The sequence below is a fragment of the Arachis ipaensis genome, chromosome B02, assembly GCF_000816755.2.
Source record: "Arachis ipaensis cultivar K30076 chromosome B02, Araip1.1, whole genome shotgun sequence".
Classification (NCBI taxonomy): domain Eukaryota; kingdom Viridiplantae; phylum Streptophyta; class Magnoliopsida; order Fabales; family Fabaceae; genus Arachis; species Arachis ipaensis.
This window is the reverse complement of record NC_029786.2, coordinates 60,332,687-60,385,701: the sequence shown is the minus strand read 5'-3', so window position 1 is coordinate 60,385,701 and position 53,015 is coordinate 60,332,687. Positions and strand designations below refer to the sequence as shown.

The window sequence follows — 53,015 nt, the reverse complement described above, 5'->3', positions numbered from 1 at the left end:
CCGTTGAAAATACATAAGTGAAAGGTCCAGGCATGGCCGAGTGGCCAGCCCCTCTGATCTAAGAACCAGGCGTCCAAAGATGATCCTAAGATCCTAAGATGATCAAAAGATGCCTAATACAACAGTAAAAGGTCCTATTTATAATAAACTAGTCACTAGGGTTTACATGAGTAAGTAATTGATGCATAAATCCACTTCCTGGGGCCACTTGGTGTGTGTTTGGGCTGAGCCTGAGTGTTGCACGTGCAGAGGCCATTTGTGGAGTTGAACGCCAGTTTCTGTGCCAGTTTGGGCGTTCAACTCTGGTTTTGGATCCTTTTCTGGCGCTGGACGCCAGATTTGGGCAGAAGGCTGGCGTTGAACGCCAGTTTACGTCGTCAATTCTTGGCCAAAGTATGGACTATTATATATTGCTGGAAAGCCCTGGATGTCTACTTTCCAACGCAATTGGAAGCGCGCCATTTCGAGTTCTGTAGCTCCAGAAAATCCACTTTGAGTGCAGGAAGGTCAGAATCCAACAGCATCAGCAGTCCTTTTTGAACCTCTGAATTTGATTTCTGCTCAAGTCCCTCAATTTCAGCCAGAAAATACCTGAAATCACAGAAAAACACACAAACTCATAGTAAAGTCCAGAAATGTGAATTTATCATAAAAACTAATGAAAACATCCCTAAAAGTAAGTAGATCCTACTAAAAACATACTAAAAACAATGCCAAAAAGCGTATAAATTATCCGCTCATCAACAGGTCAGGACCTGGGATGTTGTATGTATATATATGTATATAGATATTATTTAGCTATATCTAGGGGTGTTCTAACTAACAGTCTATATGCTAATAAAGGCTGAATCACCGAATGTTGTCAACTACTTGTGATGTATTTTTGTGTGGTTGTTTATAACTGTTTTATCTGTTATTACTTGTGAATTGATTATAAATGATTCCGTCTATTAATTCAAACATTTTCAAAAAAAAATAAAAATAAAAATACCTCGCAAATTAACTACGCTTTTAACAACGAATCAGGCTCATATGATAAATAATAGATAATAATTAGGAAGGCAAATTGGTAGCGCTCAGTTTTTGGTATGATCTAGACATATTGAAAATTGGGTCGTTACAATTTGGTATCAGAGCAGTTCGTTCCTAGTAGAGCCTTGGGAGTGGACTGACTATGCTTCATTGCATACTCTGTTGTGTGTCTCATACGTATAGGATATCCCAGTGATATATGTTGCATGATTGTCTCTGTGTTTTTATTTTGGGAATGTTCACACTTGACTTGAAGCGTTAAGACTGATCACCTTAACAATGATTGTTTGGTGTGAACAAGACTACAATGGGTTCATGGATACGAGGCGTACGGGAAGGAATTCCTAATGTTAACTACGAGAGGGAACAGGAAACGTTTATAGCTACCATGAACAACGTGGCTGAAGTAGTGCGTGAAGCTGCTGTAGCAGCGGCTAGGGCTGTTGAACATCTCGGAGTGAGAAATGGGAACGAGAATGAATACGGAGAAGATAATGGGAATGATTAGAACAACTTAGGGCATCTTGAAAGACCTATGACCCTTGCGACATTTTTGAAGGTTAATCCGCCTAAGTTCAAGGGTACACTCGTTGCGACTGACACTGATAATTGGTTTCGAGGTATTGAACGATCACTGAGAGCGCAACATGTTCCGGAAGGACAACACATGGTGTTTGCTACTTATATGCTCGAGGGAGAAGCTGAGTACTGGTGGCAGGGGATACAGCGACTGCTACAACAGAATGAAAATGACATTCCTTAGGATATCTTTAGGGACGAATTTTATAAAAAGTATTTTCTGGGAGCAGCACGAGATGCTAAGGAGATGGAGCTTATGCAATTGAAACAAGGGGATATGACTATTGCTGAGTATGCCCGTAAGTTCGATGACTTGTGCCGTTTCTCCAAGATTTGTCAAGGGAACCCAGAAGACTTTGAGGAATGGAAGTGTTTAAAGTTTGAAGGAGAACTCCGAGAAGAACTGATGAATTCTGTTGTTTCGCTAGAGATACGAAATTTTGCTGAACTGGTGAATAAAAGTAAACTAGTGGAAGAATGTTCAAAGAAGGTGGCGATAGCTCGAGCAAGTCGTAGGGAGGATTCACAAAGAGAATTTGTTCAAAATTTAGCCCCTCAAGGTCGCAACTTTAAAGCCATTGGTCAATTCCACTGTTGGAATGGAAACCACCGAGATGTCAGCCTTTTAACTCGCAATAATGGTAGTGACAATAACCGTGACATTGAACAAGGACATGAGAGTCAACGTCACCAAGCTCAAAGTGGTGTAGTATGCCCAACTTGTGGAAAGCATAATGGTAGTAGGCTTTGCCGGTTCAGAACAGGTTTATGTTACTACTGTAATAAGGAAGGATATCGGGCAAGAGACTGTCGAAAAAGAATGGTAGATGAGTCCGCTGGCAATACTTTAAAGTTTGGATTTATCGCTCGAGGTAAAGTAAGGCAAGGCAATGGTAAACGACCCCGTCAGGCTTACATAAACCCTGCATGTAAGCAATGCGAAAAGAGCATAGTAACAGGTCTTGCCAGTTTGGATCACCTAATTGCTATGCTTGTGGAGAACTTGGACACGTTGCCAAGGATTGCCCGAAGGGATTTACTCAAAATCCAGTCAGAACCCAACAACAAGGACGAGTGTTTGTTATCACTATTGACGATGTTGTGCAATCGGATGCCCTCATTCAAGGTCAGGTTATGTCAAGAATCGATTTCTAACTGTACTGTATGATTCGGGTGCATCGCATTCTTTATTTCTCTAACTATTGCTCACGAGTTAGGATTATATTTCTTTAAATTGAATTTTTACTTGATTGTCCATACACCTGCATCCCAAAATGCTTTGACCAGTTTAGTGTGCCTGCAAGTACCATTCGCTATTAGGAACAGGACTTTTATACACGATCTAATCTGTTTACCTCTATGTGGTTTAGAAGTTATTTTAGGATTAGATTTTGTTATCTAAGTATCATGTTTTCCTTGATTATTTTAAAAGAACTGTTGTTATTCCATCTGATAGTCTATGTACTAAACCATTTCTGTCCCACACCTTATATCTGAATTCTGTAAGAGTTACCTTAGGCGGGAGTGATTATGAGGGATACGTTCTGTTAGCGGCTAGCTCGAATGATAGTGAATTAAGCTTAGAACGAATCTAAATGATGAAGGAATTTCCTGACGTTTTCTTGGACGACATACATGAGTCTCCTCCTCAACGAGAGATAGAATTCAGCATTGATCTAGTACCTGGAGCCGGACCGATTTCCATAGCACTGTACAGGATGTCACCATTGCTTGTAGAGCTGAAGAAGCTGTGAGATAGGATCGTAGTGGCCTATGGAGGTACAAGAAAAGAATTTGTGTGCCTAACTCTGGAGAATTGAGACACAACCAAATTTTTGATTGGGAGGATTGTTTGTTGGTGTAGAACTATACTTGCAGTGGTCTTGACTCCACATCTGTGCATGAAGTTTCCAACTCCAAAAGGGATTGCCACGATAAAAGAAGACCAAAAAATTGTGCGACGCTGTTACATTGAAAGTCTGAACCTTAAAGGTAACCCCAAAGGAGAGGAAATCAACACTATCGAACTCGGATGAGTTCGAGCTCGCGAGGAACTTCGTCCACAACCTGAAGGCGAGACTAAAGAAGTCCAAATCAGCAATGCCCGAGATAAGACAACAAATGTCGGGGCAACCTTAAAGGGAGACTTAAAGGAGCCTCTGATACAGTTCCTAAAGGATAACGCCGACCTCTTTGCATGGAAGGCCGCAGACATGCCAGGCATAGATCCCAAAATAATGTGCCACAAACTGGTGGTATACCCAGGATCTCAGCCAGTGCAGCAGAAGCGTAGGAAGCTCGGACCGGAAAGGTCCCAAGCTGTGGAAGAGTAGGTACAAGCCTTACTGGAGGCAGGATTCATAAGGGAGGTCAAGTACCCACTATGGCTAGCCAACATTGTCTTGGTAAAAAGGTCAAATGGGAAGTGGCGGATGTGCACTGACTACATCGATCTCAATAAAGCCTACCCAAAAGATCCCTACCCACTCCCAAGTATAGACACTCTAGTGGATGCCTCTTCCGGATATAAGTACCTCTCCTTCATGGATGCTTATTTAGGATACAATCAAATCCCGATGTATCCACTGACCAAGAAAAGACCTCGTTCCTAACCCCAAAAGCAAATTACTGCTATATCGTCATGCCATTCGAGCTCAAAAACGCAGGAGCTACCTACCAAAGAATGATGAACAAAGTCTTTGCAGACCACGTTGGAAAACTAATGGAGGTTTACGTAGACGATATGCTGGTAAAAACATAAAGTGAGGAATCCTTGTTGCCCGACCTCACCAAAGTGTTCGACACCATCAGAAAGCATGGTATGCGACTTAATTCCGCAAAATGCACCTTTGCGGTAGAAGCTGGCAAATTCTTGGGCATCATAAAATCCAAGATAAATGCCGGGCTAAACTCGACATGAAAAGTCCGACTTACGTCAAAAAGGTACGACAGCTCAACGGAAGACTAGCAGCCATGTCCAGGTTTCTAGTCGGGTCAGCCATAAAATCTCTCCCCTTTTACGCCACATTAAGGAAAGAAAAGAGGTTTGAATGGACCACAGAGTGCGAGCAAGCTTTCCAAGCTTTCAAAAAATTCTTGAGGAAACCACCCATTCTTACCCAACCACGGGAATGAGAAGCACTCATATTATACTTCGCAGTAGGAAATCGGGCAATAGCCTCAACACTAGTAAGAGAAGGCGAAAGTGGGCAACAACCCATCTACTTCATCAGCAAAGCTCTACAAGGGGCTGAGCTAAACTATCAAAAGATAGAAAAGTTTGCCTATGCTCTCATACTCACTTCTCGACGACTTCGCCCGTACTTTCAAGCTCACACTATCAAGGTTCGGACCAACCAGCCCATAAAAGGCATCCTACAGAAGACAGACTTAGCTGGAAGAATCCTGCAGTGCGCAATCGAGTTATCCGAGTTTGATCTTCAACATGAAGCTCGGACAGACATCAAATTACAGTATCTGGCCGACTTCATTGCCGAGTATACTAATACCCCAGAAACTCCCACAAAATGGAATCTCTACGTAGACAGCTCTTCAAACAAAACCGGGAGTGGCGCAGGTGTGATAATAGAAAGCGATCAGGAACGCAAATGAAACTCTCGCTAAAGTTCAAATTTCCTGCTTCAAATAATCAGGCCAAGTATGAGGCATTACTAGCTGGTTTGAGGCTAGCTAAGGAGGTAGGAGTTCAAAAGCTTACCATCTTAAGCGATTCAGAAGTAGTTACCTCACAAATAGAAGGGAGCTACCAAGCTAAGGATCCTACTATGAAGAAATACCTGGACAAAACTAGAGAACAGCTCGAACAATTCGGGAAATATGAGGTCCAACATATACCTCAGGAATAGAATGCTCGGATGGATTTACTCTCAAAACTAGCCATCACCAAACCAGGGGGCAATAATAGAAGCATCATCCAGGAACCATTGCAAAGCCCATCAATCTCGGAGGAAGAAAAGGTCCTAAGCATATCAGATCAGGATCAAGGATTGATGGCCCCCATAATCAACTACCTCAAGTCAGAGACACTCCCCACAGATAAGAAGGAGGCACAGAGGCTAATACGAGAAGCACATTGCTACACTATACTGGGCGACATCTTATATAGGAGAGGGATCTCAACACCCCTCCTAAAATGTGTATCAATGATAAACCCCAATTTTGTGATTTATCTTGTACTTATTTTGGGGGATTTTATCAACTTTTCTCACATTTATTCAATGAAATAGCATGGTTTTGTAATTCTCCCTTGAATTGTGCTTAAATGTGAAAACATGCTTTTTAGGCCCTAAAATTGGTGATTTTAATTCACTTTAAGTCCATTCGATGCCTTGATGTGTTTGTTGAGTGATTTCAGGTTCATAAGGCAAGTATTGGATGGAAGAAATGAGGAGAAAAGCATACACAAAGGGGGAATGCATGGAGAAACAAGGATTGGGATTTCACCAAAGGACGCGCACGCGCACCAGGCGCGCACGCGCAGAAGTGATTTCACCAAAGGACGCGCACGCGTACGTATCGCGTCCGCGCGAACTGAGAATTTGACATCGACGCGCACGCGCACATGGCGCGCACGCGCCGATATCCTCACGTGGCCCACTTGAAGGCAAAACGCTGGGGGCAATTTCTGAGCTGCCCAGACCCAAATCCAACTTGTTTCTGAATGTATTTCATGCAGAATTGAAATCCAAGCAGGGGGAGAGCAATTAGTTTTAGCCAACATGAGCCTTTAGTTAGTTTCTAGAGAGAGAAGCTCTCTCTTCTCTCTAGAATTAGGTTAGGTTAATCTCTCTTAGATATAGGTTTAATTACATGTTTTCATCTTGTTTCTTTTATGAATTCTTGCTTCTACTCTTTCATTCTCATGATTTGTAGTGTTAATTTCCCTTTTTGCTTTCTTTTATGTTCATGAATGTTCATGTTGAATTTGATTTTCTTTTAATGAAATTTATGTTTGATGTTTCTTTTATTGATGATTTGAACTATGATCTTATTTCCTTGCAATTTGTAGTTAGTAGATTTTACTATTCTTGCACATTTTACTATGCTTTCCATTTGTACCCACCAAGTGTTTGACTAAATGCTTGGTTGGGCCTTAGAGTAGATTTTGAGCATTCTTGGCTTGGAAAGAGTAATTGGGCAATCTTGAGTCATGAAAACCCAACTTATGTTGGTGATCTAGAGTTGTTAGCTAATATTGTTTCCATTGACGCTAATCTTTTGCTAATTAAATTAGTGAGTTGATTAGGACTTTTGGAATATTGTTTCCATTGACGCTAATCTTTTGCTATTTTAATTAGTAAGTCGATTAGGACTTTTGGATTGAGATTAGCTAGTCTCATTAGACTTTCTCCCTATTTGTTGGAGTTGACGTAATGAGATAAATTCTTGTTTATATTTGTGACATGATTAATTAGTCTTGTTTGACATTCTCCCGATGTGTGAGTTAACTAAATAAGATGAATTAATCATGCATGACTAGGATAGAAAGCCTATGATCTCAATCTATTGCCATGAATGTCTCTCTTTATTACTTGCTTTCTTTAATTACTTGCTCAATTTACTTTTCTTGTCTTTTTATTTTATTGCCCCTCTAATCAACCAAAACCCCCATATACCCCTCATAGCCAATAATCATACACTTCATTGCAACTCTTCATGAGACGACCCGGAGTCTTAATACTCTGGTTAATTTTCATTTGGGGTTTGCACTTGTGACAACCCAAATTTTTGATGTGGGAATTGTTTGATGGTTTAGAGCTATGCTTACAACGAAGTTCTTAATTCTACAAGAAAAATTCTAAACCGACACTCAAAACTCGTTCATCAATCAACTTCCAATGCAAGGGAAGTCCTGGAAGAAGTATACAGTGGCATGTGTGGCAACCACTTGGGGGCACGAGCTCTTTCCAAAAAGGTACTACGAACAGGGTTCTTCTGGCCAACATTGCAAAAAGAAGCAACCGAGTTCGTTAAAATGTGCTCACCATGTCAAAAGCATGCCAATTTCCATATCGCTCCACCGGAGGAGCTCATCAGTGTTACATCACCCTGGCCATTCGTAAAATAGGGGCTCGACCTCCTCGAACCCTTTCCCCAGGGATCGGGACAAGTCAAGTTCCTCATTGTAGGGGTAGACTATTTTACAAAATGGATTGAGGCAGAGCCCCTAGCTAATGCCACCACTCAAAGAAGTCGGAAATTTCTATACAGGAACATTATTACAAGGTTCGGGGTCCTTTACTCCATCACCACAGATAATGGCATCCAATTCACTGACACAGGTTTCAGGAACTTGGTAGTTGACTTGAAAATAAAGCACCAATTAACATCCGTAGAACACCCACAAGCCAACGGACAGGCAGAAGCTGCCAACAAAGTCATACTAGCTGGGTTAAAACGGAGACTACAAGACGCAAAGGGAGCTTGGGCTGAAGAGCTCTCACAAGTCCTATGAGAATATCGGACAACTCCGCACTCCACCACAGGAGAATCACCCTTCTGACTCGCTTACGGAATGGAGGCAATGATCCCAGTGGAGATAGAAGAGGGATCTCCCAGAATGATCCTCTACAACAAAGAGGCCAACTCCCAAAGGCAAAAGGAAGAGCTCGACCTACTTCCAGAAGTCCGAGAAAGAACTCGGATTAGAGAAGAAGCACTAAAACGTCGAATGGCTTCAAGGTCAATCAGGAGAAGGGAAGCTAGCAGCTAACTGGAAAGGACTTTATCGAGTTTATAGAGGTACTAGGAAAAGGCTAATACAAAGTGTCCGATCTCGAGGGGCGAGAGCTACCAAGGTCATGGCATGCCTGTAACCAAAGAAGGTACTATAGTTAGAAAGTAATAAAGATCTTAGGCCAAGGTGCACTCTATTTCCTGAAAGGGTTTTTTAATGAGGCGCCACGCTAAGATCTACAAAATTGCCCGACTTAGAAGGGTAAGCGCTCATATGTATATATTCTTGTCTATATTCCTATTTTCCATTTGAATAAAGTTTTTCAGATTCCCTAAAAAGTTTCCTACCAAGACGCATTAATCTGAGCGTAAAAATTCATCGCCCGATTACAAAGAGGTCGGAAAGGTGAAAACCAAATTCATCGCCCGACTACAAAGAAGCCGGCAAGGTGTAAACCAAATTCATCGCCCAATTACAAAGAGGTTGGCAAGATGAAAACCAATTTCATCGCCCGATTACAAAAAAGTCTGCAAGGTGAAAGCGATAAAAACAGATTAATGCAAGAAGTTATAAAAAGTAATCCATAAAAAGCGGCCTGACGAGGTCTGACTAAAAATGGACTACTAAAAATAACTTAAGAAGGACTGACAGGAGAAGTCGGACCAATGAAAGGATCACTAAAAAGGGACAAAGACACCTCGCAAAGGCTCAAAAAGCGTGCGCTAAAAGGGAAACAGCTTCGCCCAAAAAGCCACGACTCCACGGCAAGGCTATCAAAATTGTTCAGACTAACTAAAAAGGTTCTACGAGAACACTAAAAATTATCGGACAAGTTAGCCCTAAGGATCACCTCGACCAAGCAGAAAGTGGATAAAACAAGAAATGATTAAAAAGAGGTCAGACAGCAAAGTACCAACTCTCTATAAAGATTTGCAAAGGTTGCAAAAGTACGATCAACATATCAAGAGAAACACATCTATCATTAAAGACTCAGAAGGCCACCTGAAAGACGGCCTCAAGAGTTCAAAGTGTTTTATTTTTTCTACTTATAAAGTTGCATAGAAGCAACTAAAGTCAAGAGAGTCTACCACATTAAAAGTTAAAAAAAACCAGAGTTCAAAAACCCACAAGCTGGGCTATACAAATAAACAAGAGATCACAAAGGGTCCAAAGTCTTACCGGTAGTAGCATCCGTGGCTGAAGGAGGAGGAATGGTCTTCAAAGGAGTGGCATCCACATTCCCATCCTCCCGATTGAGAATTTGAACATCAGGATCAGATTTGGGATGGTCGACCTAGCCGAAGGAGTGGCAGTAGAAGCTTTGGCTGGCGGCGCAGGGGGAGGACCGTCATCTTCATTGTCTGGGGCAGGCACGATCTTGCCGTCCTCCACTACATTATCCAAACTGAAGAGAGTCAGGTCGAGTTCAGGGGCAAGAACCCGGACTTGAGCCTTCAAATTCTCATAAGCATCAGTCACACTATCCACTAGGTGGCCCTGAAGCTCGGCATAATCAACCTGGGCAGACTAAATCCTCTCCCTGGCCTCCAACAGCTCGCCATAAGTGCGAGTATAACTCTCTTTATGCTTTTTTGTCTTCTTCTCGGCCAGGTTCGCAGCAGCCTCAGCAGCAGTAGCTTGGGACTTCTCTTTTTCCACATCCAGCTCCAATTTTTCCACCTTAACATCAAGCTCATCGTTCAACCCCTTGATTCTATCAAATTCCAATTTAGCATCTTCCATAAAAGCCTTAGTCGCATGGACCTGTGAACCCTGGACAGTATGGAACAAGGCTGCACCCATATGGGCCATCCGAACACTATTGCTGGTAATAAAATCCAAGTGGCGAAGGATGGACACATCATCCATTAGAAGTTTGCCATAGGGAGGAATCTATTCATCAATAAACCCCACAGCGTCAAAATCTGGGGCTTCCAAGTCATAAGGACCAACAGTTTTTTGCTTTTTTTGAGGAGGACCAGCAGCAGTAGGGGAGGAGGCAGCACCGGAAGATGGTCGAACTGGGTCAGAGGGGACAGTCCAGACCTGAGGAGTCAGAATAACCTTCCTCGGCCCTGAAGTGTCTGAAGTCATCCTCTTTGGAGGCAGTTGGGAAGATCCCTCTCCCGAAGTCTTCGCCGACAGATTCTGCACAGCGGTTGCCTTCTTTGCTCTATGAAAAGCATTCATGGATTTCTTGGTCTTCACCATTTCTGAAAAAGAAACAAAAAAAAACGAGAGTTACAGAAGGTACAAATCGACAAACAAACAAGAAATGAAAGATTAAAAAGAAGTCGACCACTACCCAGCTCAGCACGAAGGAGGGAAGGATCTCCCAGAAAGCTCTTTGTATCTAGGTGAGGAGGCACCCCCCAGTTCTCCTCTAACACACCTACAAAGGCTTGCTCTAACTCGCTCGAGCTCTCCCAAGAATACTTAACCACTACTGGATCCTTTTGCCAAGACAAAGGGAAGGTGGGTTCATTATTTTCATCCAAAAAGAAGGGCCGAGCTCCCTCAACAGCTCAGAGCTTAAAGTAATAGTTCTTGAAGTCACGAAAGGACTCGTCATACATCGAAAATACTTTCTTTCCTTGAGTAGCTCGGAAAGAAATCCAAGAGGCTTTCTTTTTAGCTACGCCAGGCTTTGTCAACACAAAAAGATGGAGAAAGAGAGTTTGGGTAGGGCGGACGCCCAATTCCTGGCACAACCATTGGAAGATTTTTATAAAACCCCATGAGTTTGGATGGAGTTGAGAAGGGGCTACATTACAAGACCACAACAGGTCGGTCTCAAAGGCGGTAAAAGGGATGGTAATATTCAACAGACTGAAAAAGTAGTTATAAGCATAGAAAAAGGGCCGTTCACCCTGGGTCGAGGAAGGAAAACTAACCCTCTCCTCAGGGTCCGGTGACACCAACTCATAATTCTTCTCCTCATCCCTATCTCTACAAATCCTATGGAACCTCCTAAGGCACACACAGTACTCGGGGTCAGCCACAGTAACACACATTAAAACTATGGAGTCTAGCCAGTCAGACATGCCGTCAGGGATATTAGTAGACATCTCAACAATATTTTTGTGGGAAGACATGGGTCAACTATTCCTACAGTAAGAAAAAGAAAAATTGGGTTACTACTAAACAACTCGGGCAAATAAGGAAACAACTCGGACAATAACAGCAAAACATCAAGTGTCAGATACGGCAATAAAAGGGAAAACCCAGAACTCACACCAAAGTCCAGGGGCACTGAACCTGAAATCACTCAACAAATACATCAAGGCATCGAATGGAATTAAATTGAATTAAAATCACCAATTTAAGGGCCTAAAAACCATGTTTTTACAGTTAAGCACAATTCTAGGGAGAATTACAAAACCATGCTATTTCATTGAATAAATGTGGGAAAAGGTGATAAAATCCCCTAAAATAAGCACAAGATAAACCACGAAATCGGAGTTTATTAGGCACTGATGAGTCCATATTTGATGATATATTTAGCTTGAATTGGATGAATTTCATCACATAAACTCACACTTATTCACCAAAATAGCATACTTTTGTGTTTGATCCCTAAATTGAACCAAAATGTGAAAACATGCGTTTTTGTGCTTAAATTGAGCAATTTAATCCCACTTTTATTCCATTCGATGCCGTGATATATTTGTTGAGTGATTTCAGGTCCTAAAGGCAAGAATGGTTTGGTAGAAGTGGAAGAAAGCATGCAAAAAGGGAGAAAAAATGAAGAAAACAAAGGAGAAAAGCATTTCAGCCTGTGCCCACGCACAGCTTCTGTGCCCACGCACAGGGGTCAAAATCAGGACCTGTGCGTCCGCACAGGTCTGTGCCCATGCTCAGGTCAAAATGGAAATCAGGACATGTGCGTCTGCACAGGTCTGTGCATCCGCACAGGTACCAGCGCATGCCTCCATTAAAAAGTCACATGGACTCGCGTTTTGAGGGCTTTTTGGCCCATTTTTGAAGGCTTTGGAGCATATATGAAGGGGGAAGCAACCATATATGATACCACACATTACCATACTTCATAGAATAGTTTTTAGGAGTAGTTTTAGGGTAGTTAGCTTAGGTTTTCTCTCTAGTTCATTAGGGTTTTATTTAGGTTTTCAATGTAGAATTTTATAATTCAAGCTTTGCTCTTGGATTTTGCTATCTCATTGTAAGTATTTCTTTAATTTCTCTTTTAATTACATTACTTGTTCTACACTTTCATCTATTTTCATTTCCTTTGTCAATTTACATAGTCTTGCAATTTTGGATTCTTAGTTGTTTAATTTAATATTGATGGCTTTTATATGTTTGCTTGAGTTGTCTTTATTGATTTTGGTCATATGGTTCATAGCTTTCATTAATTTACCAATTTTGCCATGTAAAGCAGGGAACATAGAATTAAGCACTGAACCCTTACTGGTAGTGTATATCACTCTAACTCTCAAGTGTCTAGGGTTAATCACTCTACTCTTCTCTAGTCATACTTTCTAAACTTTGTTCTTCATCTGACCAATCAACAAAAATTTAATGTACCAATGCAAACATCATAAGGTCTTTTCAAGGTTGTAATGGGGCTAAGGTAAGGGTGAAGGTATATATATGGCTAAGTGAGCTATAAATTGGATCTTTAATTAACCTAAATTTTCACCTAACATACATATACTCTATATAATTCTAATTCATACCTAGCTACCCAAAATTCCCACTTTTGCATCACATACTCATGTATCAACTTTTCTTTTTAATTTATCACATGTGCATTGATCTTTTATTATTAAACTTAGCATTGGGGTAATTTTGTCCCCTTATTTATTTACTTATTTATTGAATATTTTTTTTGGATTTTTTTTATTTTATTTATTTATTTATTTTTTTTGAACATGAAAATAAACATAGCTTATCAATGCACATGGATTTTTAATTTTTTATAGTTTCACATGAGTAGGTACACAAATTTCCATTATTTTATCATGGTAGAAATATTACACATTCCCTTATTAACCCATGTTCCCACAGTTTTCCCACAATTAATTGTTACACAATCTCTATCTTAAGCTAACCAAAGATTTAATTGGGATATTTAATTATTTTTCTGCTTAAGGCTAGTGATGTGGTAAAATATAGAATAAATGGGGCTTTACAAGGCTCAAAGTGGCTGACAAGGATGATTTAAAGGGTAGGCTTATTTGGGATAAGTGAGCTAAACAAGTAATGGCCTCAATCATATGCAAGCATGTAAATACACTAAATATTGGACATATAGAATGGAACAAAGCAAAGATTGCAATCATAGAGAAGAAAACACACAAGAATAAAAATTTATGGTTAAATAATGTAACCATATAAATAAGCTCAAAATCTCACAGGTTGTGTGTTCTTTGGCTCAAAAACCATGTTCCAAATACAACTTCAATCAAATTTAACACAAAAGTTTTTAATTTAAATTAGTGAAATACTATAAAAATTTCTTGAAAAAGAAAATATTACTTCAACCAAGTGGTAACTAAATGCATAAAATCAAACAAACATGCAATTAAATATGCAAATGCAGCAATTAACAAAGAAAATAAAATATTGGCGTTGAGAAGAAAATAATTAACTCATGGAGATCGGTATCGACCTCTCCACACTTAAAGATTGCACCGTCCTCGGTGCATGCTAAGATGTGCAAGTGGACGGTTACTTCAACTGATGCTTTTCTCATCAAGGAATGTGCGTAGGAACTTGTTTGTCTCTCCCATGTAAACGTCTTCCGGTTCTCTTCCTGGTGGCCATCCTGAAAGAAAAAGGGAAGAAAAGTAACCCAAAACAAAGATAAAAAAATAAAATAAAATATGGGTTGGTTAATGCCAAATAATGAGGGTCTCAATTACATGGTAGCTACAACATGCAAGTGAGAAAATAATAGAAGCACATGGCATACCAGTGGTGCAAAATTTTACAATAATGAGGGAGAGTGTGGGTAAGGAGAGGTAATGTAAATTCATGTCAATGCAAAATTAATACAGGTATAAAAGATTGGCATTGATTTAAATAATATTACCTAACCAGAATAAAAGAAGTCTCAAAGCACCTAAAATAATTCAAGAGAAGATGCAACAATGAAATAAGAAAATTCAAGACCAAAGGAAAAATAATGAATTTAGAAAAGAAAATATGCACAAAATTAAAATGTAATGAATAAAAGTATGCAAATAAATTAAATGAAATAGAATGGAAGTGAAAAAGGATGAGAAGTTAAAAAGATGAAGAAGAAGAAAGTAAGAAAGGATAAGAAAAATTAGGATTGGGGAAGAAAAGATAAGATATTTGGCTGATCTGGATAAGCTGTGCGCCGCATGTGACGCGAACGCATGAGTGATGCGGTCGCGTGGTGTGCGATAAGTTCAGGTGACGCGGACGCGTGGGTCACGCGATCGCGTGGCCTGATTTGTGCGATTGACGGGAGTGCAGCCTCGCGTTCGCGCAACTCTCTGTTCGAAACTAATTTTGCCAAATTTTTGGGAGACGCGGTCAAGTGGTTGACGCGATCGCGTGGATGGCCATTTTTTGAAAGCTACGCAAACGCGTTGGGCACGCGTTTGCGTGGGAGGGCTTGGGCTTCTAGCACGATTCCAGCCCCACTCCATCATAACTTGCTGCCATACACCTCTTTACGTCGATTTTACAGAGCCACGCGTTCGCGTGGGTGACACGGACGCATGGGAGGCATTTTTCCCACATGACGCAGACGCGTCAGTGACGCGATCGCGTGGATCAATTTGTGCCAAAGGCACGCCTCCAGCCACGCTCTCGCGTGACTCTCTGTTCACTTTTCTTTTCTTCCTAATGCACTTATGACGTGGACGCGTCAGCGACGCTTCCGCGTCGCGTGCGTGCTTCTTTTTTTTCATATATACAGAATGCAGTATGCAGATTTTATAAGTAATTCCAGGTTCAATGAAATAAAATAAAACTTAAAAACAAACAAAACGAAGTAAAATTAAAATTGAAAAAAATGAAAAAGGAACAATTATACCATGGTGGGTTGTCTCCCACCTAGCACTTTTAGTTAAAGTCCTTAAGTTGGACATTTGGTGAGTTCCTTGTCATGGTGGCTTGTGCTTGTATTGATCCTTGAATCTCCACCAATGTTTATACTTCCAATAACCTCCGGGGTCCCAAACTAGGCGCAGAAAGCCTTCAAGCAAGTTAAAGTAAGTGACAAGGCCCCAAGAGTGTTGGTTGCCAGAATGAATTCCGGGGTCCCAAACCTTGCTTTTGCACCCGTCTTCTTGTTGATCATCATGATTTCATCCGGGTGGCAAGCAATCTGAATTCTCACTAAAGCGGCCAAACAACTTCCTAGACCCATTCAGCTGAGCTTTATACCAACCTTGGCATTTAAACTTTGAGCTTTCCACCATATTGAATCTGCATGACGACTCCTACCACTAGCCATCTCCCTCTTACTCTTAAAGCCACAAAGAGCTCTAAGTTGCCCATCTGTCTCAAGTAAACCATATTCAAGTGGAATGAGAAAGCTAAGGGATATGAATTTTATCCACTTGAATGTTGTATTGGGTGGTAATGGCCTTTGGGGAGAGGTCTCTAGTAACTTTGGCAAGGTGATTTTAAGCTCCACTCCCTTGTGCTTTTCTTGGACAACTTCCACCTCATTGTAAGCATCTTCAATTTCAACCTCTTCTTCTTGGTAGCTTTTTTCCAATTCAATCTCCTCTTCATTTCTTTCCAAGGGCATGGGAGGTTGTGCTTCTTCTTCTTTAATCTCCATCTCTTGGTCAACCTCTTCCAAGTCCTTAACCATGACATGCCTTGGAGGTTGTACACCCTCCTCAACATCAAATGCAACCGTCTTGGAAGGAGGCTCTATGTCTTGACTTTTTCATGGAGGTTCAGCATCTCCCAAGTCTTCAACCATTTCTTCTTCTGCAACTATTATGACTTCCTCCACTTGTTCCAATATAAAGCCATGTTCCTCATTGTCCACTGAAGTTTCTAGTGTCTCCTTCATGCTACGCTCTTCTTTAGATTCTCCACATGTAGCCATTGGAGTACTTTGAGTTCTCAGATGTCGGGAGGCTATTATATTTACTACCTCGGTTAAGGCAGTAGTGAGTTCCAGTACGGCCCTTTGCATCTTCACTTGCCCTTGAAGAAGACCATGAAGTTTGTCATCCATTGGAGATTGGGGTGGATATGAGGGTTCATTATTTTGGAGAAAGGGTTCATAATAGGAAGGTGGTTCTTCTTGATAAGGATATGGAGATGATGAATATTGAGGTGGTGGTTCTGGGTGTGGTTCATATGGTAGTTGGTATGGTGGATACAGGTCAGGGTCATTGATGGGAAAATTTGTGTAAAAACGAATTTCCAAAACACCCAAAACTAACCGGCAAGTATACCGGGTCGCATCAAGTAGTAAAACTCACGTGAGTGAGGTCGATCCCACGAGGATTGAAGTGTCCACCATGCAGTGCCATATATGCTTGGAAAGCTCTTGATTCCTACTTTCCATTGCTTTTTGAATCATCTCATTTGGAGCTCTGTAGCTCAAGTTATTCTTGTTGGAAGTATGCCCCTTCATGCTGTTTGGTGCCAACGTTTGACCTCACTTTTGAGGCAAACGTTGGCTCAAACGTTGCTGCCTCCAGGGATGCCATTTCTCTTGGTATTCCTTAGCCAACGTTTGACCTCACGTTTGAGGCAAACGTTGGCGCAAACGTTGAGCTTCTGGGTGGCTGTGCTGATGAAGCTTCCTTGATTTGGTCATGGGCCACGCTTTTAAAAGCGTGGCCTAAGGCTCCAAAGTGTGCTCCAACTTCAAAGTGTGCCCAAAATTCCTCTTTTCTTCTTTTTAGCTTATTTTGTGCTCTTTTTGCTTCTTTTTCTTCTTATTTCCTACAAAGTTTATCAAATCAAAAGATCAAAGAAATATACCATTTAAGTACCAAAGAATGCAATATTTAAGCACTAATCATAAATTTCTTGTATGAAAAAGCATAGAAAAACATGACATGGTGACATGTCATCAGTCATATGGTGGTATTTGGTGGTAAGGGGCTTGTGAGTATGGTGGTTCAAAGTTGTGTTGAGGATATGGTTCATAAGCATATAGCGGGGCTTGTTAGTAACTACAAGGGGTCCACCATAATCATCATCTTGGTATGCATCATAGAATGGTTGTTGGTTATAGTGCATTGGAGGGGGTTGTTGCCAAGAGGGTTGATCAAATCCTTGTGGCTCCTCCCATCTTTGATTATTCCAACCTTGATGTCTGTTCTCATTGTAATTTCCTCTTCCTGCAACATAATTGTAACGAGACTCATAGCCAAAGGGGTGAGATTTCATAGTAACAAATAAAAATTAAAAACAAAAACAAAAACAATTTTAAATTAAAAGGTTATTGAAATTTAAATTTTGAAATGTGAATTTTGAAATTTGAAATTTGAAATTTGAAATTTGAAATTTGAAATTTGAAAATTTTTAAATTTGAATTTTTAAATTTTGAAATTTGAATTTTGAAAAAGTCAACAATATAAGATAAAGCTTTGAAAAAGATTCAAATTTTGAAAAGGTTTGATTTTTAAAATTTTAAATTTGGATTTTGAATTTTGGAATTTAAATATTGAAAATTAAAATTTGATTTTTGAAATAAGATAAGATAAGATTTTGAAAAAGATATGATTTTAGAAAAATATTTGAATTTTGAAATTTAAAACTAAGATAAGATAAGATAAAAAAGTTTTGAAATAAAAATCTGAATTTTTTTTATAAAGGAAAATTCGAAAATCCAATTAAAATAAAGAGAAAAGATATTTTTGAATTTAATGAGGAAAGAGAAAAACAATAAAATGACGCCAAACTTAAATTTTTTAGATCAAAACGAAGAAAACAACTAACAACAACTTGAAGGTCAAGATGAACACGAAGAACAAATTTTTGAAAAAATTTTTAATAACTAAATAAAAAACCAATAACCTCTTAATTTATGAAAAAGCAAAAATAAAAACAAATAATCAAGCAAAAAGCAAATATTTACAATAACCAATAATAAGGCACTCGTTTGCAATTTTCCGGCAACGGCGCCATTTTGAAGAACGAAACTCTCGCGCGATCTAGAATTTTCACAATAAATTCGCGTTGTAAGTATAGCTTCTAGACCGACAAGAATTCCTTTCTTACAAAAGTTTTGTTTGTCACTTAAGAAAACCCAATAAAATTGATAACCGAGTATTTAAACCTCGGGTCGTCTTCTCAAGGAATCGCAGGGAGGTATGACTTATTATTAGCTATGAAAAAGGTAGAATTTTGGGTTTTTAATGTATAAGATAAAAAGCAAGAATAGTAAATGGCAAGAAAGTAAATTTTAAGGAATTAATTTAAATAAATAATAAAATTCTTGGCAAGGTATAAGAACTAGAAGTCCTATCCTTATCAATTATGATGAGAATTGGATTTTAATCCCACTTAGTTAACCTTTACTAAAGCAAAGGGAAGTCAAGTGGACTAATTAGTTTGATCCTCAAGTCCTAGTCAATCCCTGTGGGAAGACTAGCTTTAGAGCGATCTAGATCAATTAGTAATCTGCCAATTTCAACCATTGCTTTATTTGATAACTTAAGCGTCACCAATTACTTAACCAGAGCCAAAAGGGAAGAGAATCTACTCGAATGAAAATAATTTGGATAAATCGAAAGCATTCATAGCATAAATAAAACAATCTTATAACTGAAATACCTTTAATTATATTAAATAGAATATTCAAATCTAACATGGAAAAGTTCATAAATTAAATTGGAAAAATAAATAAAAGGAACATTGAACCTATGATGAAGAAGAAATAATCCTAAATCCTAAAACTAAATCCTAAGAGAGAGGAGAGAACCTCTCTCTCTAAAAACTACATCTAATCCTAAAATTATGAATTATGAGCTGATGATTGTGAATGGATGCATTCTCTCACTTTATATCCTCTAATCTGTATTTTCTGGCTGAGAACTGGGTCAGAAACAACCCAGAATTCGCTGGTTTCGAATTCAAACACGCTGGTTTTTTTCGCCAATGCGACGCATCCGCGTAGATCACGCATTTGCGTTACTTATCTTTAGGGCAACTATGACAAATTATATATCAAATCGAAGCCCTGGAGGTTAGCTTTTCAACACAACTGAAACCGCATCATTTGGATCTCTGTAGCTAAAGTTATAGCCATTTGAGTGCGAAGAGGTCAGGTTGACAGCTTTGCAGTTCCTTCAACTTCTTGTATTCCTTCCACTTTTGCATCTTCCTTTCCATCCTCCAAGCCATTCCTACCCTGTAATCTCTGAAATTGCTTAACGCACATATCAAGGCATCTAATGGTAATAAGAGAGGATTAATATTAGCAAATTAAGACTAAAGAAGCATGTTTTCAATCATAGCACAAAATCAGGAAGGAAAATATAAAACCATGCAATTTATATGAATAAGTGAGTAAAGAGTTGATAAAAATCTCTCAAATTAGCACAAGATAAACCATAAAATAGTGGTTTATCAGGGCTCATCAAATCTCTCCGCACTTAAACTAAGCATGTCCTCATGCTTAAAGGGATTGAAAGACCATAGAATCTAGGAGAGTGGGAATCTATTAGATGCAAATTACCTATATGGATGCAACTAATGCAAATCTATCTATCTACTTGGTCAAAGGTAAATCAACTTCCAAGAACATGTGTGAGCACATAGGGCTAAAATGACAAAATAGTTCATGACTCTACCAATTTTAACATCAAAGCGGAGTGTGTACAACTTGTATGAAGAAAGCTCGTGAAAGCCGGGAACAAGGAATTGAGCGTCAAACCCTCACCGGAAATATGTTAATAGTGTAAATAGCTCTTTTTGGTTGTTTGGTTGTTTTTCCTAGTAGGTTTTTGTTTATATTTTCTTGATGACTTTTTCACACCATCACCACAATGCACCCCAATGGAACTCAAACACTTACCTTTATAGTCACCACTCTTACACACCCTCACCTCACTACATACAAAACCCTTACCCTCATGAGTATGATTGTCAACCTTCATCACCTTAATCTTCATCTTCATATATGGATCAAGCCACACAAGAATTACTTTTCATGCTCATTCAAGAACAACAAGAGTTCCGAAAGAAGCAAGAGCAAGTCATGTCTACCTAAGCAAAAGCTTTGGATCATTTAGCTTCATTGCGTTCATGCCACAAGCAAGAAGTTCAAGTGGATGAATGCGTGGGACTAAGTGAAAAATGTGGAGTGAAAGAAGAATTGCAAAATCAAGAAGAAGACGTCAAGTCACAACATGAAGTGCAAAGGGAGATAAATGAAGAGTGGGTAGAAATTGATCAAGAGGATTCCATCATTCAAGATTTTTTGTCCAACTTGGGTAATTCCTTCTATGACCTTTATGGACCTCCATTATTAGATTTGGAAGGAGATGTTGATGTAGACTTCACACAACCCCCAATTTTTGACTTGAGCGAGGATGAAGAAGATTCAAAAGAGGTTAAGGAAAATTATAGTTGCCAAGAAGTGAAAGCATTCTTCCAAGAGAAAATTGAGTGGGTGAAGAATTCTCCAACAAACTTTCTAGCCCCACATCAATATGCCATTTTAGAAATAGATGGTCAACTTTGAATCTTTCTTGGAATAGTGGATGGTGAAGAGAAGAATGTTGATTGGCCAAGAAATGGGAAGTTCATCCAAGGAGCCAACTTAACATTTGGAACTCAATTATGGTGCAAGAGTCAATGTAGTGGATTCCAGGGAGTGCACAAGTATATCAATGGTGATAGAGGAAGGAAGCAAGAATCTTTCTTAGATTAGTAATTTTCAATTCCACTTTTATGTCATTTGATGTCGTGATGTAGTTTGTGAGTGATTTCAGGTCTTGGAGGCAAGAATGGATAGCCAAAAGTGGAAGGAAGCATGTACAAGAGAGAAAACATGAAGAAAACAGTTGACCACTCAATTCTCCTCTAATCATGCTTTCCCCAATTTGTTTGTCATCTAACAATTAACAATTATCCAATGTATGCATACACCCATCATGAGGTATTTTCATAGGTTGTAGTGGGGTTAGGTTCAAGGTAAGGTTATATATGGCTAAGTGAGCTCAAATTTTGAATCCTTGATTAACATAAGCTTCCCACCTAATCTATATAACAACCTATAGAATTCTAATATAAGCCTAACTTCCCATTCTTTTCTTCTTCACGCATTCATGCAATTTCTTTTCTTTATCATTTCCCATGTGCATTGATTATTATTGAACCTTACTTTGGGGCATTTTATCCCCCTTTTTTTTCTTTCTTTTTCTTTTTCTTTCTTTCTTCTTTTTCTCTTTTTTTTTTCCTTTTTTGTACATATATTTTTTTCTTCTTTTCTTTCTTTCTGAACTTCAAACGTATATAAGAACATCAATGCACATGACTTTGTATTTAATGCATGAATATGTACCCAATTCCCAAGATCTTCAATGAGAATTCTAAACACTCGTTTACCTCAACCAATGTCCCAAGTTTTCCCACACTTGAATGACACACACTCACTAGGCTAAGCTAATCAAAGATCCAAATAAGGACAATTATTATTTTTCGCTTAAAGTCTTGTAATGTGCTAATATTAGAACAAAGGGGTTCATCACAGGCTCAAAGTTGGCTAACAATGGTTGATGAAGGGTAGGCTATTTGGGTATGTGAGCTAAATGAAATGATGGCCTCAATCATATCAAATGCATGTCTACATGGAATAATAGACATAAATAATCGAACAAATCAAGGATCACAATCATAGAAAGAGAACAATGCACACAAGAATGGAAATAGGTGGTTATAAGATATAACCACACAATTTGGCTTAAGTCTCACATGCTTGTGTTCTTAGCTCAATAACCATGTTCCAAAATACATTCTTCAAGCAAGATTAACACAAAAATTTTCAAATTGGTAGGGTGCCCTAATAATTTTTTCTTGGAAAAGAAGTTATCATCCTAACCAAGTAGTCCTAACATGCAAAACGTGTTCAAATACAAAAACTAACCATGTAATTTATCCTAATTAACAAAGGAAAATCAACATTATGGGTGTTGAAAGGAAAAATTTATTACCTACGGAGATCGGTCGAACGACCTCCCCACACTTAAGAATTAGCACGGTCCTATGTGCTAGTGGTAAGGCGCAAGGGGTGATCGGATCCGGAACTTCCACTATCCCCTTCATGAGCGTCATCTTCACTTAAGTTCAAAGTGGATTTGGAGAACTCCGGTGCCTCCATAGGTGGTGTCACAAAACTTACAAGCTTCTTCACATAAGCAAATCGGCGTTGGTTGTGCCGTTCATATCGGTCTATCTTCCTATGGAGATCTACAAGTAGTTGGTGGGACGATCCTTGTGGTGTAGAAGAAGTGGTAGGGGTGTCCGAGGGAGTAGCTATGGCAAGGTTTTTGGTTTCCGCCAGAGGCTTGAGATATTTTTCGGTTGGGACGACGTTGCCCTCTACCGGAATCATTGCTTTCCGATCTTTAGTCTCCCGGGAAATACCAGCAGCAGCAACCAACTCCGTCACCAGGGCGGGAAAAGGTAGGTTACCCTTGGCATGAACACGATCCATGGCTTGGTGGATGAGGCAAGTGATGTTGACCGGCGGCTCCATAAGTATGCACCAAACTAGGAAGGCTAGGTCCGAGGTGATCAACGTCTCGTGATTGCCGGGAAACACGTAATGAGACAAGATCTGGGTCCATGCTCGAGCCTCTACGGTAAGATGACACACAAGAACGCCCTTGGGTTAGGGCTTGAGGCTCCCTCGGGTCCAAAATGACTCCGGTCCGGCAATGACCCGGCGGATAGCATCCCAAAATGACTCAAAGTCATCACGCTAGCGTAGGACCTCTTGGTAACCATCTTCCTCAGCTGCCACTGGCAAGACCTTGAGGATCCCTTGAATAGCTTCTTCCGAGACCGAGACTTGCTTTCGGCGCACAAAAATAGTCTGAAGAGAGGGAGAGTGGTAATTGGAGCAGAACTCCACTACCCACGAGAGATTGGCTTCCTGTGGTCGACGCATGAGAAACCCCCACTGCCGCTTCTCAATGCGAGGTGACGCAAACTGAACTATATGCTCCGGAGGGGCAAGAAGAGGTTCAGAATGATAATTCCTTGCAATCAGGAGGAGGAACATAAGCTCACAATAGCAGTTGGGAAACCTAGTGGGGTCCCTCGCAGGGTTGTCCTTCTCGTGTTCATCAATATTAATGATGCTTCGCGCCTTCTTGGAGAGAGGCTTGCCTTTGGGCGTATGGCGCGCCTTAGCAGTGGATTTTTGAGGTGCCCTTTAGGTAGGCTTCTTCTTCGGTGCCTTTTCCTTGTCCTTTTTGATGGCCATATGAAAAAGGGGGGAAGGAAAAGATATTAAACTCAAAGAAACAACGCTTGAATTATAACATGCAAGTGAGACAAACGCCACAAAAGAATAGGTGTGTTGAAAACATTACAGCTGCAACATGCAATCAAGACAACAATTAAAACATGGGGCAATGCACTAGCATGGGATGCAAGAGTGAATTAAGCATGAAAATAGAAGGCATGAGAGGAATAAGCTCAAGAATCAATAAGAATACAAAGTAGCATATGCAAGAAGGGAATAATCACAAGAAGGTCATACACCTAGTCCAATTCCATGACAATGAGGCATACAAATGAAGTAAGGTGGAATTAGAGAAAGTGGAACTCAGTCTTGTAATATGCCACAAGGAAAGAGGGCACCAAGTTGAAAGCATAGTGTCAAATTTGAAACAAAAACTCATTGGTGCCTTTCATCGAACACTTGGTGTGCAGCCCTCAAACAATAAGCAAATGGAGGAAATTTATCAATGTAGTACATTAAACAACACCACACTTCACAAAAAAGTCAAAACATATCAAAATAACCCATTAATGCAAGAGGTAAGTCCAACCTCAACACCCATGGAAATGGGAAAAGAAAGTAAGCAATTGAACAAAAATGTATTAATCAAAATGTAACTAAGGAGAAATGGGAAAAAGAACAATGGAATGCAACTAAAGAGAGAAAAGTTTAAACAAAAAGAAGAAAAGAAGTAGTAGAAAACCTTGAGTAGAGAGAGAGACAAGGTGTAGTGCAAGTGGGGATAGGTGAAGAGAATATGAAAGAAAGAGAGGATCCGTCGGATGTGGTGGCCGGTGGTGGCGGCGGTGGGTGATTCCGCTGGTGGTGGTGGGCAGAGAGGAGGTGATAGGAGGGGGTGAAGAGGAAAGGAAGAAGGAATGGAAGAAGAAAATGGGAGAAGGAAGCTCAAACAGGGCGTGTTGCACCATACGTGGCGTCGTGGAAACGACGCGTGCGCGCCATATGCGCATGCGCTCGGATGAGCGGAAAAGAAGAGGGGCGCACGAGCGCCACCCACACGTACGTGTGGGATAGTAGACTAGTAAAGGACGCGTACGCGTCAAAGCGCGTGCACGCGTGGAGGCAATTGCGCGTTTCGCGCAGTGTTCGTGCGATGTTCGTGCAACTCTCAGGTTTCATGTACCAGTAGTGGCACGCAAAGCAACCGACGCGTACGCACCATAAGCACGCACGCGTGGATGGTCAGGGGGGAAGGACGACGCGTAAGCTTATGCGTGGGTGGAAGTTGCTCGTTTCGCACAGTGTTTGCACAACATTTGCTTAACTCTCAGGAAAATGTACCAAGAGTTGTAATTGCGCAATCGACGCGCATGCGTCTGCCACGCTTGCGCGTGGATGCCCCTTTTTTTTTTCATACACATGAGGAGAGTCAATTAAAGCACAAAATTGGTAGTAATGCATGCTAAAGGTGTCAAAAACATCAAAAATCTCATGTAACACTCAACCTTAAGCATTTCTTCAACATCTCAATTCAATCAAACCATTATCAATGGGCTCTTCATGAGCAATTTAACACAAAAATCAAGCAAAAAGCAATTATACTATGAACAAACTCACAAATCAGGCAATCATAAAGTTAATAAAGATTCAAAAGAGCTATTAGCATGAAACTATACACAAAGGTAGATCATACCATGTTGGGGTGTCTCCCACCTAGCACTTTTCTTTAACGTCCTTAAGTTGGACGGTCATGAGCTAAAATCTCTTCGCCTTCGGGTGCGTCCTCAAGAAGGAACACCTCAGCCTCTTTGTTGCTTCTCATCTTTTCCCCATGGTATAGCTTTAGACGATGACCATTAACCTTGAAGATATTGGGGCTTGAAGGATGGCGCAAGTGGTAGACCCCATATGGTTCCACTTTTTCCACTCTATAGGGGCCTTCCCACTTTGATCTTAGCTTCCCGGGCATCAATCTCAACCTAGAGTTATAGAGGAGAACTAACTCTCCCGCTCTAAACACTCTTCTTCTAATGTTTCTATCAGGCACTGCTTTCATCTTCTCCTTGTAAAGCCTTGAATTCTCATAGGCTTCCAAGCGAAGTTCTCAAGCTCCACCAATGGTAACATCCTTTCGACGCTAACCCCAAATCATGTGTTTAACTCTTTTACGGCCCAATATGCTTTATGTTCTATCTCCACCGGTAGATGACAAGCCTTCCCATAGACCAACCGGAACGGGCTCATACAAATCGGCGTCTTGTACGCCGTCCGGTAGGCCCAAAGTGCATCACCGAGCTTAGAACTCCAATCTTTCCTGTGAGGCTTGATGACTTGCATCATTTACCCTTTTTTCTTGTGTAAAAAGGACCATAAAATACCATAATCCCTTTTTTCCTGGGTTTGTGTTGAATTTCAGGTTAAAAGAGCAATAAAAAGGGAAGAAAACAACAAAATAAAGCTGGGCGTGTGAAACTGGAGTGCCACTTGGAACAAACGCCATGAAAGCATATGGGTGTGGCACGCCAGTATCATTTCCCGGAGAGAAATATTGAAGGCTACAAAAAGGGCATGACACGCCAAGTCAATCACACACCATGGGCATGCCACTTGAACCATTGGGCGTGGCATACCAGTTCATCAATCCAGAAGGGGATAACCACTTGGGCGTGCCACTTGGTATCGAAGGCATGGCACGCCAAGCTTAATGGAGCCACCTTAAGGTGGGCGTGCCACTTGAGCATCAAGGCGTGGCACGCCAATTCAAGTTTCCAGAGAAGAGGTTAAAGATCCAAACACTTGGGCGTGCCACTTGGTGTCGAAGGCGTAGCATGCCAGCGATCATCCTCACTTTGGCGTGCCACTTTGGTCCCAAGCGTGGCATGCCAATGCTAAAGAAGACCAAACACCAAGGCTGGGCTTGTCACTTGAGGTCGAAGGCATGGCACGCCAGCATTCACCACCAACTTGGGTGTGCCACTTGATGTCAAAGGCGTGGCACGCCAACTTGAGAAACCAAGGAGAAGAAGACTGGGTATGCCACTTGAATGCTGGGCATGGCACGCCAGCTACTGGTGCAAGGAAGCATGCATTATGGGCGTGGCACGCCAGTTATATTTTCCAAAGACGTAAAGAAGGATCTTCATGGGCGTGGCACGCCAACTGCTGGGTGTGGCACGTTGATAAACCACTATTTTATGGTTTATCTTATGCTCAATTGAGTGGTTTTTATCAAGTCTTTGCACACTTATTCATATAATCTGCATGGTTTTACAAATCCTTCCTAATTCTGTGACATAGTTGAAAACATATTTCCTAGGCCTTTAAACTGTCAATTTTAATTATCCTTTATCACCATTCGATGCCGTGATTTGTGTGTTAAGTGTTTTCAGGCTTTATAGGGCAGGAATGGCTTAAAGAATGGAAAGGAAACATGCAAAAGTGGAAGGAACGTAAGAAATGAAGTTTTGAGAAGCTAGCAGTGACGCGTATGCATGGGCGACGCGTACGAGTGACTAGCGTAGAAGACAAGCGACGCATACGCGTGACTGACGCATACGCATGACAAGGAATTTTGCTAATCGACGCGTACGCGTGACCTACGTGTACGCGTGACCTACGCGTACGCGTGACATGCGCCACGTGCAGAAATTGCAGAAAGCGCTGGGAGCGATTTCTGGGCTCCTTTTTGGCCCAGTTCCAGGCCCGAGAACATAGAATAGAGGTTACAGAGTGGGGGAATCAATGAGGGATTCATTCAAACAACTTTCATTCACATAATTTTAGGTTTTAGATGTAGTTTTCTAGAGAGAGAGGCTCTCTCCTCTCTCTAGGTTTTAGGATTCTTAGGCTTAGCTATTTTCAATACGAGATTTCTATCTTAGTTTAATTTAGCTTCTCTTCTACTCTTATTTGTTCCAGCATTCTAGTTTATTTATTTTCTTTGTTGATTACTTTATGTTGCTATTTTAGTTTATGAACTCCATGTTAGATTGAATTTTCTATTTAATGCAAATTGAGGTATTTCATGTTTATTGATCCTTCTATTATTTGTTAGTCATTGATGTTTGCAATTGGTTATTTAGAATTAATATTCCTTGCTAGTTTTCCATGATTTTATGTTACGTCTTCCAAGTGTTTGATAGAATGCTTGATTGGATTTTAGAGTAGGTTTTTCTCCTCTTGGCTTTGGTTGAGTAATTGGAGACTCTTGAGTTATCAAACTCCTTTGTTGATTGATAATTGGAAGTTGCTAGTTGATTTGGATCCCTCTAAAGCGAGTCTTTCCTTAGGAGTTGACTAGGACTTGAGGAATCAAATTGATTCATCCACTTGACCTTCCTCCATAGTTAGAGGTTAACTAAGTGGGAGCAATGGAAAATTCTCATCACAATTGATAAGGATAGCTAGGATACGACTTCTAGTTCTCATACCTTGCCAAGAGTTTTCTTAGTTATTAATTTAATTTCTTGCAATTTACTTTTCTTGTTCCTTATTCAAAACCCCAAAAAGATATTTTTTCATAACCAATAATAACTACACCTCCCTGCAATTCCTTGAGAGACGAACCGAGATTTGAATACTTCGAATTACTTTTATTGGGTTTTGTTACTTGTGACAAACAGTTTTTTGCATGAAAGGATTCTTTGTCGGTTTAGATACTATACTTGCAACGAGGATTTATTGTGAAATTTCAAACCGTAAAAAATCCGTTCATCACATGCCAGTAGTAAAATCCAGAGAGGAAGATGAAGCACCCACAATGGGCATGGCACGCCAGACCCTGGGCGTGCCACGCTAGTTCAACTTTCTAGAGAAGAAAATGGGGCACACATAATGGGCGTGGCACGCCAGACCCTGTGCGTTCAACCCTCCAGAGAAGAAGAGGAAGCACAAAGTGGGCGTGGCACGCCAGACCCTGGGCGTGGCACGCCAGACCCTGGGCATGCCATGCCAGTTTAACTTTCCAGAAAGGAGAAGAAGAAGAAAAAGGCCTGGGCGTGCCACTTGGGCATGAAGGCGTGGCATGCCAGGCTAACCAAGGTTCAAAAAGACCCTGGGCGTGCCGCTTGGGTTCGAAGGCGTGGCACGCCAGGGAGCTGGATGCATGGAGCGTGCCACTTGAGGGACTGGGTGTGGCGCGCCAAGCCAAACTTATTGGCTAGGCGTGGCACGCCACTCAAGCGCCATCCACATGCCAAGCCTGGAGATGTCACGTTTTTTAAGTTTTTCTTTCCCTCCAGCTGTAATTTTCTTTTCTCTTTTGTATTTTCTTAATTCTAAGTGCTAGGAGTAGTATAAATAACCCCTGAAATTACTAAGAGGGGGTTGTTGGGTAGTAGTTTTGTTGAAGTGTAATTAGATTTACTTTTCACATCATCTTCTTCCATCTCTTGTACTTTTCTCTTAAGCTATGAGTAGCTAAATTCTCTCTCATTGAGAGAGGGAGCTCTGTTGTACTTGATGGATTAATGATAGTGAATTTCTTCTTCTTTTCATCTTCTCTTTGATTTTCTAGAAGGAATTTCGTTTTAATGCTAGTGTTCAATTATCTTGGGAAAGATGTTGAATGCAAAGTGGGTTTCATGGGAACCTTGAAAAAGGAAACATGAAACCATGCTAGAAATCCTTTCTCACACTTGAGTAGAATCTGGGTTTTGGTGATTGGATATGGTGACATATACTCCACCCTCTACCTGGATCTACGAGGATGTGTGGTATAATCAGCGATCAAGCATATCTCTCTTCATGAGCAATTAGACCAAGGAATTGGGTGATTATCAAGATTTGAGAGATTGATTCACCAAGTGATTGGGATTCAATCAATCATGATTGCCAAGAGGTCAATGAGTTACATGATTGAAGATAAGATGAGTTGGATTTAATCCAAAGAGAACAATATCTCCCGATCTCAATGAATTTCCCCTATTATCATCTTCCACATTCTTTATAGCTTTCTTTACAGTCTGTTATTCTCCATTCCCGTTTACAATTAAGCCATTTATGTTTCTGCACTTTACATTATTTCCATTTCCTTTCCTGCACTTTATTGCTTATCGTTACTTTTGAGTCATTTATATTTCTGCTCATTTACAATTATGAAATCACGATCTATTTTGCTCTGCTTGACTAATTCACCCATTGATTAAAATTGCTCAAATCTACCAATCTCTGTGCATATGATCCCACTCCTAGTGGGTTATTACTTGACGATATTTTTGGTGCGCTTGCCAAAAGAACGGATTCATTATTTTTATATGGGGAGTGAATTCCGGTCATCAGCTTCCAATTTTGAAATTGCTGCTCCTTGATTTCTTATGTTGGATCTGAACTCTTCTTGGTTTGCATCTATTTTCCTTTCAGCCTGCATTTGTCTCTCTAGAATAGTAGAAATGGTTCCTGTCAGTTGTGTTGACAATTATGCTATGGCAGCCTCTAACTTTGCAAAATTGCTGCTGGTTTCACATGGTTGCATGGTTGAAGATGATGTATCTTGATGGTGGTTATTGTGTGTTTGCTGGGTGGAATGATATGATATATTTTGTGAGTTGTGGTAGGGTGTATTTTGTGAGTTGTGATAGGGTCTGTTGTTGCCTGATTGATGGTTGGGGTTGGGGTTGTTGTATTGGTTAGATTGGTATGGTTTGTGGTCTTGGCTGTGGTTTTGTTGGTTTCTCCTCCCAAAATTTGGGTGGTTCTTCCAACCTGGGTTATATGTCTTGGCGTTGGGATCATATGGTGGTCTAGAGGGATTATTCACATAATTAGCTTACTCCTGTTCACAATCAACTTCTGGTGCATTTCCTTCTTGTGGAGGTGCTTGATCTTGGACAGCTGAGACTTAGCTTGTCTCCATCTTATTTATTAGGGCTGCTAATTGAGCTGCAATCATCTTGTTCTGTGCTAACAAGGCATCCATAGAATTGAGCTCCAGTACTCCTTTCTTTTAAGTTCCTTCTGAAGCATAGAAGTACTCATTTTCAGCTACAGTGTCTATAACATCTATGTCCTCTTCAATGGTTTTCTTCTTGTTGAGTGAACCCCCTGAGCAATTAGACCAATCATATCTCTCTACTTCATGAGCAATTAGACCAAGAAATTGGCTAATTATCAAGATTTGAGAGATTGATTCACTAAGGGATTGGGATTCAATCAATCATGATTGCCAAGAGGTCAATGAGTTGCATGATTGAAGATGAGATGAGCTGGATTTAATCTAAAGAGAACAATATCTCCTGATCTCAATGAATTTCCCCTATTATCATCTTCCATATTCTTTATAGCTTTCTTTACAGTCTGTTATTCCCCATTCCCATTTACAATTAAGTCATTTATGTTTCTGCACTTTACATTCTTGCCATTTACATTTTTACAATTTACTGCTTCTCTTTACTTTTTAGTCATTTACATTTCTACTCATTTAAATTTTTGCAATCACAATCTTTATTGCTCAGCTTGACTAATTCACCCATTGATTAAAATTGCTCAAAACTACCAATCTCTATGGATACGATCCCACTCATAGTGGGTTATTACTTGACGATATTTTTGGTGCGCTTGCCAAAAAAATGGATTCATTATTTTAATATGGGGAGTGAATTCCAGTCATCAAGTTTTATGTCGCCGTTGTCGGGGATTGGTTTGAATTTGACAATGATTAGATTGATGGGAAGCTAGATTAAGCACTTTAATTACCTTGTTAATTTTTTTCATTTCAATTCTTTAGTTTTCTTAATTCTTTTTATTTTTGATTTGATTATTTTAGCTGTTCATTGTTAATATTTCCATTTTCTTTTACTGCTCTATTAACCATTTGATTAATTGCACCAACCAAACTAACCACCAGTGTTAACAAGAAGTGATTCCTTCACTTGTCCTCTGTCTGCTGTTTGTTGAATGTATGATAGGTAGAAGAGGAGAAACTTCATCCTCTATTGATAGTGAACCTGAGAGGACCTTCCTGAGATTAAGGAGGGAAGCAAGAGGCAAAGGAATAGTTGGAGAGGAAGTAGTGGATGAAGATCTGGGAGTTACTATGGAGGAAGAGGTGCATAACCATGTTGGAGTAGATGCTGGAAATCATATTGGGCAAGAGAGGAGAGTTTTAGGCTCTTATATCAACCCAAATCCAGGAAACTGTGGCAGCAGTATTCTAAAGCTAACAATCCATGCTAACAACTTTGAGTTGAAGCCTCAGCTCATCACACTTGTCCTGAATAATTGCTCATTTGGAGGGAATGCCCAAGAGGACCCCAACCAACATCTCACTACATTCTTGAGGATTTGTGACACTGTAAAGTCAAATGGTGTACACCCTGACACCTACAAACTACTCTTGTTCCCTTTATCTCTCAGAGATAAGGCAGCAAAGTGGTTGGAAGCATTTTCCTAGGAGAGCTTAACAACTTGGGATGAGGTTGTGAACCAGTTTCTAGTAAGATTCTACCCTCTACAGAGAGTTAATAAACTGAGAGATAAGGTGCAAACCTTCAGACAGCAAGATGGTGAAACACTTTATGAGGCCTGGGAGAGGTTCAAAGACTTGACTAGGAAGTGTCCTCCAGATATGTTCAACGAATGTGTTCAACTACACATCTTCTATGAAGGGCTGTCATATAAAGCAAAGAAAGCTGTAGACCACTCTTCAGGGGGTTCACTCAACAAGAAGAAAACCATTGAAGAAGACATAGATGTTATAGAGACTGTAGCTGAAAATGAGTACTTCTATCTTTCAGAAAGAACTCAAAAGAAAGGAGTGTTGGAGCTCAATTCTTTGGATGCCTTGTTAGCACAAAACAAGATGATTGCAGCTCAATTAGTAGCCCTAACAAAGAAGATGGAGACAAGCTAAGTCTCAGCTGTCCAAGCTCAAGAACCTCCACAAGAAGGAGATGCACCAGAAGTTGATTGTGAACGGGAGCAAGCTAATTATGTGAATAATCCCTCTAGACTACCATATGATCCCAACGCCAAGGCATATAACCCAGGTTGGAAGAACCACCCAAATTTTGGGTGGAGAAACTAACAAAACCACAGCAAGACCACAAACCATACCAATCTAACCAATACAACAACCCCAACCCCAACCGTCAATCAGGCAACAACAGACCCTATCACAACTCACAAAATACACCCTACCACAACTCACAAAATACATCATATCATTCCACCCAGTAAACACACAATAACCACCATCAAGATACATCATCCTCAACCATGCAACCATGTGAAACCAGTAGCAATTTTACAAAGTTAGAGGCTGCCATAGCATAATTGTCAACACAACTGACAGGAACTATTTCTACTATTCTAGAGAGACAAATGTAGGCTGAAAGGAAAATAGATGCAAACCAAGAAGAGTTCAGATCCAACATAAGAAATCAAGTAATAGCAATTTCAAAATTGGAAGCTGATGACCGGAATTCACTCACCCTATAAAAATAATGAATCCGTTCTTTTTGGCAAGTGTACCAAAAATATTGTCAAGTAATAACCCACTAAGAGTGGGATCATATCCATAGAGATTGGTAGATTTGAGCAATTTTAATCAATGGATGAATTAGTCAATAAGAGCAAAATAGATTATGATTGCAGAATTGTAAATGAGCAGAAATATAAATGACTCAAAAGTAAAAATAAGCAATAAAGTGCAGGAAAGGAAATGGCAATAATGTAAACTGCAGAAACATAAATGACTTAATTGTAAATGGGAATGGGGAATAACAGAATGTAAAGAAAGCTATAAGAAATGTGGAAGATAAAAATAAGGGAAATTCATTGAGATCAGGAGATGTTGTTCTCTTTGGATTAAATCTAACTCATCTCATCTTCAATCATGAAAATCATTGACCTCTTGGTAATCATGATTGATTGAACCCCAATCCCTTGGTGATTCAATCTCTCAAATCTTAATAAATAGCCAATTCCTTTGTCTAATTGCTCATGAAGAGAGATATGCTTGATCGCTGATTATACCACACATCCTCATAGATCCGGGTAGAGGGTGGATTATATGTCACGATATCCAATCACCAAAACCCGGATTCTACTCAAGTGTGAGAAGGGATTTCTAGCATGGTTTCATGTTTCCTTTTCCAAGGTTCCTATGAAACCCATTTTGCATTCAACCTCTTTCCCAAGATGATTGAACATTAACATTAAACTGAAATTCCTTCTAGCAAATCAAAGAGAAGATGAAGAGAATAAGAAATTCACTATCATTAATCCATCAAGTACAACAGAGCTCCTTCTCTCAATGAGAGGGAATTTAGCTACCCATAGCTCAAGAGAAAAGTACAAGGGATGGAAGAAGATGATTTGAAAAGTAAATCTAACTATACTTTAACAAAACTATTACCCAACAACCCCTTCTCAATACTTTTAGGGGTTATTTATACTACTCCTAGCACTAGAATAAAAAATACAAAAGAAAAAAGAAAAATCAATTTGGAGGGAAAAGAAAACTCAATAAACGTGACCTTCCAGCTTGGCGTGTGACTGGCGTTTAAGTGGCGTGCCACGCCCAGCATCCAATTTTGGCTTGGCGCGCCACACCCATCTCTTCAAGTGGCACGCCTCATGTTTCGGTGTCCCTGGCGTACCACGCCTTCGATACCAAGTGGCACGCCCAGGGTTTTTTTAATCCTTGGTTAGCCTAGCGTGCCACGCCTTCGAACCCATGTGGCACGCCCAAGCCTCTTCCTTCTTCTTCTCCTCTCTGGAAAGTTGAGCTAGCGTGGCACGCACAGGGTCTGGCGTGCCATGCCACTTGTATACGCTTGGTTTCTTTGTTGGCGTGCCACGCCTAGAGCTCAAGTGGCACGCCCAGGCTCTCCCTTCTTGTTCTTCTTCCCTGGACAATTGAACTAGCGTGGCACGCCCCAGACCTGGTGTGCCACGCCCATTGTGATTGCTTTACTTTCTTCTCTAGAATTTATCACTCGTGTGCCACGCCCATGGAGAACCTTCTTCACTTCTCTGGAAAATAGAACTGGCGTGCCACGCCCAGCATTCTTCCTTGCTCTAGTAGCTAGCGTGCCATGCCCAGCATTCAAGTGGCACGCCCAGGTGAATAATGAGAGTTTGGCATGCCATGCCTTGGACCTCAAGTGGCACGTCCAGCTTTGCTTGGCCTTCTCTAGTGTTGGTGTGCCACGCCTGGGTCTTCAAGTGGCACCCCCAAGTGAGGTTGAGAGCTGGCGAGCTATGCCTTCGACACCAAGTGGCACGCCCAGCTTTGCTTGGCCTTCCCTAGTATTGGCGTGCCACGCCTGGGTCTTCAAGTGGCACGCCCAAGTGAGGGTGAGAGCTGGCGTGCGACACCTTCGACACCAAGTGGCACGCCCAAGTGCTTGGACCTTCAACTTCTTCTCTGGAAATTTGTACTAGCGTGCCACGCCTTGATGCTCAAGTGGCATGCCCACCTTAAGGTGGCTCCTTTAAGCTTGGCGTGCCATGCCTGGGTCTTCATGTGGCACGCCCAAGTGATGGTTTGGAGTTGGCGTGCCACACCTTCGATACCAAGTGGCACGTCCATAGTCTTTTTAAGCCTTGGTTAGCCTGGATTGATGAATTAGCGTGCCATGCCCAATGGTTCAAGTGGCACGCTCCTCTTGTAGCCTTCAGCATTGCTCTCTGGAAAACTATACTGGCGTACCACGCTCAGCTCCTGGCGTGCCACGCCCATGTAAAAGTTTTGAGGATCCTTTCTGGAAAACATAACTGGCGTTCCATGCCCAACTCCTGGCGTGCCACGCCCATATACTTTAATGGCCTTTGTTTCAAGTGGCACGCCAGTTTCACACCCCCAGCTTATTTTTGTTGTTTTCTTCCCTTTTTGTTATTCTTTTCACCTGAAATTCAGCACAAACCCATTTCAAAGCAATGTACCATAATATTCATCAACTAGTTCATGAATTGCAATGATTAAATGAGATTATACTTCTTTTATGGTCCTTTTTGGATAAGAAAAAATAGTAAATGATGCAAGTCATCAGAAGCACAAGTAGGGAGCTTGTCTAAACAAATACCAGTGCCTACACATACATTTTCCAGTGATACCATAGCCAACCTAAGAGGGGAATGCAAGGCCAGAAGTGGAAAGGAACCTGAAACCAAGAAGAAGGAGCTGCAAAGGAACCTGAAACCAAGAAAGAAGAAGAGACCCCTGTACCATCCTCACCAAAGCAAATCCTAAAGCCTTATGTACCAAAGGCACCCTATCCACAAAGGCTAAGGAAGGATGGGAAAGACAACCAGTTCTCTAGATTCCTAGAAATCTTCAAGAAGCTCCAGATCAACATACCCTTTCCTGAGGCATTAGAGCAAATGCCACTCAATGCCAAATTTTTGAAGGAGCTCATGACAAGAAAAAGGAACTGGGGTGAAAAGGAAACCATAATGCTAACTGAGGAGTGTAGTGCCATCATACAAAAGAAGCTCCCTCAAAAGATGAAAGATCCTGGGAGCTTCCAAATTCCCTGCATAATAGGTGATATCAACATTGAGAAAGCATTATGCGATCTGGGGGCTAGCATCAACCTCATGTCCTTGGCTATGATGAAAAGGACGAGGATTGAAGAAGCCAAACCGACAAGAATGGCACTCCAATTGGCTGACAGAACATTCATGTTTCCTCATGGGGTAGTGGAAGATTTGTTGGTGAAAGTAGGAGAGTTTATTTTTCCAACTGATTTTGTGGTGTTGGATATGGAGGAAGAGGCCAACACATCAATCATCCTAGGAAGGTCATTCCTAGCTAGTGCTGGAGCCATTATTGATGTTCAAAAAGGGGAGTTAGTCTTGAGGTTGCATGAAGAGAAGATGGTCTTCAATGTCTTCAAATCAATGAGTTACCCTAAGAAATCCATAGAAGAATGCATGATGGTAGACACCATAGAAAAGATAGTTCAAGGTGTTTTGGAAGAAGAATAATATGAAGAAGCTACAGAGCTGGAGCAACAAGCATCAAGTGGAGAATTACCACAAGAAACCAAGGAAGATTCAATCATGTTAAACCATACAAGCAACAAGGAAGTGGAAACACCAAAACTAGAGTTGAAGACCCTGCCTCCAAGTTTGAAGTATGCTTACTTTGGTGACAACAACACATACCCAGTAATCATAAATTCAAGCTTGAGTGAAGGATAAGAAGAGGAGCTTATCCATGTGCTGAAGCAACACAAGGATGCTATAGGATGGACACTTGCAGATTTGAAAGGAATTAGTCCTTCAATGTGCATGCACAAAATCCTACTTGAGGAAGATGCTAAACCCTCAAGACAACAACAAAGAAGGCTAAACCCAATAATGAATGAAGTAGTCCAAAAAGTGGTGTTGAAATTGTGGCAAGCTGCGGTGATCTACCCAATCTCAGACAGCCCTTGGGTAAGCCCAGTGCAAGTAGTCCCTAAGAAAGGAGGGGTCACTGTTGTTCCATATGAGAAGAATGAGCTGATTCCAACAAGAACAGTGACTGGCTGGCGCATCTGCATAGATTATAGGAAGCTTAATGAAGCTACCAGGAAGGATCACTTCTCCCTATCTTTTATGGACCAGATGCTAGAAAAACTTGCAGGACATGAATATTATTGCCTCTTGGACGGTTATTCTGGTTTCAACCAAATAGTTATAGATGCTCCAATTGCAGGAATTGAGATGATCCTTCCACAGAAGTCAGAAGAGGGTGCAATAAAGTCACCAAGCATCTTCCTTCTATTGTTGGCATTGTTGTTATTTTCGGCTGCCATGACTTCTTCTTTTTCGAAAATTTTTGTTAGATCCTCTCCAGAGAGTTGTGCTTTAGCTTCTCTTAGCTTCCTCTTCAAGGTCCTTTCAGGTTCGGGATTAGCTTCAACAAGAATGCCTTTGTCCTTGTTCCTGCTCATAAGAAAGAGAAGAGAACAAAAAAGTATGGAATCCTCTATGTCACAGTATAGAGATTCTTTGAGGTGTCAGAGGAAAACAAGAATAGGGGGATGAGGTAGGTAGATAAGAATTCAAACATATGAAGAAGGAGAGAGAGTCCGAATTGCTAATTGAGGAGGAGTGTTAGTCCTTAAATAGAAGAAGGTGATGAGGGGAAAAATTTTCGAAAACAAATTTTTAAATAAAACTAAAAAAAATTTTAAAATAATTAAAAAGAATTTTTGAAAAAGTGGTTGATGGTTTTTCGAAAATTATAAGTGAGAAAGTGGTTAGGTAATTTTGAAGAAGATTTTAAAATCAGTAATCAAAAAGATATGATTGAAAATTATTTGAAAAAAGATGTGGTTGAGAGAATATGATTGAGAAGATATGATTGAAAAATTGGTGCACGAAATTGTGATCATCAACAATGGTGCCAAATACTTGGAGCTCTCAAACGTGAATCACACTTTGTCACAATTCCGCACAACTAACCAGCAAGTGCACTGGGTCGTCCAAGTAATATCTTACGTGAGTAAGGGTCGATCCCACAGAGATTCTCGACTTGAAGTAAGCTATGGTCATCTTGTAAATCTCAGTCAGGCAGATTCAAATGGTTATGGAGGATTGATAATTAAAAGATGAATAAAGCATAGAATAAAGATAGAGATACTTATGTAATTCATTGTTAGGAATTTCAGATAAACGTATGAAGATGCTTTGTTCCTTCTGAACCTCTGCTTTCCTATTGCCTTCTTCCAACCATTCATACTCCTTTCCATGGCAAGCTTTATGTTGGGCATCACCGTTGTCAATGGCTACTTCCCGTCCCCTCAATGAAAATGTTCCAAATGCGCTGTCACCGCACGGCTAATCATCTGTCGGTTCTCGATCATGTTGGAATAGGATCTATTGATCCTTTTGCGTCTGTCACACGCCCAACAATCGCGAGTTTGAAGCTCGTCACAGTCATCCCTTCCCAGATCCTACTCGGAATACCACAGACAAGTTTTAGACTTTTCGGATCTCAAGAATGACCGCCAATAATTCTAGCCTATACCACGAAGATTCCAATCTTGGATTAGAAACCCAAAAGATACGCATTCAAGCCATTGCTAGTAGAACAGAGGTGGTTGTCAGGCACATGTTCATAGGTGAGAATGATGATGAGTGTCACGGATCATCACATTCATCAAGTTGAAGAACGAATGAATATCTTAGAGAAGAAGTAGACGTGAATTGAATAGAAGAACAATAGTAATTGTATTAATTCATGAAGAACAGCAGAGCTCCACACCTTAATCTATGGTGTGTAGAAACTCCACCGTTGAAAATACATAAGTACAGGGTCTAGGGATTGCCGTGAGGCCAGCCCCCAAACGTGAAAAGGTCTATGAAAGTATGATCAAGTGTATCAAAGTATGAAAATACAATAGCAAAAGGTCCTATTTATAGAAAACTAGTAGCCTAGGGTTTACAGAAATAGGTAATTAATGCAGAAATCTTCTTCCAGGCCCACTTGGTGTGTGCTTGGGCTGAGCATTGAAGCTTTTACGTGTAAAGACTTTTCTTGGAGTTAAACGCCAGCTTTTGTGCCAGTTTGGGCGTTTAACACTACAAAAAAAGAGACATAAAATGGAATAAATATTACGGCAGTTTTGTAAAACGGCCGTAATACCTGGGTATTATGACGTTTTTCATTGTTGTCATAATTGAATTGTATTTGGTGGCGGTTTCTGTTGATTTTGGCGGTTTTAAAATGCCATTATCACTTCTATATAAAATAGCCTAACCCTAATCCAATTCTCATTTTTCGTTGAAACGCAAAGTTTGAATCGCTGCCAGAGAGATCTTCTCTGTGACGACCTTCTCTTACCGATCTCCTCCGGCGACGACCTTCTCTTACCGATCTCTTCCGGCGACGATCTCCTCCAACGACGACCTCATTCGGCGACTTTTTCCTCAGCGGTGATCTTCTCTGGTGACCTCTCCTCTAACGACAATCTCCTCCTGTGATGGTCTCCTCTAGCGGCATCTCTTACTGCAATGATCTCCTCCGGTGGCATTCTCCTACGCCGGCAATCTCATCCAACGAGCTAATGTGCTATGAGAGATTCTCCTCCCACAAGCTCGCGAGTTAGCTTCTTCTTCCTCTTTTCCTCTGTTCTCTTGAAAATATTTTACTCTAATTCTTTTGATTTCTTGAATTATTGATCCAAAATTTCAGAATACATGATAGATTTTACGAAATGGCAACTACAACTACTGAGCTAGGGTTTCTGAGGAAGGGATCGTTGAAACAATTCATAATGATGACAATGATGAAGCGCCCGATGCTGCGGAGAATGGAGTTGCGGTAATTTTGTTGTTTTATTGGATTATTTGTGCCTGAAACTTAATGCTTTTAGTTAACAGTTTGTTTTAGTTCCTTGAGTTGATTCTTTCATGCTTTATCAGTTCTGAATTTGTTCCACTATGTGCTTATAGTCTCACCGTCCAGTGGGGGTAAAAATAATCATATTTATTATTATTAATACTTTTATTTCATTTCCTATTTCCTATTTTGTTTATTTAATATCTGTTTAAAAAACTGTGTTCATGAGTTGCAGGGAGCAAGATGACTACGAGGTTGTGAGGAAGGTGGGAAGAGGGAAATACAGTGAGGTCTTTGAGGGCGTTCACTCCCACCGATAATGAAAAATGCATCATCAAGATCCTCAAACTCGTCAAGAAGAAAAAGGTGAATCCAATTCCAATCCCTACACCTATTGCAGCTTGTATTAACTAATATGACTGCTATTTTTAATTTAAAGCAACACTGCTGTTTTCATTTTCAGTATACTTTTTCACTTCATTCCATCCTCATATGGCAATGAATGTTGTGCCGGGGCTTCAATGGACAACTTTGGTCCAGTAGTTTATTTAGTTTGTTATTAAATTTCTAATTTCAAACCTGTAAGATTTTACCCTTTCCAATATTCTGGTTGTATATATAAGTTTGTACATCTTATAAGTTGTTATTCTGGTTGCAGTTAAAGAGGGAGATCAAAATATTGCATAATCTTTGTGGAGGTCCCAATGTTATAAAGCTACTTGACATTGTTAGGGACCAGCAATCAAAGACCCCAAGCCTTATATTTGAATATGTCAATAACACTGATTTTAAAGTTCTCTACCCCACCCTGTCAGATTATGATATTCGATATTATATCTATGAACTTCTAAAGGTAAGTTTTATACTCTATTGGTTGTCTAAGATCAGCTGTTATATCTTATTTTTGCAGTCATTATTTGTTTGACATATTTCTAGACATTATCTATGCCAATGCTTCGTGGAAAATTTAGTTATTATTTTTGTATTTTTCTTTACGGTGAAATATTAGAAAGTGGTTGAGTAATTGCTGCATAGCTCTTTGACAGCTTCTTCTACATTAATCCTCCGATAGATGCAATTAAAGAATGAATTGGTTGAGGTTTGAAATAGGTTGTAGAGTGGCTTGTAAGGAAGTTGATTTTGATTTTTGAAAATCACTTCCATTGCTTATAAATAATGCATAGCAGGAAAATAGACTTTTTCACTAAATGCACTTGTAATATCAATATCTACTAAGTTGATATTTAGTCTTTGAAGATAATACAATCAAGGCAAGGAGATATTGGGAACTACTACGGTGTTCAGCTTCTTGATGCTTCAGTGACAAAATACCAAGATTATGGTCACTAACAACTTACTCACCCTCTTGTGTATGTCCACAAAGACTAGTGCTTTTCTTTTTTCCTTTTTGCCACTAAAAACTCAGTTTCCTGTCTACCACCTTGTGTTTCTTCGAATATGATTTTGTAAATTTTTGTGAAATATTTAACTTATTACTTACTCTTGAAATATTTAAAAAAAATTGTTAGCATTTTGCTAATAAGTGTTGTAAAGAATTGAAGACATTTAAAAAAAAAGAAATATTTTTAAAAGTTTTCATTTATGTAGTCAAAAGTTCAAAAGTCTTTGTTTTTTACTTTTTTCAATAAAAGTATTTGTTTTCTATTTATATATATTATCGTTTCTATTGAGGTTTTTGATAAAATATTTCACATACTTTATAAATAGAAGAAAATGTACTTTTCCCAGTAAATTTCTAACATTCTATTACTTGTCAACTCTTTGTAGCTTTTATTTCATAAGTTCATTCATGTTTATGCTTTGCGCTTTGTGACATAAGAAAAAGGATACAAGCAAAAGTGGTCTCTTTTTTTTTTAATTTATTAATTTATATTTGGTCTTGAGGAAAAGCAATGAGAGTTATATCCATATCCAAATCTAATTCCAAGTCCACGTACTCATAAGTAATGCATAGCCTTTATTATAATAATGGTGTTATATGCTTTGGTATTTGGACATAACTTCTGGGGAAATTGGAGATAAATTTAATTTGGCAGTTGATGATCTTTGAAATTCAGGATATACATTGGAGAGACACGTGGAGTGGAGGGATTGGGTGAGAGGTTAGAGGTGAGGGAATTATCCTTCATATACAGTTGGCTCTCCCTCTCTGATTTTGTTTGTTTGTTATATGTGATGTGTGCTGCTCTGCTCTCCATACTCATGCATGCTCGTTTCTGCTTCTTTTCTTTGATATATGCATGCTCGTTTCAGCTTAACTGTGTCAGCAAGTTTAGCCATTGACTTCATGTGGTAGCTGTCTTGAAGGTTACTTTTCTTTGTCTTATGCTTTGTTTGTTTAGAATTGGTCATTTTTTGTCTTATTAATTCCGATTGACGCAACAAATTTAAATTGCAACTTTAGGAAGCTTTCAAACTTCTGCACAACCAATAATGTATCACGTATACAATTTTGTTAATAAATTAGTATTTGGATCATTTTTGTTAATAAATTTTTCAACCATGAAAATGGTTATATTATCCATTTTAAATTATACGATGAGACAATTTAGTTTTCCAAACAAGTAACAGCCAAGCTAAACCATTGCTTGTGTTATACAATGCTTCATTTTGCAGGTAACTAATTCGGCTATCTATATCATGTTAAAAAATCATAAGGCTAATGTCCAAGACTCTTCTGATCTACAAAATTGTTAATAGGAAAGGGTCAAAGTTCCCTTCAAATCTGAAGGGAAGGGAAACTTCAGAACAGTGAGCTTCAAGTTCAAAGCAGTTGCACCAAGAACAAGACTCACATTTTACAGCTCCTTTTACCATACCAGAATTGATGATTATGGATCTCTCTGTGGCCCTGTTCTTGACCAGGTTATAGTGTTTTCTGTCGCATAAGTTATTAAACCATTAATGTAGTACTTAGTAACTATGATTTTTGCAAGTTACTTGAGCCTGTCTTCTGTATAATTGCACGAGACCACCTTATATTAAAACTTCATCTTGCTTTTGTATACTAATTCCCTATATTTTGTTCATGTATGCATTAAATAACCTTATAATTTCTAAACTTATAGCTAATTAGTTAGCAACATCATGATAGTGGAAGCAACATGTTCACTTGAGTGTGTAATTCAAAATATTAAGCAAATTAACATCCTGAACAGAAAGGACTTGAAGAATTCTAAAAAGAACAATACTAAGATTGGTAGTTACCCCTCATATACGCTGCTAATGTCTGATTAAAATTGCAGAGTTAGCTTTTTAAGAAGCAATGAACATTGAATCATGACGGTGTATCACGGTGTAGTGCAGGGAGGTAGTCTGAGATCAAACGGCTCTCCTTTTCATCACACTCGTATCGTACCTCTGTCGATCTTAAGGTAAGCAGTTTTGAGGTCTGGTCCTGTTAAGGCTAGTCAGCAAAGTACATGGCTCAATTTTGTTGTCACTAAATTGCACTGAAAATATATTTTGGTTTGCAGGACAAGTGGAGCAATTTCCTCAAGGCTAGCTTTGCTCAGGCACCTGCAAATGAAGGGGTAAGAGTTGTGATTTTGCAAAATTAATCTTGCTTATTAGTGAGTTTATATAAACATGATTTGTGGTTAAAAACTATTTGGAAATTAGTTCCTACAAACATTCCAGGAACTGTTTCAACATGCATGCATGTGACTTAAGTTGCTTAATATTTTACTACCTGTCCAAAATTAGTTAGGCATTTAAGCATAGAAATTAAGAAAATTGGAAACATCTTGATTTTTTAATAAACTAGATTGATTTTACAAAACTACCCTTAACTCTCCTTATCCTATACTTATTGCCACTTTCCTCTTTCCTCTCCTCTTTAATAGGATGATTACAGTTGGAAAAATTCGACCTAATTCTTTTGCTTACGTTGTTCTCTGCAGAAATCCGACCTATTATAACTCTTGAATTAGGAATTTGGGTTCTAACTTTATTTTCCTTGTTAAATTTGTTTTCTTGACATAGATGAACGTGCGGAAGCATGGTACAACGCCAATCCTGGAACCGATTTTGCTACGAGTACGAGAGATTAAAAAGGGGGCTGCTTCCGTGGAAGGAGTAGAAGCAAAATTCTAGCAGGTTTGTATTGAAAAATATATCTTGTTATAAATCTTTTCTTTAGAACTCATTGTTCTGATAATTTTTTGGTAATTTGCATGCTGCAGTTATAATATTTTTAACACATGCAGGTACCTGTGAAACACTGCCTGAAGAGGTACTTGGGAAGATGGGAGCACCTCCAAAGAGTGATGTGCCGATTATTACACCCAATGAGCTACCTGAGGTTGCTGGTTTATTGCTTGGATTTCCAACGAGATTTGGACTCATGGCTGCTCAGTTTAAGGCATTCTTGGATGCAACTGGAGGCCTATGGTGTACACAGGCACTAGCAGGAAAGCCTGCTGGAATTTTTTACAGCACCGATTCTCAAGGAGGCAGACAGGAAACCACCCCGTGAGTTTTCGAATCTGTCCAATTTTGCTTCCCTTACTTGCCATTTTCTCCCATGAGTGTCTCTTAATGCTGATTATAGACATTTGTGAACTACATTGCCTTATTTGAGAAAGCTAAGAGAAGGATAGGTACACACAAATAAGATGGAGCCAAAGAGGTTAAAAAGATAGCTACTCCTAATTAATAATGAGTTCTTATCAAATAGCATATTTCTTGTAAGACTGCTGGTTTAGTTTTCTCTTCTTCAAAATGCTAGTAGTTTGCTATTTATTTGAGCAACTATTTATTTCTAACGTTTAATTTTCTTTTGCAGATAATATTTATTCACACGGACATGAACAATGAAAATGTTGGAAGGGTCTGTTGCAAACTTTTTGAGCATCTCTAGGAAAACTCCCAATGTAATAGAACTAATAATATTTCTTAGTTTGATATTTTGTATAGGAATTATTACTTTTGATTTGCAATACTAAAAAAGTATATATTATGTTTAATACTGAGTTAAATAATATTTTGTCTATGAATTATGATTTTGTTATTGTGGAATTTTAATAAAAAAATTATTTGTTTAGCATGATAGAAACAACAGTAAAAATGGTATTTTTAAAAGATAAAAAATGTCACTTTTATCCGGTAAAAAGGGCGGTTTGTAACTGCCATTTTAAACAACATGAAACGCCATTTTAACCTGGTAAAAACGGCGGTTTTAAATGTCGTTTTAACCAATAAAAATATCACTATTAAGGTAAAAATGGCAGCTCAAAAATACCGTTTTAACCAACAAAACGCCACTTTGTTAGGGTCAAAATGGCGGTTTAAAAATGCCATTTTAATCAATCAAAAACGCCACTTTTACCCTAGAAATTACAGCGGTTTGAACTGCCGTTTTAACCAACCAAAAACCACCCTTTTATTTGGAAATAATGGCGGTTTCAACCGCCGTTTTAATCAGTCAAAAACCGCTGTTTTATTTGGAAATAACGGCGGTTTGAACCGCCATTTTAACCTATCTAAAAACCGCCGTTTTAACCTTGGAAATTGTGGCGATTTTCTGAAAATCGCCGTAATAACCAGAATGGCACCCAGAATTACGTCGTTTTTTAAAACCGCCGTTCTTGGTAATAATGGTGGTTCAAACTGCCGTAAATACCCAAAAAAATCGCTGTTTTAACCAGAATTTTTTGTAGTGTAACTCTAGCTTTTATGCCAGTTCTGGCGTTTTGACGCCAGAATTTCTATGCTGACTTGGAACGCCAGTTTGGGCCATCAAATATTGGGCAAAGTATAGACTATTATAAATTTCTGGAAAGCCCAGGATGTCTACTTTCCAACGCAATTGAGAGCGCGCTAATTAGGCTTCTGTAGCTCCAGAAAATCCACTTCAAGTGCAGGGAAGTCAGAATCCAACAGCATCTACAGTCCTTTTTCAGCCTCTTAATCAGATTTTTGCTCAGGTCCCTCAATTTCAGCCAGAAAATACCTAAAATCACAAAAAAACACACAAACTCATAGTAAAGTCCAGAAATGTGATTTTTATTTAAAAACTAATACAAACATAATAAAAACTAACTAAAATACACTAAAAACATACTAAAAACAATGCCAAAAAGCGTATAAATTATCCGCTCATCACAACACCAAACTTAAATTGTTGCTTGTCCCCAAGCAACCAAAAACAAAGTAGGATAAAAAGAAAAGAATATACAATGAATTCCAAAAATATCTATGAAGATCAGTTTTAATTAGTTGAGCGGGGCTATTAGCTTTTTGCTTCTGAACAGTTTTAGCATTCACTTTATCCCTTGAAGTTCAGAATGATTGGCATCTATAAGAACTCAGAATTCAGATGGTGTTATTGATTCTCCTAGTTCAGTATGTTGATTCTTGAACACAGCTACTTTATGAGTCTTGGCCGTGACCCAAAGCATTTTTTTCCAGTATTACCACCGGATACATAAATGCCACAGACACATAACTAGGTGAACCTTTTCAGATTGTGACTCAGCTTTGCTAGAGTCCCCAATTAGAGGTGTCCAGAGCTCTTAAGCAAACTCTTTTTGCTTTTGGACCACGACTTTAACCGCTCAGTCTCAAGTTTTCACTTGACACCTTCACGCCACAAGCACATGGTTAGGGACAGCTTGGTTTAGCCGCTTAGGCCAGGATTTTATTCCTGTGGGCCCTCCTATCCACTGATGCTCAAAGCCATGGATCCTTTTTATTTTACCCTTGCCTTTTGGTTTTAAGGGCTATTGACTTTTTCTGCTTGCTTTTTCTTTCTCTTTTTTTTTTTGCATATATATTTTTTTCTGCAAGCTTTTCACTACTTTTTCTTGCTTTAAGAATCAATTTTATGATTTTTTAGATTATCAAATAACATTTCTCCTTTTCCATCATTCTTTTAAGAGCCAACAATTTTAACATTCATGAACAACAAATTCAAAAAATATGCACTGTTCAAGCATTCATTCAAAAAGACAAAAGTATTGCCACCACATCAAAATAACTGAACTGTTTTAAAATTCGAAATTCATGCACTTCTTTTTCTTTTTCAATTAAAAACATTTTTCATTTAAGAAAGGTGATGGACTCATTTTCATAGCTTTAAGGCATAGACACTTAGACACTAGTGATCATGTAATAAAGACACAAACATAAATAAACATAAAGCATAAAAATTCAAAAAACAGAAAATAAAAAACAAGGAAATTAAAGAACGGGTCCACCTTAGTGATGGTGGCTTGTTCTTCCTCTTGAAGATCTTATGGAGTGCTTGAGCTCCTCAATGTCTCTTCCTTGCCTTTGTTGCTCCTCTCTCATGGTTCTTTGGTCTTCTCTAATTTCATGGAGGAGGATGGAATGCTCTTGGTGCTCCATCCTTAGTTGTCCCATATTGGAACTTAATTCTCATAGGGAGGTGTTGATTTGCTCCCAATAGTTTTGTGAAGGAAAATGCATCCCTTGAGGCATCTCAGGGATTTCATGATGAGGAATTTCCTCATGCTCTTGTCCATGAGTAGGATCTCTTGTTTGCTCCATCCTTTTTTTAGTGATAGGCTTGTCCTCATTAATGAGGATGTCTTCCTCTATGTCAATTCCAGCTGAATTGCAAAGGTGACAAATGAGATGAGGGAAGGCTAACCTTGCCAAAGTAGAGGACTTGTCCGCCACCTTTTAGAGTTCTTGGGATATAACCTCATGAACTTCTACTTCCTCTCTAATCATGATGCTATGAATCATGATAGCTCGGTCTATAGTAACTTCAGATCGGTTGCTGGTGGGAATGATTGAGCGTTGGATGAACTCCAACCATCCCCTAGCCACGGGCTTGAGGTCATGCCTTCTTAGTTGAACAGGCTTCCCTCTTGAATCTCTCTTCCATTGAGCGCCCTCTTCAAAAATGTCTATGAGGACTTGGTCCAACCTTTGATCAAAGTTGACCCTTCTAGTGTAGGGGTGTGCATCTCCTTGCATCATGGGCAAGTTGATGCCAACCTTACATTTTTCAGAATGAAATCTAAGTATTCCCTCGGACTATTGTAAGCCAATTCTTAGGGTCCGGGTTCACACTTTGATCATGGTTCTTGGTGATCCATGCATTGGCATAGAACTCTTGAACCATTAAGATTCCGATTTGTTGAATGGGGTTGGTGAGAACTTCCCAACCTCTTCTTCGAATCTCATATCGGATCTCTGGATATTCACCCTTTTTGAGTTTGAAAGGGACCTCGGGGATCACCTTCTTTTTGGCCACAACTTCATAGAAGTGGTCTTGATGCACCTTTGAGATGAATCTCTCCATCTCCCATGACTCAGAAGTTGAAGCTTTTGCCTTCCCTTTCCTCTTTCTAGAGGTTTATCTGGCTTTTGGTGCCATAAATGGTTATGGAAAAACAAAAAGCAATACTTTTACCACACCAAACTTAGAAGATTTGCTCGTCCTCGAGTAAAAGAAGAAAGAAGAGAGTAGAAGAAGAAGAAATGGAGGAGATGGAGGTGGGTTGGTGTTTCGGCCAAGGGGGAGAAGTAGTGTTTATGTTGTGTGAAAATGAAGGAGTGAAGATGGGTTTATAAAGGGGTGGAGAGAGGGTTAGGGTTCGGCCATATAGGGTGGGTTTAGGAGGGAAAGTGGTTTGAATTTGAAAGGTGAGGTAGGTAGGGTTTATGATGGATGCATGTGGATTAGTGAAGGGTTTATGGAGAAGAGGGTAGGATTTGATAGGTGAGGGGTTTTTGGGGAAGAGGTATTGAGTTAATTGGTGAAGGGTATTTGGGGAAGAGTATTATGAAAAGGTGTGAAGAAAAGAGAGAGTGAGTTGAGGTTGGTGGGGATCCTGTGGGGTCCACAGATCCTGAGGTGTCAAAGATTTCTCATCCCTGCACCAATTAGGCATGCAAAATGCCCTCTGCTGCCAATCATGACGTTAAATGCCAGGTTGCTGTTCATTTCTGGCGTTTAACGCCAGCTTCTTACCCTTTTCCGGCATTAAACGCCAGTCTAGTGCCCATTTCTGGCTTTAAACGCCCAGAATGGTGCCAGTAAGTTTCTCCTCCAGGGTGTTCTGTTTTGAATACTGTTTTTCATTCTGTTTTTGCTTTTTCAGTTATTTTTGTGACTTCACATGATCATCAACCTACAGAAAACATAAAATAACAATAGAAAATAGAAATTTAACATAGATAAGTAAAAATTGGGTTGCCTCCCAACAAGCGCTTCTTTAATGTCAATAGCTTGACAGTGGGCTCTTATGGAGCCTCACAGATACTCAGAGCATGGCCTCCCAACACCAAACTTAGAGTTTGAATGTGGGGGCTCTATTTAACTCTGCATTGAAAGAAGCTTTTCATGCTTCTTCTCCATGATTACAGAGGGAGATCCTTAAGCTTTAAACACAAGGGAGTCCTTATTCACTTGAAGGACCAATTCTCCTCTGTCAACATCAATCACAGCTTTTGCTGTGGCTAGGAAGGGTCTGCCAAGGATGATAGATTCATCCATACACTTCCCAGTCTCTAGGATTATGAAATCAGCAGGGATGTAATGGTCCTCAACCTTTACCAAGACATCCTCTACAAGTCCATAAGCTTATTTCCTTGAATTTTCTACCATCTCTAATGAGATTCTTGCAGCTTGAATCTCAAAAATTCCTAGTTTCTCCATTACAGAGAGAGGTATGAGGTTTATGCTTGACCCTAGGTCACACAGAGCCTTTTCAAAGGTCATGATGCCTATGGTACAAGGTATTGAGAACTTTCCAGGATCTTGTCTCTTCAGAGGTAATCTTTGCCTAGTCAAGTCATCCAGTTCTTTGATGAGCAATGGGGGTTCATCCTCCTAAGTCTCATTACCAAATAACTTGGCAAAGTAGCTCTTTGGGTAACTAAATGTTTTGTGACAAAGTAGCTCTTGATCATGGACTTTTAGCTGACAATCCCAGGTTCGTTAACCCAAGTTACCAGGTGATGAAGCACCCCTTAGAACCTAGTTATCCAAGCTTATCTTTGTACCAGAGTAACATAGGTATATATCCAAAACTTCAAGCCATTGGTGCCTAGCCATTTTGATTATTTCTTTTTGTTTCTTTCTCTTGTATTTTCTTTCTTATACAAGGACCTCTTTTATTTGTCAAGTCTTGTAGAATGTAACTTAAGTTTATACCTAATGAGTCATGCCAACATCTAGCCTTATTCATGAATCAACTAATGAACTAGCACATACCACCACCTACTAGAACCTTATCCATCTTCCAAGGTTGGACTTTTCCTCTTTCTTTTCACAACATTTTATTCTTTATTTAGACTTGGGAATTCAACCATACAATCAAAATAAAGTGTAATGATTCAAGTACAATACCTAGCAAGTAGAACAAGCTAAAAAACAGAATATGAGGCAAATACTTAAATAACTCAAGCATTGGGGCATGTCCTGTTCCATACAAGCATGTCCTTATTTAAAGAAACATAAAGAGCTTTAACAACCTTTCATTCTTTGCCTTTTTCGGTGGCCTCCACTTATTTGCGCTTCTTTTTTGTCCTTCCTTCTTTTTGTTCGCTCGTGCCTCCTAACTCTTGGCTTTTCATCCTTGACTTCCTCCAACCTTCTGATGTTTGTTTCAAGTTCTCATCATTTTACTTTGCTCTTTTTGTCTCTAGGGATGCTAACTCGCTTTGAACTTCTTCATATTTCTTGATTTTTGGGTTTAGCAAGGGCAAATACCCAACTAAGTAGTTGAGCTTAGCTTGAGTATTCATGTCATACTCAGCTCTGTTTATATACCTTCCTTCTTGAAATGCTCTAAACTCATCAAATGCCTCGAGGTGTATATATTTCTGCTGACCCATCAATTGGATACATTCATCTTGGTGAGCTTGTTTTTAAAGCAATTTGTTAATGGTTTCTTCTTGTTGAGCTTGCTTCTGACTTACCATATTGATGGATTCACCAAGTTTGTTGTAATGTTGATTTTGTCATTCCATTAATTGGATTTGTAGCTCCCTTTGTTGATCCATTAATTGAGCGTGGCATCTCCTTTGTATGTCCAGCATTTGCACTTGAAAACTCCTCTGTTGTTCTTGAGCTTTACCATATTGTTTAGATAACTCATCAATTGCTTGTTGGATTTGGGACATGTTGAATGGACTTTAGTGAGGGTGGCGTCTTCCTCTTCTTGAAGAACCAATGGTGCTTTTGAGCTCCTCTATGTCTCTTCCTTGCCTTTGTTGCTCCTCCCTCATAGCTCTCTGATGCTCTCTAATCTCATGGAGGATGATGGAGTGCTCTTGGTACTCCACCCTTAGTTGTCCCATGTTGGAACTTAATTCTCCTAAGGAAGTGTTGATTTGCTCCCAATAGTTTTGTGGAGGAAAGTGCATCCCTTGAGGCATCTCAGGGATTTCATGGTGAGGAATTTCCTAATGCTCATGTTGAGATCCATGATCTCTTATTTGCTCCATCCTTTTCTTAGTGATGGGCTTGTCCTCTTCAATAAGGATGTCTCTCTCTATGTCAATTTCAGCCGAATTACAGAGGTGGCAAATGAGGTGAGGAAAGGCTAACCTTGCCCAAGTGGAGGACTTGTCAGCCACCTTGTAGAGTTCTTGAGGTATAATCTCATGAACTTTCACCTCTTCTCCAATCATAATACTATGGATCATGATGGCCCGGTCTATAGTAACTTCAGACTGGTTACTAGTAGAAATGATTGAGCGTTGAATGAACTCTAGCCATCCCCTTTTTCCTCTTTCTAGAGGTTTCTCTGGTTTTAGGTACCATAAATGGTTATAGAAAAACAAAAAGCTATGCTTTTACCACACCAAACTTAAAATGTTTGCTCGTCCCCGAGCAAAAGAAGAAAGAAAGTAGTAGAAGAAGAAGAAAATGGAGGAGATGGGGGGAGAAGATATATTCGGCCAAGGAGAAGAAGAGAGTGTTGTGTTGTGTGAAAATGAAGAAGGAGTGAGGGGTTTATATAGGAGTGAGGGGGTGTGTAGGGTTTGGCCATTAGGGTTGGGTTTGGGAGGGAAATTAGTTTGAATTTTGAAGGTAGGTAGGGTTTATGGGGAAGAGAGGGTGGATGTGAATGGTGAAGAGGTGATGGGAAAGTGTGATTGAGGTGATTGGTGAGGGGTATTTGGGGAAGATTGTTATGAAAAGGTGTGAAGAAGAGAGAAGAAATTGTAGGGGTCCTGTGGGGTCCACAGATCCTGAGGGAATCCTGTGGGGTCCACAGATCAAGTGGGGTCAAGGACTTAACATCCCTGCTCCAATTAGGCGTGTAAAATGCCCTTGCTGTGCAATCCTGGCGTTTAACGCCAGACTGCTGCCTGTTTCTGGCGTTAAACGCCCAAATGTAGCTTGTTTCTGGCGTTTAACGCAAGGTAGATGCTTGTTTCTTGCGTTAAACGCTAGCTTGGTGCCTGTTTCTGGCGTTAAACGCCAGACAGATGCTTGTTTCTCGAGTTTAAATGCCAGACTGCTCTCCTTCAGGGTATGCTATTCTTAATGTTGTTTTTCATTTTGTTTTTGATTTTTCAGTAGTTTTTGTGACTCCACATGATCATCAACCTAAAGAAAACATAAAATAACAATAGAAAATAAATAAATATTATTAGATAACATTGGGTTGCCTCCCAACAAGCGCTTCTTTAATGTCAATAGCTTGACAGTGAGCTCTCATGGAGCCTCACAGATAATCAGAGCAAGGTTGGAACCTCCCAACACCAAACTTAGAGTTTGAATGTGGGGTTTCAACACCAAACTTAGAGTTTGGTTGTGGCCTCCCAACATCTTCAGGGTATGCTATTCTTAATGTTGTTTTTCATTTTGTTTTTGATTTTTCAGTAGTTTTTGTGACTCCACATGATCATCAACCTAAAGAAAACATAAAATAACAATAGAAAATAAATAAATATTATTAGATAACATTGGGTTGCCTCCCAACAAGCGCTTCTTTAATGTCAATAGCTTGACAGTGAGCTCTCATGGAGCCTCACAGATAATCAGAGCAAGGTTGGAACCTCCCAACACCAAACTTAGAGTTTGA

General features: G+C 39.7%; 1 long non-coding RNA gene across 22 annotated transcripts; it reads left to right on the top strand.

Moving 5' to 3' along the window:
* Window positions 39,398-44,996, top strand: LOC107625333. Of its 22 annotated transcripts, none has more exons than XR_002357459.1 (12): window positions 39,398-39,740; window positions 39,832-39,960; window positions 40,214-40,344; window positions 40,442-40,559; window positions 40,637-41,348; window positions 42,057-42,108; window positions 42,253-42,864; window positions 43,245-43,373; window positions 43,476-43,532; window positions 43,984-44,097; window positions 44,208-44,472; window positions 44,786-44,996. It is a non-coding gene; the product is annotated as an uncharacterized LOC107625333 (long non-coding RNA). The 22 variants fall into 22 exon arrangements; XR_002357465.1 differs by lacking the exon at window positions 40,442-40,559 and having other exon boundaries at window positions 39,399-39,740; window positions 40,637-40,831; window positions 41,236-41,348; XR_002357464.1 differs by lacking the exon at window positions 40,442-40,559 and having other exon boundaries at window positions 39,399-39,740; window positions 40,637-40,831; window positions 41,227-41,348.